Source organism: Coturnix japonica, chromosome 33 (assembly GCF_054131305.1).
Source record: "Coturnix japonica strain WE chromosome 33, WE-NBRP24, whole genome shotgun sequence".
In the NCBI taxonomy this organism is placed as follows: domain Eukaryota; kingdom Metazoa; phylum Chordata; class Aves; order Galliformes; family Phasianidae; genus Coturnix; species Coturnix japonica.
The window spans coordinates 2,538,671-2,609,994 of NC_140695.1; the positions used below are offsets into that span (position 1 = coordinate 2,538,671).

The following is a 71,324-nucleotide window of genomic DNA, read 5'->3' on the forward strand; positions in this document are numbered from 1 at the left end:
AACAGACTTTTCAATGACTGCGTATGCTGGTGTGCTGCTGGACAGTGGGGAAAGGGGTGTTTTTTAATTTTTGAAGATTTTGGAAAATGATACTGGTGGAAATGAAAACAAGGTTAGGGCTATCTAAGCTGTTTTGGTCTGGCAGGGAGGAAGCTCTTCACTGGTAATTGATATAGTTCAGATGTTGGCATTCAGTTCATAGCACTGTCAGGAAATGTGAGTGGGAAAGCTGTCCTCAACGGTACAGTCCAAAGACTAATTTGGGCATTTGGGGAAGGCTGTGTAGAAAAGATTCATGTCTTAAATTTGCCTGTTTGCCTTAAATTCCAGAAGAAGAAAATGCCTTTATCAACAAGCAGAAGGTGCAGAAGGAGGTGAAGGCTGCACCAACAGAAAATGCCACGCTGAGCTGCGAGGTGGCCCAGGAGAAGACGGAGGTGAAGTGGTACAAGGAGGGGAAACTGATCACCTCGAGCAAGAAGTTCAGGGTGGAGTCAGAGGGCAAACAGCGTCGGCTGGTGCTGAGCCAGGTGGAGAAGAAAGATGCAGGGGAGTACAGCTGCGAGGCTGCTGGCCAGAAACTCACCTTCAGGATTGATGTAACAGGTGAGACAGGTGTTGTCTGAAATACAGCAGAGAACAGTAAAGTAAAATCTAGTTTCCATTATACAGTGATCCAGGTGCAGTAGTCTGTGCTGAGGTTTTTTCCCTAGACTTGATTGCCTGGGTTTGTAGCAAGTATGTGGTTTTAGTATGGCACAAAGACCTGTTTCAGTCTGTCTGTAGAATAATAATTACTGATATATGTACAATGGAAGCAATATTCAAGATATTATTCAAATCTCTCCTGTGCCTGAGATCCCAAACTGTAATTCTTGTTCACCAAAACATTTGACTAAGATAAGTATGTGCAGTGAGGCTGGAGTGCATGTTCTACGTGCAGCCTTTCATGGCAGGAGAAGCAGGAACTTCTCCTAGTAGTACACTGCCTTTTTACTATGCCTTTATGTTGGAGGCTGCATCTGGATAGGTGAGTCTGCTACTCACAGTAAGAGACCTGGTAGAGCTGACTATTCCCAGAACTCAAAGTAAAATAGATATCTGCAAATCACACACAAAGAACAAAGGACTGCGTTGGTGAGCATATTTCCTTTGTGCCTTTGACGGTCACAGTTGTGACAGTGGTAGAGGCCATGAGGAGTCTGTTCAGGAAGCCAGGAGTACTGTTCTGGGTCATGAAAAGGCAGCCAGTGGTTTGACTATCACATGTTTATGTGTTTTGATGTTTCACAGTGGGTCTTAAGTAAAAGGAACTCAGGTTTTGGTTGCCTGCAGGACAGATGTTCTTTTGGGTTCAATATGTTTGCATAGTGACTTGCAACCATGGGACTGGTGTTCAAGGACCCTCTTGGTTCCTTCAGTTCCTCGGTTCTTTCTTGCCTAGATTTGACACTTTGTTTCAACAAAAGAGCTGATATTCTCTAGTGAAGGCTATTAGTTTGGGCACAAGTAGTAACCTAAACCTGTTCCAACCTGTACATACAGACCTGCAAGTTGGTCTCATTTCAGTCCCTCAGTCAATACTTTTTCTTTTCTTCCCTCAGAGCCAAAACCTGTGTTTATAAAGCAGGAGAAGGTGCAGAAAGAGGTGAGTGCTGCCCTGGCAGCAAGTGCCTCCCTCAGCTGTGAAGTAGCACAGGATCCAACCGAAGTAAAATGGTGCAAGGATGGAAGACTGCTTGCCTCCTCCAGAAAGTTCCAAATGGAATCTGTGGGCAAAACACGGCGTCTGGTTGTGGAGCAGCTGGAGAAGAAAGATGCTGGAGAATACATCTGCGAGGCTGCTGGCCAGAAGATGACCTTCAAGTTGGAAACAACTGGTGAGCATTCGCTTTGGGAGCACTAAGCAGCTGTTTATGTGGCTTAGAGGAAGACTGGCTGTCTTCTACCCTGTGGGCATGGAACAGCCACAGTTCCCCCTGGAACAATATCAATGACCCACACCACTAATTGGATTCTCCTTTTTAATGTAGTGGTAGCGAGCTGAAAACCTGGCTGTGGAATACTTCTGACTAAGGAACTTCTACTTTAATTTCTAGATGCACTGAATTACCCTCTAGAGTGTCTTTCTGAATATATAAGCAACCACGGGTGACTATGATCCTGATTTATATCTAGGTTCAGGATTACTTTTTCAGTTAGGTTAGATGAATAGCTCCAGAGAAGATAGGGAAATACAGCAGTTCACTGATACCACGTGTCAGAAGAATGCAGCTCAATGCTGGGCAGTTTGCTGCTTCATTCCCTCTTACAAGTTGCACCCAAGTCTGGAAAAGACCACTGAGATAGCTGAGTCCAACCCCTGCCCACCCTCACTGGACTTACTAACCACGTCCCCAGTGCCACATTCCCGTGGCTCTTGAGCACCTCCAGTGACTGCGGTATATCAGCGTGGTTGCTTCAGTTGTGTGAGTTTTCAGCCACTAGCTGTTGTTCTAGCGAGGCAAAAAACCCAAACTGATGGAACAGTGTCTATACAGGAAGCAACTGGCTGTCCTGATGGGTGCCAACAGTTTTGCACAAGGTGTGTCATGCAAGCTTGCATGAGTCTGGTTTAAAAACTTGCTGTTCTGATGGAAGGAGAGGATGTTGGTGCAGGATAACTGCGGGATTTGTGCTCTCCCGACATCCAGTTGCAATCACAGCTTATTGTTGCTATAGAAAACAGCTTCTCTGTAGACAAACTGAGTTAGTTCCAATAAGTGGCTGAAGCCCTAAGTGATCCAAGGTGAAGCATGATCCAAACTGGAATTTATCTAATTGTAGTAGGGAATCCAAGATGAGTTATTTAAAATAAGAGTCCTCCATCTAAAACAGCATTGAACTCTTACCCTGGTTTATGATAGAAGTGAGAGTTTAACAGCAGAAGTCTGAAGTTATGCTCCATATTTCTCATCACTCAAGAGAATATTTGAATATATGAATTCCTTTGGCTATGTTAGAGCTCATAATGAGATCAGCTGTTCTTTAAATGCTCGGAGTCTAGCAATGTGGGGAAGTGGACTGCTATTTGCTGTTGAGCTTTAGGCTAAGAAGCCTGATTTTAGAGGACCGTGGACTTCCCCTTTCCCTTCCCCTCTCCTCCCCTTCTCCCTGGACTGATCCCGCATGGTTTGAGAATGAGTTCAGAGCAAGGTAAATGAGGAATAGCCATGTGAAAACCTGTTGTTTTAGTGCACTATAAAAGACACTTAGTCAAAAGACAAGTGTGTGTTCCAAGCTTAAGACTGCAGGAGATCCTAGAAACAACTCAGCTGCTCAAACCTGTAGTCTGGCTGAATATTTTATTGTCAGTTATGATCAGGAGGAGATGCTTGAGTAAGACAAATAAAGGGTCATGGGTAAGTTGGTCCTTCTTGTGATATACTTCTAGGCTTTCATCAGGGAAAAGCTTAATTAGTCCAAATAATTATAGCAGAAACACCACACCAAGAACATGAGAGTGATATTTCAAATTTCTTGACGTGAAGGTAAATTTTATCTGGTTCTGCCATTCCCCAAATGTTTGTTTCATTATGACAAGAAGAACTTTGCAAAAGTAATTTTTTTTTTTTTCAGTCTTGCGTGCAACACAAAAAGGGGTAAAATCTAGGAGGCCACCTGAAATGTTTTTTCCATCTGGAAAGATTCATTTAAGAGCACCCATGGATCTGGTTATGAACAAGTTTTCTTCTTTGCAAAGGCTGTTGTTTAATTAGCAGATACTGTACCTGGGAGAGGAAGAGGGAAGTAACTTGTTTTGGAAGTCCTGATGCTATTCAAGCATTCAAGGCCAGGCTGGATGGGGCTTTGTGCAATCTGGTCTAGAGGGAAGCATCCCTGCCTACAGCAGAGGGGGGTTGGATCTGGATGATCTCAAAGGTCCCTTCCAACCTAAACCTTTCTCTGATTCCTTTGATGATTCTATTTCTCAGCTGCTGGTGTGAGATCTCCAACCTGTCCCCATTGTCTTTCAGTGTGTCAGATGAAGCTGGTGAAAGGTCTGCAGCCCCTGGAATTCCCTGAGAAGGGAACTGTCACCTTTTCGGTGGAGGTGTCCCATGAGGATGTGGAAGGGACTTGGCAGAAGGACGGCGTGCGGCTGAAGCCTGCACCAAATACCACGATGGGTGTCCAGGGGAAGAAACATTCCTTGACACTTTCTTCTGTGATTCTTGAAGATGCAGGACTCATTTCCTGTAAAGCAGAAGGCATGAATTCATCGGGGAGGCTCACTGTGACAGGTATTGGTTGGTGCAAGGTGTGATTATCTGCTCCTGTCCCAGATTACTTGAACAGCAGAACCAGCTTTCCTTCCAGCTGCAAAGAATGTTCTGCACTGGGCCATTGCCACCAGAGTATCCCTCAGATATCAAGAGGATTGTTGTAACATGATTGTCCCTAGCACAAGTAATGATAATGGGCTCAAAACAGCAGGTTTTATTGTTGTTAATTTCAAGCTCTAGTAAGCATGGAGAGTAGGCACTGCCTTTCATTATTCTTTATGCCAGATGCTCCTAGAGACCTCATTCCCAACTAAATCCACATCCTTCTTTCTACTTCTCAGAATTGCCTTTGTAAATCAGCAAACCATTGGCAGACATTAGCATCACTCAGAAGGACAAGGTCACATTTGAGTGACAGCTGTCTTGCAGCTGTCAAGTGGTTCAAGGTGTGGCATGTAATGGAATTTTCCTTTCTGACTTCTCTGGAAATGAATGAGAGCCTTTAATTTCACATCCAAGGGATGCGAGTCTGAGCTTTTGCCTGATAGCTTTTGCACTGCTCTCTTTTCTCTATGGTCTTTTACTTGCCCAGATCAGCACTCTTTGTTATTATGTCCTGAGTTCATTTATCAAGTTGAAATTGAAGTTTGTTTTTGGTTTCTTCTGAACTCCCGAGGTCTTGCTGTACAAAATATTGTTGGTTGGAGTAGAGTCTTGAGCTTCAACTCTAACACAGAAATTGTCAGCCAGGATTTTGTAGCCTTGTTGTGAACTGGGTTTTAGGGTGAAATCTCAGTTTTCTTTGCACCTGACAGTGTGAGAATTTGCTCTGGCACTTTGTGTACCTCCCTGGTGCTCAGTTGTTCCTTCCCTTACTTGGGGATAACGTCATTTATTCAAGATGATGTCCAAACGAGTTTGTTAACAGTCCTCCGCAGTGCTTTAAGCTGTCATAGGTCAGCCAGAATTTCTGAATTTTCTATAGCCATTCCTACATGTTGAAAACACTGCACTGTGCTTAAGCTTCAGCATATGTTCCAGTAAGCACAGTTCCATTAATTCTAGGGAAGTGGGTGAATTAAGCATAGATCTGAAGGCTCCCTTTGCTCAGTGCAGAGATGGAAGGACTAATGGAGATCTGACTTGATATTTTCCCTTCTAGGATAGGAAAGAGCTCCATCAAAGTAAAAAAGGGGGCATTACTTCCCAGGGAAATAAGAGAAGTCTCATTATTCACAAGTGGTGAACTCTCATTTTCTCTCTCAGTCTGCAACCAGGTTGAGTTGCTGTTTCAGTACTGGCTGTTTTATGCAGGAACTCTGCTCCTGAGGTTAATCCAAGTTGTATCCGAGCCCTTCAGAAGGAAAGGGAAATAGCAGCACAGAAATATGGTCTGATTCTGACATAAAGAAGTGCAGACCTGGACAGTTAAAAGGGATTGTGTGATGTTCAAGGGATTTTGAAGCAAAGACGTCCCCTAGAAGATTTGTGGCTGACATTCCCCATACATTGTGGGCACACAAGCTAAGGAGAGACTAATGATGAGCATGCAGAGAAGCCAATCATTCAGACAGGTTTGTTGTTTGGAAAATAAAGATGAGGTGATTGGTGGTAAGCAATATGGCTTCATCGAGGTCAAGCCATGCCTGACAAACTTGGTGGCCTTTCATGATGGAGTAACAGCATCAGTGGATAATGGGAGAGCAACTGACATCATCTACTTGGACTTGTGCAGAGCATTTGATCCCGTCCTGCATGACATCCTGGTCACCAAAGTGGAGAAAAATGGTTTTGATGGATGGACCAGTTGCAGGATAGGGAACTGTCTGGATGGTCACACTCAGAGAGCTGCAGTCAATAGCTCAGTGTCCAGGTGGAGGGTGGTGTTGGGACCAGTGTTCTTTAACATTTTTGTAGGCAACATGGACAGTGGAATCAAATGCAGCCTCAGCAAGTTTGCAGATGACACCAAGCTGAGCGGTGCTGTTGATGTGCTAGAGGGAAGGGATGCTACCCAGAGGGACCTGGACAGGCTGGAGAGGTGGGCCCTTGGCAGCCTCATGAACTTGAGTGTGGCCAAGTACAAGGCCCTGCACCTGGGTCAGGGCAATCCCAAGCACAGGCACAGGCTTAGAGGAGATTGATTTGAGAGAAGCCTTGACCCTGAGGAGAAGAGTTGGTCTGGAGGGAGGTGTCCCTGCCTATAGCAGGGGGATTGGAACTAAATGACCTTAAAGATTCATTCCATCCTATTGTTTTTCTAACCTTAATTTTGCTTGAAGAGTTTTAGAATAAATGAGATTCTGGTTTCCGTGAAAAGTGTTTGCAGGGAGCTCCATTGTAGCTAGTAAGTTTATCTTTAAGTTCAAAGGCAATAATGCATTTACCGTGTTGAAGAGAGAAATGAATCAGGAATGGATGATGGTTTAGAATAAAACATAATCCTACTTATTTTCCAAGCAAGTATGTGTAAGGAAAAGATGCTGCACTCAGTTCTGGAAATACCCTGACAAATATATCTCTAGTGTTTCACAGCTGGAGATATCAAGATTGTTAAACCACTGGAAGATGTGGAAGTGAATGAATACGGGAGTGCATCTTTTGTCTGTGAGATTTCACACGATGAGGTTCAGACCCAGTGGTACAAAGATGACGACAAGCTGAAGGCTGATGACAACATCAGAATGCAGCAAGATGGTAGGGTGTAAGAGGGAAATCTTTCTCCTGAGTGGGGGGTGGGTTGGAGATCAAGCAGAAAGGACATCTGAAATGAAGTGAAGAAGGTTCAGAAGGGAGTTCCCCTTTTGTTTTGGGACTGAGGTTATGGTGGAACAAGTGACAGGTGGGAAGCTTAGTGTGGGAAGTGTGATGCTATCCCAGCATCCCACACTGCCAGGAGCAGGTAGGAAATGAGTGCAGTTCTTTCCAAAGTGGGGGTGACCAGGGCAGTCAGTTCACCTCTCCAAAGAGGTTTTGTCTGACAATGAGTGTGATCCTTCTGCATCAGGTACTTTGAAGGTGACAGCAGCCGCATTTGGTCAGTCCTTGTAGAAGCCATGTTTAGATTCCACTTTGGTGGGGATGTGGATGTGGGGGAATGGGTGGTTTCATTGACATGAGAGAACAGGCAGTGATGCTGTGAAACCAGATGGATGATGCTCAGCCTGGCCATGTGCCTCAGAGCTCTTTGCTCAAGGAAGCCAAGTATAGTTGTGGGTTTGCTCTCAAGAGCACAGTTTGGTAGGGATGAGTTGGCGGTTGGACTAGATGACCTTAGTGGTCTTTTCCAGCCTTAGTGACTCTGTGGTTCTCTGCTTCAGGAAAGACCTACTCGCTGACTTATACATGTGTCCAAGTCAATGATGCAGCAGAAATCGAATTTGTAGCATAAAGGGCAGAATCTCGTGCCCATCTTACAGTTAAAGGTAATTATGCTTCTGATGATGATTTTGCTTAAATTATGTTATAAACCAGCTAACATCCTTTGCTTTAATGTCAAGGAAGTTAAACACCACCAGGACCTTTGACAGAAATTAAAACTCCTACCTACCTACCTTTGTGCCCACAAAATCTCCAGCTTGTCTTTTGGGATTTACTTTTGCTAAATAAAACAGATTATTTTCTTAGGAGGTTGATTTTCTACCTTTAGTCTTCAGATTTGTGTTTGAACTTTGAGGGATAAAAAACATAGCTTGACTTTTTCTTCATTTTCTCTGTTTGTTTCAGAAGAGCACAGGTTTTGGGTTTTTTTTAATATATACAATGTTAGGGTATATATATGATGTTAAGTGTGATAAAGAAAAGGGAGACATTTGAGTTAGCACACTACTCAAGAGTTCAGTCCCCAGCTTTGCCACTGTTATAATGATATGGGCAAGAACATCCTGGAAAAGGAATTTCTCCTAAGTTGAGTCATTACATTTGAGCTACAGAGACCTTTACTAGGTGAAAACTTGTTGTTCAGAGCTAAGTTGCTGTATTTAACCAAAGTAATTATCAATGTCCATGTTTCAGTGAACCTCTTTTCCATTTCGTAATGCGAGGAGTTTGATATTGGGATGGGAAGGTCATGGTTTGATTTGGATGTTGAACTGGGAATCAGAAGATCTGGGCTCTCTTCAGGTTGTCAGTCTTATTGTCTGACTTCTTAACAACATTCCTTTCTATTATTTTTTAATGATGTTTCAAGGCATTCTGAGCTGATAGGTGTAGTGTTCATGTGCAGTAATGCTGACGTGAGTAAGTAGGGTGATAATGTAAGAGTTTTTTACATTCTTTCTAAATATCTGCTTTCTCTTGTTCCATCCTTCTTAAAGAGCAATCTGTTAATCTAGTAAAGGAGCTGTGTGATGAGGATGTGACTGAGCCTGAAGAAGCCAAATTTGAATGCGAGATATCCATTCCTTCTGTGAAACCTCCCAAGTGGTATCTATGTGGGGAAGTCTAACAGGCTGGCAGAAACTTGATTATGCAGCAAGAAGGACAGCCCTCCCGCCCACGTGACCGCTACCGTCCAATCACCGTCTCCGCCGCCCCCGCCCCTCGTGGTGCCGTGCTGTCCCGTGGTGCATTGCGCGGTGTCGGTAAGATGGCGGCCGTGAGTCTGAGGCTCGGAGACCTGGTGTGGTGAGTTCAGTGCGCTGCGCTGCGGGCGGAGCGCGGTCCGATCCGATCCGATGGAGTAGAAGGACGCTAAAGCCAAACATGGGGCAAAGCAATGGCAATGGCACCCGCAGCATGGACACCCCGCAGCCCTGCCCGGCCCCGCACCTTCATAGATGATCCCGCATCCTCCCCGCTGGGTGGGCGGGGAGGAACGAAAAGGGACGGGATGGGGATGGGATGGGATGGGATGGGATGGGATGGGATGGGATGGGATGGATGGGGTGGGATGGGATGGATGGGGATGGGATGGGATGGGATGGGATGGGATGGGATGGGATGGGATGGGATGGGATGGGATGGAGATGGGATGGGGATGGGATGGGGTGGGATGGGATGGGATGGGGAACGGGAGGGAATGGAAAGGAACGTAAGGGCTGTGCCGGCAATGCCGCCACCAGAGGCCGCCCAGGCCCCGACCACCGGGGTACCACGAAGCCATGGTGGCTGCTGGGGCCGCTCCCTGCACAGCGGCTTTGCCCCCAGCTCCTGAATCCCCCGTCGTTGTGTTCCCCCATGAGCCCCTGCCCTGAGTGCTGTGCTTCAGCCTCAGTTATTGAGCCCACTGTTACTGCCTTCTCAAAGGGTTGCCCAAGGAATCAGAACAGCAGAGCTCCCATTGGGCCCAAGGCAGAGTTTTGCTGAGGGTGAAGGAAGGAGGAAGTTTCAGCCCTGGATGGACGCCGTTCTGTGCCCACAGAGGAGCTTTGTGCCCTCGATGCTGAAGCAGCACCCAGAGCTGGCGGCGGGTGCAGGACCTGAACTCAGAGCCACAAGGAAATCAGAACAGGATGCAGTCAGTGCTGATTGTCACTGCTTTGACTCGGCTTTAAGACTCTGTGCAGAGTCTCAGAAATACCCACAGAAATACCCACAGGCTGGAAAGGAACAGGGTTGGTTTTAATTGTTGTTGTTTTAAACTATCCAATCAGGCGATGCTGTTACGCCGTCATGTCGGACAGGTCCAGAAGGAGCTCATCCACATCCTCATCATCACATCAGTTTCTCCTTCCAGTTCTTCCATGAGCTCCATCATAAGCTCCTCAAGGTTGTTGTCTTCAGTGATGGCTGCTTCCCCCGCCCCTGTGCAGCTCAGCTGCTACTTTTCTGCCGCTTGTGAGGAACATGATGTAGTGTTGGATTCCTCTGGCTGTGCCATGGGGTCTGCGTGGCTTCCTGGGAGCAGCTCCAGACTTGTGGGAAGGAAGAGAACAATCTACGTGACATTTCTGAGATGTGCTTTCAGCTCTGAGGTCTGTAGTTGACCCTCCCACCCCTCACACCCACATAGGGATGGTGATTCAATTAACCTGCGGCTGCCTTTGGAGTTAAGGAAACCAGCAGGTGCCTTTTTCATCTGTTCAAGTAGAGCAGTTTGAGTCTGGCAATCAGGGGCCGAGCTTTGTAGCAGAAACACATTGCCACCCTCACTGCTTTGGCTGTAAACATGTCAAGAAATCATCCTCTGCAAAATCCTGCTTGCTGGCTGAGGTACTTTTCCCCATGAACTCAGCAGAGGTTTTGACAAAGCAGTTTCAATGATCTCAGATGACCTCTTCCTTTGTTGCATTACGCCATGACACATCTCAAACACCCCATTTTCCCCCAGTGTGAAAGAACTTAAGTCTGATGGAAAAAGGGCATTAGGGAAGAACAAGTTGTGGTCATCACCTGCTTGGAAGCTTTATGACTTCGACGCTGAGCACGGGTGGGACTGAAGCAAGAGTCTCCTAGGAAGAAACAAGACAGAGTATGAAGCACAGGTCAGAGTTTCCACAAGTACCTTGTGAGACATCTGCTGCCTTCAAGGGAAACGGAAGAGCTGTAGAACACTTGGAATTTCTGTCTTTTCTTCAAGGTTAATGTAAACCTTCCATATCCACTTCTGCTTTTGCCACTGCTCTTACCATTGGTAGTTTTTTAGCTGGGGGCTCATCTGCGTCCTCAGCAGCAGATGGATGAATTTCTGCTGCTTTCCGTTTCTGTCTCCGCATTGGGGGGAAGGTGGTTTTCCAATCAATGGGCCTCACAGAGACCCTGCGCCCACCTAAAGTAAAAGGAAGAGAGAGCTGGTACTTTCTTGCTGTGCCTCAAGAGAGATCAAGTTCTCTTATCAGTCCCACCACCCTTCCACAAAGTTAAATACATTTGGCCAGTGGAATTACATTGCCCTGTCCGGGATTCTCAGCCATGTTTTGAACACAGTCATCTCTGTGTACCAACAATGCATACAAAGGAACAAAGAAACCCAATAGCTGCACTCAGTAATAATCCAGGGCAAGGAAAAGTCTGACAGAGAGCAATGCAAAATGACAGCACTGCTTTTCTGAGGCACCATAACGAGTTCCTCGTGCTCACCTTTAACTCTTTTCTTGCAGGGCAATTCCCCCGCTTTTCCCTTCTCCTCCTCCAACTGTTTGCGTTTCCGTCCAGCCAGGCCATGGGAGGAAGCTGGGATGTCAACTGCAGAGAAGAGTCCCAGGAAAGAACAGTCAGATCTCTGTAGAAAAACAGTGCATCAAACCCAGGAGCCTGTTGAGTATCTGTACCTCTCTCTGTTGCCTTGTCAACCTCTGTCTGGTTCCCCAGACTTGCTGCAAGGCCGCTCTTTGGAGGAAGGCCACTGGTGTCAACTTCTGGCAGAAAGGAAACAAGGAATGATTGATGAGCGTCTCTTTGGAGGCAGGTTTGAGCACAGTCAACCACAAGCTTCACATTTTCAAGCACTGTTTGTTACATTTGCCTTCCGCTGCCCAAATGCTGTGCAGTCAGCACAGACCTGCAGTGCATCTTCCTCACTCCAGAAAAAGCCCAGCGCTGCTCTGACAGCCAAAGCACAGATGGATATTTCACTATCACGACTCTCCCCTGCCTCCCCAATGAATGGTGACATGCATCCTGCACCCGCTCAGAACTGACATTCAGAATTGAGCCTTTCATGCTTCACGCCATCGGACACTCACTGTGGCTCAGCAGTGCAGTCGGTCTGTTCCCACCACGTTCCTTCAGGTGACGAAAGGCGCAGTGTGGTTTCTGGCAGCCTCCGGGCTGGTTCTCCCAGAAGCAGGGAATCAAACTGCGCTGCTTCTGCAGAGAGAAGGAAAGGAAGGGCCATGGAAACAGGCACATCAGGTCTGCAGGGAGATGCCGTGCTCCAACAGCCATCAGAAACCATTGTGTGGAGCCTTAGCTCTGTACCCTCATTTCCTGCCCCTCCTTTCACTACTCCAAGCAGCCAGAACGAACTGCTCTGGAGAAATCCAGGATGGAGAAGGCCTGATAGGGCACAACCGAGCCCTGCTGGCAGGAGGGGAGTGCCACTCTCTCCTACCACCCAACTCCAGCAGCTTTAGGAGGCTGAGCAATGCGAGCTTTTTGCATCTGGGGAGAAAATGCTTTTGGCTCCTAATGCAAACATCTCCCACTGTGATATACCTAAGGCACTGAATTCTCTGCCTTCTTTACCTCCTCCCAGTCCCCTCTAGAAACAGAAACCAGTAAGATTTTCACAGCAAACATATCCAGCCTGCAGAAGTGCATTCAGCCCAACCACAGCCATGAAAAGTGGTGTTGTAGACTAAGCTGGAGAGCACATCTTTAGGCAAACACTCACATCAATCCTCATGTGACGGAACTTGCAGTTACTTCTCGAGCAGCCGCCCTCCATCCACAGTCTGCAGACTCGTTCACTCCCCAGAGCTGCTTCACAGTGGCGGAAGGGGCAGCTGTCTCCCTGCAAGCACAAGGAAACCACAGGAAAATAAGAGCACAGCCTGAAACGTGTCCATGCCATTAGCCCAGGCTGTTAGCAGCACTATGAGCCTAACATCACCAGCAGGTCTCCCCTGCTCCACCCCTTTCTCTTCAACATGAGGAAATGGAAGAAAACCCAGGCAGAAGAAAGTCAACCGTACCTTAGTGCAGGTGGAGTAGAAGTAGAAGTAGCAGTCGCCTCCTTGCTGAGACATGGTGAAATTCTTAGAGCCCGTCTGGGTTATCTCCAGAGGAATTCCCTGCTCTTGCAAAGAGACGGTTGTGCTCGAACTGCTTGGATCCCCAAAGAGTCCTCTTGGACCGGAACCCTACAGGAAGTGCCTACAAGGGAAGAATCATGAGGAATAAGCATTTTCCCAGCTTTCTTTTGATGCAGTTTGGGCTCTCGAGGAGGGCAGTGCCTTGGAAGCAGCTGGTTGCAAGAACTGTGCCAGCTCTGGAACCAATGTGTGTCTAAGTGCCATGACTTCCCCAGCAAGTGCTGTTCTCCATCCCACCAGCAGTTATATACCTTGCAGCACACATTTTGTGTCCCTGCCATGAGAAGGACTCCATCATCTACCCTTGCTGCAGCTACAGTGGATGCAGTGCTACCACTCACACATTTGAGAAACCTCCAGTTCTGGCTTACCCGGGCACAGCTGCAGTTCTCCTCCCTTCCAGCTAACACACCAGTGCAATGGCTGGGCAACACCGTCAGTGAGAGCAGGTAGCACCAGCAGCCACCACCACCGTCACTGCCAGCCGGGACGAGGGCTGACACAGCGTGTCCACACTCTGCACAGCACTCACGGCTCTGGCACTCACTGGTGGCAGCCGCGGCCCCAGGCAGCGCTTGTGAGCTCACTGTGCTTGTGATGTCACTGCACAGCCCACGGCCCAGCTCAGCACCTGGATCTCACCAGGACTTCAGGGGGTTCTGTTAAAAATGTGCTGGATCCGGGGGTCAATAAAGCACAAGTTGCACTCCATGAAGTCTGTGCTCTCCTTCCCTTCTAATGTCTAAAACAAAGGCTGGGGACCAGCAGCAGTTCTGCAGGGCTGTAGCAGCGATGCTCAGTCATGGCTTGAAGCAGAGATTGAGCACCTGGTGGGATGGCAGGGCCAACCCAGGGCAGCTCAGGCACATGCAAACCCCTCCCAGACATCACTGAAGGGTTGGCAGTGCAGGTGAGGGTGTCTGACTGGAGATCACTGCCTGCCTGAGCCCTTCCAATGGTCAGCAGTTTTTTCCTTCCTTTCTGTGCCCACAGCTGCTGCACTCGGGCTTATCCTCACCTGCTGCAGCCCAGGACTTTGATACCCCGTTATCACTGCTGTGCTTTCCATTGCACTGCAGCATCACACAGGGCAGTAATGGCAGTTCATCATCCTCACCAAAACGTGTGACAGAATCTCACAAGGAATCAATTTCCCCTGGAAACAGCCACTCGGAAGGGCCTCCATTGAGCTGGGAGCTCCTCCCCAGCCCAGCTGTTCTGCTCAGACTCCTTCCAGCAGCCGCCCAGCACCAAACCCAGCTCACCTTATTGGCCTGCTCAGTCCAGGCTGTGCCCAGCTCACACACACGCCGCAGCGGTGCCTGCAATGGGCTCCCAAAGGATGATCTCCAACAGGGAATGCTCACAGCTCAGTGTCTGTGTGCAGCACGCTCACCAGAGCACCAGCTCTGCTTGACAGCTGGGGGCCAAACCCTCCCAACCCAGCAATGACTGTGACCTCACACAGACCCACATCACTGCTGCTCTTTCATCATAAACACAGGCAGCCAGTACCTCCTAGATCCAATTGTAAGAGACCAACACAAGGGTCACCCAGTGGGGTTATCTGAAGTAAAGTAACAGAACTGAGGTGACTCTTGTCACAACACTGGGAATGGGGACCAAACCTTCAGGCCAGGTTTCTTGCAGTTAAGATTCCTCAGAGGGAGGTTTGCAGTCCCAGAGAAGCCCATGAGCTCCTCTGCACGATGCTCGGAGCAGAGCTGCCTCGTGATTCATCAGTGCTCCATTCCATAACTAAGTACATCTCAGATGAAATAATAATATTTCATGGTCACTTCTTCCTTTCTGTGAGACAAGCCTTAAATGTGTCTTTTTAAAGTCGTCGTGCACCGAATCTACAGCATGCTAGCAATATAGCTAGGTATAATGACATCACATAGAATGGAGTGTTTGCAGGGCTTAAGGCCGTGAATCACGGGTGAGATGTGATATTCCCACTGCAATGATGCTTTTAGGGCAGGTTTAAGTGCCTTCCGCTTTGTGTAACGTGGAGTCTGTAGGATGACAATAATGATTGTGGAATCACACTCATCTTTGAGCTCTAACTCACATCCACATCAGGAGCCTTCCCAAAGATCAGGCCCTGGTTTGTCTGCCCTGCTGGGCCCAGCTCAGTGCAGGACAGGAGATGGATTTCTGCTGTCCCTGTGCTCAGACTCCACAGCCCAAGATAAGCTGCAGCTGAGATCTCAGAGAGCACTCTGAGGTTTCTCTGCAGCTGTTTTCTGCTGCTGTTACACAGCACGGAATAGCTGGGACCCCACAGGCACTGCCCTCGCACCAATAACTCCATTGTGCTCAGGATGTGCCAATGTGCTGAAGTCAAACTGTGCCATGTGGGTTTCACACAGATCGAACGCAGGCTGCAGATCTGCTGGCAGCCCTCAGGAGCTCCCCTGCCCTAATCCCACTCTTGCACTCCTTCCCTTCGTGCTCTTGTGGCCTTTAATAACACCGTGACACCTGACAGCCTCCTCCTGTCTGTAAGCTGTCATTTTATGCAGCCGTTTCTCTTCCGTTTACCCCCCAAACTGAAGATGTTTCCCTGCAGTGAATAAGCGATGAGGTTCTTTTCACCTCTCCTTGGACAACTTCCTTTATTGTTTTTTCGGAGCATTAGGGACTCTGAGACCCTGGAGAGTGTCCAGAGAGGAGCAATGGAGCTGAGAAGGGCCTGGAGCTCAGTGGGGTCCTATGGGGGTGACCAAGGGGACGGCAGGCAGCCAGTTTTCCCTGTTTTTCTCTCTGGATCCATCCCCGCCTCAATGGGGCCATCAAACCTTTTTGCTGCAGAACCCGCAGGCACTTCACCTTGAAGGATCATTACCTACATTGAAACTACTGTTACATGCAGGCGCACAGGAGTGCCCTGGTTTTCACAGGCTCTGGGCAGAGACGTTCAGGTCTGACGGCATTTGGGGCATCACTAATTGAGCTGCAAAATGAGCTTATAGCTCCTGACTCCTCCCATCCAGAAATATCGCTCCTATATCGGCCCGCGCTGCCGGAGCTCACGGGACTCGGCTCCCCGCCGCCGGGATCGGGTGGTGCGTGCGGGACCGGGGGTCGGGCTGTGTTGTGTTGTTGTGTTGTGTTGTTGTGTTGTGTTATGTTGTGTGTTCCCGGTGTTCCACTGCCGCTCTCCAGCTCGGCTCGTTCCGGCCCCGGTCGTTCTGTGACTCCCCCCCCCCCGCCCCTTGACGGCTCCATACACGCACACGGCGGCAGCGCGGCCCGCGCGGCGCACACGGGGATGCCGCAGCTCCGCCCCGCCCCGCCCGGCCGCAGCTTTGTCCGCTCAGCGCCGCGTCTCGGTGTCGGGGCGGCGCCGCGCGGCTCATTGGGTCCCGTTGTTGGGCGGAGCGCGGCGGGTCTCGGCAGCAGCAGATTGGAACGGAGCGGATCGGAACGGAATGGAGCGGATCGATGCGGGGCGCAGCGCATCGCTGTGGGGCCGGCACGATGCTGGAGATCCAGCTGGATGATGGCGGCGTGGGGGGGTACCCGGGCGACGACTATTGCTCGGGGTCGGTGATGTCGGAGCGGTTGTAGGGCCTGGCCAACAGCATCTACCGCGAGTTCGAGCGGCTCATCCACTGCTACAACGAGGAGGTGGTGAAGGAGCTGATGCCGCTGGTGGTGACGGTGCTGGAGAACCTGGACTCGGTGCTGACCGATAACCAGGAGCATGAGGTGGAGCTGGAGCTGCTGCAGGAGGACAACGAGCAGCTGCTCACACAGTACGAGTGGGAGAAGGTGCTGCGCAAACAGGCCGAGGAGGTGAGTGAGAGCAGCCCAGCGCCAACGGGGCCCGGCATCCATCTTGTGCGCGGCGCCAAGGGCCGGGGATGCGATGCGATGTGATGCGATGATATGATGCGATGCGATGTGATGATGTGATGATGTGATATGATACCATTTGATACGATGTGATGTGATGTGCTGCGGCGGTACCCGCATCGCAGGCCGCACTCCCGGCCCCGCTCCATCCGCTCCGCGCAGCCCGTGCGGAGGGGAAGGGGAATGGCTGGGAATGGCTGGGAATAGCTGGGAATGGCTGGGAATAGCTGGGAATGGCTCCGCGTTGCTGCGCTGCCCCGAGCTCGAACACCGGCTGCACGGGGATGACTGGAGGATTCCTGCCGGTTTCGGGTTTCAACGCGGCCCTCAGATGGTTGATGTCTTCCCTGTACTTCCCCTGCCCTGGAGATGGTTCCCTGTCTGATCTCAGCGGCCTTTCCCCGGGCGCTGCGGGTCCCGGATCCCCGGGGCTGCGGCAGGTGCTGGGAGCGGGCGGCATCGGGGCACAGCGCCTCAGGCGGGGACAAAGGAGCCGAGCTGAGCGCGCTGCTCCACACTGAGCGCTCGAGTCCGCCGACACCACCGGCATCTTTCTGGCCATAGGCGCAGCCGGGCGGCTCTGGCCTCCAGCAGGGCCGGTCTGCGACGTGCCGGACACATTGGTACCGCTAGAAGTGTAATGCTGCCGTGTCATCAGCGTGTCTTTGCAAAGCTGCTGGGAAAGGAATGTATGCGTCTGTATTGGCTGTGTTTTAACACTGGGAGAGTAGAGGGTTTTTTCCGTCCCAGGAGTCTTGCTCAGAGTCAGGTTTTGATTTGCTTAGATGTGGTAAATGAAATTCCTTCATGACTCCAGAGTAAAGCGCCGTGCAGTATTTCAATGGAGGTGCTCTGGGTGCTGGATGGCGAGGACGTGAGCCCAGGACATTTATCGTCCTGTACTAATGCTGGGCAATTTGGGTTGTAGCCTTAAGTTTTAAGTATGTGTTAATAAAACTTACAGCTGATCTTTTCAAATTCATATGAAGGCAGGGAGGGATTGAAAAGCAATTCCAAGTGTGGGACTTCATTCCACAAGCCGGTATTTTGTAGCTTCTGAGAATTAAATACTTGGAAATGTGCTGCTGCTGGGGAGGAGTGTGGCTCGGGGCGTGGGGTGGAACAGCCCCATGGATGGATCCTGCATCTTTGGACTCGTATCTTTCTGCTCTCAGTTTACCAGGTACAGGGGGTGCTGCTTCCTGCTGTGCCTGCTCCTGGAAGCAGATGTGGTGACAACATTTACGTCCTGCAGGGACGCTCGGACCCACAGCACGGTGCTGTTGGCAGATGTAAAAGCACTCTGTCATCCTCAGGCGCATCTGAGCTGAATGGGCAAAAAAGTATCTGCATAGGGCCTTGTTAGCAGAAAGGAATAGATAATGTGCTTCTATGAGAACAAATGGGTTTTGCCCCCTGTGTAGCCTCTGCTATCAGCTCACGTGTGTGAGATACAGCTGTCATTCCCTTTGTGTGTGACCAAAGCACACCATTATTTGCAGCAGTTTCCTGTGTGCCTCTTCCTGTGCAGTGGATTACGTGTTATGGAAGTGAAAATCTCTTATGCTACAGAGAATTCTGCTGTTCATCAGCTCATTGTAAGCAGAGAAATGCACCCCCCACCAGAGCACGCCTTGCACTTCTGTAGCAGGGGAAGCCCATCTCCGTCCCTGAGCAGCACTCGGCGCTGTGTGCTTTGCCTGTCCTGGGTCTGCAGCTTCCAGCCCCACCTTCAGTGGGGGTTCCACCTCCAGGAGCGATGTTCAGTCCCTTGCTGTTGAGTTCTTTGCGTGTATCAATGATCATTTCAACAGCTGCAGCAATGCTGGGGAGCTGGGAGTCGGTGATCACAAAGTAATTTGTTCCTGTATTGCAATACCATGTCATGGGCGTCTGATTACATCGTTAGTTTATTGATGTTAAGTGAACTGAAACCAGCAGTGGATGTTATTCTCTGGCATAAAAGTTGTGTCGTATCCTCCTGTTTCCGCTACTGCAGAACCACCAGATCTTGTTTTACATAAGCATGCACCCAGCCATGTCCTGCTCCATTGGGGCAGCTTGCACAGCCTTCATTTCCCTTCCTCTGAAGCAGAGGTTTCTGTCTCCATGTTCTGCCACTCATTTCCCCAGGATGGTTGCATTCAGTATCTTTCAAAATACTCTCAGCCAAAAGCGAAGCTTTTCTGGACACTTTGACTGCAGAGTGACTCAATATTTTCCACTTGCTCTAAAATAGGGCAGCAGAAGCACCCGGACAAGAGCACTGAAGTCAGAAGTCCCTTGAAATGAAGCAGTGCAGTCAGTCTGTGATTGCAGGGCTCAGAATGTCACATTTCTTTTCCTTGACCTCCAAACCACTGAAGCTGTGGAACAGCGTCAGCTTTTCAGTATTGCCGTGTTCTTCCACCTGCTTTGCATTGTGTGAGCGCAGGGTAATGGCTGCACCTCTCCTAGAGCCCATTTAAGGGCTGACTGCTGCTGGCAAGGGTCTCTTTCTGGAGATCCCCCCTTGGTGCAGCTTTCCCATGTGAATCCAAGATCTTCTGCTCCAGGTGAGCGATCTTCTTCCCTTCCTTTATAGCACCTCTGTTGTGCCGCTCCTGTCATTGCACAGAGCTGGGGCTGCCCTGTCCCAGTGCAGAGTACAGCACTTCCCTTGTTAATCCTCATGTGGAGCCTAATGCACATCCCACTAACTCGTCAAGCTCTCACTGCAAGGCCTCCCTACACCCCAGGGAGCCAGCAGCTCCCACTATTTAGTGACATCTGCATCTTATGCATAGGACCTTGCATAGGAATTTTCTTCCTGCTCTGTAGCGGGTGTTAGGATGGCACCCACTTGTAGGAGCACAGAACTGGGAGGGACCTGCTGACTCAGCAGCGCATTCCTCAGCACTGCAGGCAGTTGCATTACAGAAGCTGCTTCATAAATGTATCAGGCTTTGTCTTAAAGCCATTACTTAAACCTCTTGCGTCTGCTCTTCTAAAAGTGACCTCCTCCTGAATTCCACTTTCTTTTTTTTTTTAACTTGCAGCCTGTTTTTACTGGTTTGTTCTTGTGCCAGCATTGACTTTTACTCCAAGTAACTTCTGCCTCCATGAGATATCTGTGCCTTTGAAGTATTAATAGAAACCAGTCCTGCCTTTGGTCTGCACTGTGTTGGTGGCACGAGCCGAGCTCTGCTCGCTGCCTGCTGGAGGAGGGTCAGGTTGGAGTGCCCCATGGAGGGATCTGTGTGCAGCTGGTTTGGGTGACACTTGGCTGTGCCTGGTTTGATCCCTGGGCATGTGGGGCTGCAATAGCAGGTGGCTTTCCTGGAAGGCTTTAGCATGAATTGGAGTGTTGCACTGTTCAAAATGACAATGGTAGGATTTATCTGGTGTGATCACCCTGCGTGTTCACCTGTGTGACATCCTGTTGGCTGGAGATGGCAGCACGTCTGTCTGTCTCCTCACACTGTGTTGCAGCTGACCTGGGGCTCATCTTTGCTTTGTGCTCAGCTCCCTTCTCTCAAGTCTTCTCATTGCAGTCACGATGTTTGCATGCCCTTGCCCAGTCCCAGCTCCTCTCTGACCATCAGCATCGCTTCGTTCCTCCTGTGTGATGTTTTGATTCTCTTCATGAGTGGCATCTCCCAGTCCGGTCTCATCTGCTGCACTTGAGTAGCACCTCCTGCCCTGTCAGCCCCACTTACCACAAGGCTGCCTTGAAGAGCTCTGTTAGCTGCCCGTGCTCCCTTTGTGCTCCTCTACAGTGATCCATGGTGTGCGGGGGCAGAGCTGTGTCAGGGCTGGGAAGAGCCCATCTGCCTGCCCTGGCTCTGCCATAGCACCAGGCCTGCTTCATGGAGAGCATTTAAAGGGCAGAGCATCTCATTCTTCTAAAAAAGGCTCAGATCCCTTGGAATAGGGATCCAGGAGATGGTTTTATTGATATATGCCAAAATAACAGCATTTGATTTCACAGAAGCATTTGAAGACCAATCTACAACTATAAAGTAGCTAACACATAAAAGATGTGCTTGTGAATCCTTGAAATTAGCGAGAGAAGCAAAAGCCCTTAAGGGCTGCAGTTGTCAAGGGGATGTTATTTCACTGAGGCTGTGTGCTCCTGTGCAGGTGGAGGTGTTCCTTCAGAGGAGTGTTTCTCTTTGGGGAGGATAGCAAAGATTTGAGCGTGGGGTGTAGCTCAAAGCATCTGCCCACCAGGCAGTACTGCGTCCTGCCACCAGTGGGTTCTGCCCTATTTCTTTGTCTTGGCCTCCTAAGACAGAATACTGTCAACGTAACTTCCCGAATTGCCAGTTAATTACTGCCCCAAATTGTGAGTTGGAGGCTGCACAGCCTGCATTGGCTCCCTGGCTGACAGCCTTCCTGCAGGTGGGGAGTGGAATGCGGTGTGAGTCCTTCCTGCCCTGCAGACAGCCCCCTCCTCACAGTCAGCTGTGCGTCCAGCTGTGCATCCAGCTGTGCATCCAGCTGTGCATCCAGCTGTGTGTCCAGCTGTGTATCCAGCTGTGCATCCAGCTGTGCATCCTCCCTGTTCTCCTGGGCAGTACATCCCAGCGCTGCTCTCTGCCCAGCCGCAAGGTAAGGTGACGGCTGAGCTGCTGCTGTTCCCGTCAGCATGTAATACGTGCTGCCAGCCAGCCCAGATTAAGACCTTATAATAAGATTTCTGCATATATGCACATCTAGCTCACTCTGCCTGATTTATTGTTAATATGATATGATGGTTTCTGACCGCATGCTACTATTTTTAGTCATTTTCTTCCTCTGAAAGCCAGTAATGCAGGAAGCTCAGCCATCTCCAATGTACCGCTGCTTTGCAGAGGAATACTCGTTCTTTCACTTAAGATGATTTTGTGCTCGTTGTTTTCCATTTAACGATGAGCGTGTGAACCATGGTGCTGGTTGTAACCTTATCCTGAGATGTTAGAGACCAGCAATCCTGCTTGAAATCCAGGGAGAGGCTCCAGCAAGACTAATTTGTATGTGTACAGCAGCGTCATGTTCCATCATTACTAACTGTTTAAAATATATCTGGCTCCTATAACTGCTGGAAAATTATCCTTTGAAAGCAAGTATGAAGGGATTGGAAAAAATAGTAATGCTGTGCTCGGCTTTGCTCTCCCAGGACAAGTGGGAGTGGGCTCTTTGTTCTTCCAGTTCACCCATTGATTTCATTGTAGTGGGGTAGAAAAGAAAGGAAGATTTTCCCTTCAACATCATTTGAATTACCCGTTCCTGAGACCTCACTTCTTGAGCCTGTCCAGGCTCCATGGCATCCCTTCCTTCTGTTCTGGTGCAGTTTGTAAACATATGTGTGGAAAATAGATAGCTGTGTGTTACTGTCAGTTAACATCTGCAATGTTGAAGTCACCCATAAGGACCAGGGCAGCTGGATTTCAGGTCTCTCTCAGTTCCTTAGAGAACAGTGCCTCCATGTCCCCATGCTTGCTGGGTGGCCACTCCCACGGCACCCACTTTATTTGCTTGTCTTGACTTTCTGATGCAGGGGGAGACACTGGCTGGGAGATTCTGATGGAGGAACAGCCAAGAAGCGTTTTGGAGCCAGACAGAGTGAGGAGCCGTTGGGTCCCTGTGCCCAGAGCTGGTGTTCGATCTCCGTAGGAGATGGAGCAGGATATTGCTGCAGTGCACTCACCTGAGATGCTCTTCTTCCCTGAGAACACTTAGAGTGGCATTAATTTTTAATGCTGCTGTCTCTGTTTCCTCTCCACGTGGTCGGCTCATTGCTAGTTAGCAGTTTGTTTGAGTACTTTGAGGCTGCAAGACAGACAGGACTAAGAAGAGCCTTAGTGTGGAATGTTTAATCTTCCAATCGGTTTCACTAAACTAAACCAAAGCAACGGTAGCAAATCCAGGAATCCTATTAAAGTTGACCTACATAGTGGGAATAAAATTGGTCTCCTGCTTTCTTTTGCTTCCTGTTTTACTGTTGAGAGTTCTGTGAATGTTTTCCTTAGAGTCAGTTAAAGTTTATTGCTACTCCAAGCACAATTCCTGCCTGGCTGGGTGGCACACGCCTGGGTGGGGAGCTGGGAAGAGATGGGCACCTTGTGCCAGGAGAGCTGCACAAGAGTGAAAGCCAAGCAAGTGAGAAGGGAGAGGGATTTAGCGCTGGGCTGTAATTGGAAGTTTGTCAACAGAGCATTAGCATGGAGTGCTTCCAGCAAACCCTGAGAGGGGGCAGAGGGAAATACTGCTTTTCTTAGCATAGCTCCAACCAGTCCAAACCAAGTGAAATGGCTTCTTTAGGCCTGTTGCTCAGTGTGGCTGTCTTGGTTAGAACTTTTTCTTTTTTACTGATGCCCAGAGAAGACTGGCCGGGATTTTCTTGCTGTGAGGTCTCATCACTCACTGCTTCCATTCTGCACCAATTGAGGCATAACTCAACTTACAGAACTGAAAAAGTAAGACTCAAGTTTTTCTTAGCAGCTCTGGAGCTGAATGTGCCATCCTTATAGAATCACCTGTCAAAGTTCTCTGGTTTTTACCATGTAACTCTCTACCCCTTCTCTGATGTGTGCCTGAAAAAACCTCTGGTCTGAGATGTGGGAAGTGGATTGCAAAGGAGACTGTGAGGTGTGACGGTTGTGGGTTGGTTTTCCACAAGGCTTGTATGTTTCCTGCAAAATTTAGATGCAACATCATTAATAGTGGGAACTTTTTGATGTCTGAAGGAGATTTCTGACGTAGGCACTTCTAAATGCGTGACCGTAGACACAGAATTTGGCTTTTCTGACATAAAACTAACAGGAATCCAAATTCAGCCTAGCATGATAAAGGTGTTGTTGAAGATGATGGAACCGTGTTGGTTTACATAACTTGCATTGGCCAGCAGATTATATCTTAATGATACACAAAGTACATCTTTTACTTTATTTTAGAAGATAAGTATTTCTAGCTTGAGTAAATGCTGTTTTAACTTAAAGCACATAGAAATTCTTATCTCTTGCTTTTTTTGTGTGTGTACATATATATATGTATATATACGCACACATAGTATAGGAGGAGATAAGAGGAAAAGTCAAATACATTTAGGTCTGTTCCTCATCCTTGCTTCCTTCTCTGGTTTTTCCCTGTACAGAAGTTCATAGAGTTTGAAGATGCACTGGAACAGGAGAAGAAAGAGCTACAAATCCAAGTGGAACACCTTGAATTTCAGACTCGACAGTTGGAGCTGAAGACCAAAAACTATGCAGATCAGAGTAAGCAAAGTTGTGCACCAGATACGATTATGTAGTTTGCTTTCCATGAGCATATACTTGCAGATATTCTTCATGTGCTGTTTTTTCTTGTTTGTTTTAATGTAGTTTGTGGAAAGCCTGAAATCTGTGGCTGTCCCTTTCTTTGGTATAAAAATCAGAGCAATCTACAGGGTGCGACATATCCACACTAGTGTAGTGCAGGTTTCATTGCTTCTCTTGCATGGACCATGTCTAGATCTGTATGTTAGCTGATGGGTGGAATCTTTTCTTGGCAGTTTCACGACTGGAGGAGCGTGAATCAGAAATGAGGAAAGAGTATAATGCTTTACATCAGCGTCACACAGAGGTAAGCTGTTGCCTGATTCCTTCCAAATAAACAAACTCTTAGCTTACCCATAAAACCACATCAGAGAATTGGGTTTTTCATCCTGACAGTGACTAGAGCTTCAGAAACTTGAGAGCATCAACATTATCTGAAGGGAGGGTGCAAGGAGGATGAAGCCATGCTCTTTTCAGTGGTGCCCAGTGCCAGAACAAGAATCAGAGGGTGCAAACCGGAACACGGGAGGTTCTGTCTGAACAGCAGATAGCACTTTTTAAAAGAAATTTTAAGTAATTGGAAGTAAATGCTGGAAAACAATATTCAAAAAACAGAAATCACAGAATATCCCAAGTTGGAAGGGACCCATAATGATCATGGAGTCCAATGGAGTCTTTTGTTTTATTCTGTTTGCCTCACGTATTTTTTCCTCTTCTCAGATGATCCAGACCTATGTGGAACACATCGAACGATCCAAGATGCAGCAGGTTGTGGGAAATAATCAAACTGAGGGCAGTGTACCTGGGAGAAGGTAGGGCCATAACCTCTCCATATAATGTTTGCCATCCAGGAACTTATCAATTGAGTGCATATTTGCAAGAGAAAGAAACCAAAGGATCTTTCCCTGTGGGCATGGATTGTACCTGAAGCTTTTTGTAATGGGTTGAGGGTGAGTTGTGGATAAGTTCTCTAAGGTTTGACAGAGAAGATTTTTTGTGTTCTGTTACAAAGCTTAGACTTCATTGTGCTGCTGCAGATGGACGTCTTCTGGAAAGCAACGTTTGTGTTCTCAGGTATCATGTAAAAGACTGATCCATAAAATGGATGGGGATGGAAGAGAGTGTTCATTTGTGTGTGTCTGTGTGCATGTGTGATAGCCAGCGAAACTGGAGTAGTTAAACGCATTAGCCTTTATGTAACTTCTTCCCCAGTTTCTTAAGGGAAGATTTATCTGAGTCAGTCACTCAATAGATCTACTTATGCCCATGAAAGTGCTTTGTTTTTTTCCCCAAAGTGATCAGAGCCAGCCTCTGTTTAAAGGAATGGCAGTAGCAGGAAATGAAGTGCAGTATATAAAACCACTATATTAAAACCACATATAAAAAGATAATTTCAAATGAAGAAAAGAAGAAATATTCTTCCTATTTTCTAAACATAAGGTTATTTTAGTACCTTCTGTTTAGATCCGTAACATTTAAATACTAGTGTGTCCATTAGGTTTGGGATAAAGAAAGTGGAAGGAAGTGTCAGGTCTTGAAATAAACAATATAAGCTCTCTGGAAGCTGTGGCTTCCTTTTGCTGGGTTGGAGTGCCTGGGAAGGAATTCAGATCATCAAGGTTTTGGTTGTGTATTGTAAAACAGCAGAGGAGAGAGCAAGAGAGACACAAACTGCTCCCCGATTCCTTGCAGACGTGATGTTCCTTCCCCAGCCAGTGCTTGGCCTCCTGCCCGAGCATCGTGCTGTGAGGGGAAGGTTTGGGGGTCAGCCTCTGGTTCTGTACTGGTGCCTTACTGGTGTGCACACAGGGCTGCTGGGGGGAACGGGAGTTTTGTTCACAGCTGTTGGTAACATAACATTGTGTTAGAAGGAAGGGAGGATGCTGAAGGAAAATGGGCTCTGTAACTGCAGAACATCCATGTTTGAGACTTCTGCTGGGCTGTGTGCCTCTGCTGTCAGATGTCTCTGTACAAGCTCTTAGGCACACCCATGGTGAAGGAGAAACAGGGTGGATTAGGTCTTTGTTCAGTCCAACTCACCTCTCCCACCTACCTGAAAGGTATGAATGTTTGTAGGAAGAACAGCTGTGCTGATGTGTGCGTTTCTGTCTTGTTGCCATCTCCATGTCTCAGCTGGGAACAGGGGGAGCTGGGAATTGCTGAGCTGGCAGGGTGCAGCATTGCAGGAAGCCAAGCGTCAGTGTGTGGTCCTGTTTCTTTTGTTCTGCAGAGAGCAGCTCAGCTCTCCTGCCATGGAGAATATCCAGCAGTGTTTCAGGGGCAGCAATATAGCAGTTTGAAGCAGTTATACCCTAAACTCCAGAGGCAGAGAGACTTATCTAAGCTTTCTCCTGCACAAACTCTGAAGGACAGCACAAATCTGTAGCGGATCTAAAAGGAACTGGAATAGGAAGATTCTGATCTGGCTGAGTTCTTTCCATATAGTAAGTTCTCAGTGCTGTGTTGTCTGCAGAGCAGTAAATTGGTGTCATGTCAGAGAGTGGCTTAGAAAAATAAAACTGATTACAGAATACAGTGTAACCCTTTCCCATCTGAAGGTAATGCTTTTCTAGCAGACCAGTGGAAAAATATAGAAATCTATACAAGGAAAGAAGAGCAGAAGCTGGATGGTGGCCTCTGTAGGTGAATGGAGGCAGGCATGATGGGTATGGAAAGAGAAGATATGGGGTGAAAAGAACCAGTAGGTTGTTAGGATTGTGAGAGTGTGTGTTCCTGACAGCTCCTTCAATAGGTTGTTTCTGTTTTCCTCTGCCCCAAACCAATCCTGATCACAGCTGTAATGGTTGGAGTGTGTTAGGCTGGTTGCCCCCCCACACCCCGTTCTCTGGTATGAAGGACAAACCTTGCACTGAGGATTGTCTCTATGTTGGAGGGATGCTATTCCATGTAACGTGTTGCTAGTTCCTGGAAGAATGGGAAGAAAGAGCAGCTCTCTGTGTCTGTCACAGCCCTTGCCAGGCCTCCATCTGAATCTGTAGGAACAGCAGCTGGGAAGTGGGTCGTTTTCCTTCATTTCAAACTTTGGGCTGTTCATGTGTGCTGTATTTGTGTATGTTTGTGCCTTTGAGGGTTGTGTGGTCCTGTGTCTGCACAGCTGCGTGTGGGTGAACACCAGCACTTGTGAGTTGGTACACTGATGTGTTTTGGGGGGGATATGGGTGTAATCTCTCAATGTCTTCCTACATGTTTGTGAGTGCATTTGGTTACCTTCACCTGTGGATGTGCTTGGGTGTGTTTTATATGGTAGACTGTGTAAATACATATTTGCATAAGGCTGTAAATGCACCAAGGGTGCTTCCTTGTCACTTGAGAGAAGATGGTGCAAGAACTGCTGGGGGGTGTGTGTGTCTGCTGCCATCTGAGGAGGGGAATGGGTACAGTGCACACCTCCAAGTAGTATGAATAAAAGTGCATGCATTCGCTGTCTCTGATAGGGCTGCATGTTTGCATGGTCTTCATTCTCTAATAGTTGTTGTTGTGTTTTTTTGTTGTTTTTTTTTTTTGTCTTGCTTTTTGTGCAATTGCTGCTCTGTTTTGGCTGTTACGTTTGTCGCTGCAGTCATCGCCAGTCATGGAGGAAAAGGTAAATCCTACTGCTATTTGTTAATCATAGTTCTGGAGGTTGCTGTTGGGTGGTCGTGGTGTGATGCTGAAAGGTTCTGTGCTGGCCTATTTGCCCTCTTTGTGTACTGACATCTGCATTAGATTCACTCACATGGCACACTTCCCTTGGCTGGTGCAGAGGGAGCCAGCAAGCTGCTACATCAGGAAGGAGCTCATGCACCCAAAGCAGAAGGGGCAGAGGCTGGATTCCAAACCGGGATCATCCCTGTGTGATTGGATATTTTAACTTCACCTTCCAGATTACTTTAAAAAGTTGTCTTTTCTCCTTTAAATTAGAATCATCAAATCACCAAGGTTGGAAAAGATCCCCAATGATCCAAGTGTCCACCTACCACCAATATTTCCCTTCTAAACCATGCCCTGCCTACCGCATCTACACGTTTCTTGAGCACTTCCTATATGAGCACTGTCATGGTTTAATAATTTTGTAATTTTGCTATCAGTATTCCACATCATAACATCATATAAAGCATGAATAATTTTACTGAATCTGCAACTTACAGAAGAAGACTACATCTCCCAGAGAACAACACGATGGGTCACGGGACCTGGACTCTATATTAACTCGGTCGCAGAACAGACTGACGTCTTTCGAGTTCTGGCGTTCAGGGGAGTGTGTGGGAGCCTTCAGCCGTTCGCCTAGATTCACAGTAGGCCTCTCGGTTACGGGACTCATTCTCTCTCCTATTTTGCTTGATTTGTTAGCTCAATTTTCAATTTTCAATTATATTGTATTATATTGTGTTATCCGGTATTTCGATATAGCATTTAGTAAATAAGTGCGCCTCCTTAGATCGTTGCCGCTGTTTTCTTTTCCTAATTAACTTTTTCCTTTCGGCCTAGGGCCCCTCCGGGGCCCACGGCCCCCTGTCACGGACGCAGGTGGATTTTTAGATCAAACAGTGACAAGCACAAAATACACCTCTTTTCTAAGCAGGGCAGGAAATGCATGTCACCAGTAACTGTCAGAATGCACATCTGACTTTGGCTGAGGCAGTGAGTTCCGCACCCTCAGCCTACAAAGAGGGCTGTTGCCACCTTGCAATGATGGCAAACCTAGTAGTTCTGTTACATTTTCTAAGCTTTAAGGTCTTACAGGAGGAGCATTCTGATCCAGGTTTTGGCTACTGCAAGCCCTTATAGAGGCTTTTGCTGTTTTCCTCACAACATGAGGTGGAACTAAACAAGTGCTCAGAGTCCCCCTGGACCAGAAGGACGTGGGTGTATGAAAGTCACTCCAAAGGGCTGTAGTCAGCACTGAAAATTTATAGCAACCCTGAGGATATTCTGAACTACTCTGGGGACTGGTAACACCAACATCAGGACTGTTAAACTGAAGTTATCTTTCCTGCAGTTTTTCCTTGATGGGGCACAGAAAGCAGCCATTCCAAGCAGGAGCCATGCTGGCACAGCGGTGCAGTGCGCCGTGTCAGCTGGACAGTACTCAGAATGGAAAGGCTGAGCATTGGTCTCTTCCGTTAGACATTTTGCTTTCACTTTGTAAATGAACTCTTTTCTGCCCCTGCCATGTCAGTGTGTTTGAGTCAGTCCTGGGGCAGCCTCAGATGCAGCTGCAGTTGTTTTTCACCCGTGGTCACAGATCACAGGATCACAGAACAGGTTGGGTTGAAGGGACTGCTGGAGGCTGCCGGTCCCACTGTGTGATGGTGGTAGCTGAGCTGAGTCTTGGTGAAATGATTGCTGTGTCCAGGAGCAGTGCTGTACTGGGCTGGCATGGAGCCTGATGGAGCAGGGAAGCAGATCGGTGTCTTGCAAGGAGGTGTTGACTGCTGCCCTGTTTCTGGAGTGTTCATGCTGACAAGCTACTTTCTTTTTTGAGTTTCCACCTCCACTGCTTGCTCTACATTTTCTCCCACTGGAACTTGGTCCCCAAATCTGTGCCAGCTTCCATATTGAGAATCAAATCCACAGCTTGCTAGTCACCTGCACTTGCCAGAAAGGAGAGTGATAAAGAAAAAGTAATACAGACATCTGGCTTTATGAGTGATGCATTTATTTATAAGTTTGTATAAATTCTGAATTTTGAGAAGACTGTAGTTGGATATGGAGGAGGAATCACAGAATGCAAGTATTACTTCTCTTGCTTAGTATTAGAAGTGATCCAAAACCCACTGATTTCTGCTGTTGGTGCAAACCAGGTTTGGGGTGGAATGTGCAGAAGTGGCGTGTAGGTGACTCACTTCAGCCTCTTTCTTCGTTCAATGATGCCCATTTTGTTGTGGGATTGTCTGCTGTGGCGTTTTCCCACGGTGCACCCATTTCTCAAAGGACACATTGGTTTGAATTTGCTCGGTTTCTTTGCACTTTTGCTTTTCCTTCAAACACTGCATGGGGGTGCTGATGTCAGTTGTGCCTGTCCTGGTCACTTGACCCCCTTTGACTTTCTAGGCAGATGGTTGGCTCTACCTGTAGACACTCTGGGTCTGAACAAACAGCACCATGGAGCTGTGGGTTTGGGAATCCACACAACTGCTAAGCTGGGGCAAGGAGTGCGGTTCAGTTTCTAATGACTAACATTTTGCATGAGCTAGTGTGCTGTTTCTTTTGTGTATGAAGCTCGTAAACAGCTAACAGATTGGCTTTCCCTCTCTCTCTGTTTCTCTGTTTAGCAGGAAGGAGCATCCTAACTCTCTGAATGTCTTCCCCCTCGCGGATGGCATGGTACGTGGGCAGATAGGGGCCAAGATCGTCCCAACACTGGACCACTGGCACCTGAGTGGCCTCGGGCAGCTGCAGTCCAACTCCAGCTACAAGGTTTTACAGACCATCACAGAGCAAGGGTTTCCCACTCTGCCACTGTCAATAGCATCCATGTTTTCATTAAGGTGGAGGTTAACCTGTGTCCATAACCCTTTGCAGCCTCTTCCTGCTGTGAGTTTACTCTTGTGGTGGCTGTGATGAGGTGGGAGGATGTCCCATCGCAGATCTGGTGTACAGTGTGGGATGGATTTATAAGGCTCCTCATGCTTGTTACCCCCTTGTCTCAGTGTTAATCTCTTGGCTGGCCCTAAGTTGAAAAGAGTATATGTGAGGACAGTTAGAAATATAGTGAAGATAAAATCCTTACCTTTTTTAGCTTATTTGTGAGAGGAAATGATGGAACCTGCCTCCTCTCTTTCCCTCTCTAAGAGCAAAGCTTTTGCTCCTCAGATGGGGCTAGAAGTAGAGTTACTCTTGCTCTTCAGCAGTTGTTCTTTTTGTCTTACCACTCTTCTGGCCTTCCTATTTTCAGCTAAAAGGGGTACTAAACATCTGACTGCCCAAGTCCTGCACTGTGCTTTTAAAGCTCTTCACTTCCTCACACATCTGGTCTGCAGCTCTAGTCTTGTGCTGTGTATATCCAGTACGCCTGTCACATTCAGTGCACTGCCTTCTGCACTGGGGCTTGCCAAAAGCCTCACAGCATGGCAGCCACACCAGAGCAGCTGGATCGTTGTGCCTTTTGCTTCAGGTGCTGTGCCATTTGGAGACTGGTCTGAGTTCAAAGACCCAGAGATTGTGCTCTTAGTTGACAGATCTGTGCATTTATTAACAGCTGAGGCCGCTCATGATGAGCCATCTTTCCCACATTCTGTGCCTGCAAACTTCTCAGTCTTTACTCAGAATCCTACCAGATTCTTAAACGATGTTTCCCAGGTGCCTGGTGTCAGCCCTGACAGCCAGTGATGCATCCACCCAGCATGGCTTGCAGTGTGTCCTCCCTGCAGAGCTTCTGGTCTGCTTTAAAGGTGTCTTAAAAGGCACTAATCAGATCCTACACTAATTTCTGGAGAGCTTTACTGCAGTTAGGGAATAGCAAAACCACGGTGCAGTGGGATGTGGATGTGAAGGTGTAGCTTCAGATAGTCTGACGTGTGCCAGCACATTGCTGCACACAATCACACGGCAGCCAAAATGTACAGAGAGCGTATTTGTACTTCTGGAAAAAATTTATTCCTTTGGATCTCTGAACAGCACTGCACACTGTGGTATGGGTGTGCTCTTGAGCTCTCTGTTGGTCAGGCATGTGTGGCAGGTGTAAGCCTTTAGAGGAGCTGGAACAAAGTTGAGGTGAGATCCACCTTCCAGACTACTGAAGGCATCATTCTTTCAGAGATATCATTGCGGGGCTTCTGAGAGGTTTTCAGTGAGAGCTGAGGGGAACTCAGCAGTAATTCAGGATCTGCATTGCAGGAGAATACAGCGGGAATCCACATAGATTGTAAGCTTTGGTTTCCAAGCTCAAGTAATGGAGAGTTACTGACTTGATGACTTTGTCATTTATTATTGGTGATGTCAGGCAAAAAGTCCATTTCTGGTAAAAAGAAAACATGCAGAAATAGTACCGTGCTGCTCTACATGTATTTGATGGGTGGGTCTGGGGCTTGTGTTGATGCTTGCTAGGAAAATTCAGAAGTGGGAAACACAATAAGGAGGTCAGCTGATAGTGTGCAGATAGAGCTCGGGCTATGGAAGACTTGGATAGCTGGGGTGTTAGGGAGGATTTCCTAAGGCTGTTGAAGAAACATATGAATAATTAAAAGGACTGATTATCTGACTCTGGATTTGCAGTTTGGAATGGAAAATTTTCCTCCTGCGAGCTACTTGTGTGCACTCTGACTAAAAATGCTGTTTTTCAGCTCTTCTGCATGGCTGAAATCTCAGCAGTGGTGCTCGTGCACTTCTTGCTTTTTCTTCATCTGCTCTGATATTTCACTGACATCGACTGCAGACACGTAACTGACTTTATTTTCCTAATATGTGTATCTTGGCTTTTCTGGCTAGTTTTCCTTCTTACGGGGTCATACATTAGTTATGTTTTAATTGTACTTGTGTACTTATTATGACTATTTTCTGTTTAAGTTGCTGTCCTTTGTTATTTTCTTTTTATATTCAGTTGCACATTTATTTTACATAATGATTTGGAGATGAAAGTCCTTAACGTTTTTGTTTTTATGTACTATGCTTTCAGTGTTATAACCATACAAGTGTGACTACTCATGGTGACATATGACTGCTATGAATGTTGAGCCTTTGCAATGCATTTTGGAGGTCACTACTGCACATTTGATGTTTAGGAGGTTGACAGGTATGGCTGTAGGTAAGTGGTGGCTGTGGAGTTTTCTTTGGGTGAGCTCTGGGCAATGCAGTGTGCCTCCTGGACTGCAGAGGAGAGCTGTACAGTCGGTAAAATATCTGGAACAGTAATAGTGGAACAATCAGAAGGACAGTAGAAGGAAGATACCAGCAAAGTTTAATAGATGTTCTGGACTGCGAAGAAAAGTGCCTTGGTAGTGTTAACATTTGAGAGGAATTTCTCCAGGGCAGGTTGGTAGTCTTAATAAAGGACACTCTCTAGATGACTACAAACTACAATTGTATAATCATAGAGTGTAATTACATTTGTAATAACTCCCTGATGTGTTCTGGGTGAGAGAAGGATAATGTCAACAAGCAGGAAGCTTGTATTCTCAATACAAGTATCACTCTATAGATGCTGTAGAACTTCTAAATGACATCTAGATCCCAAGTCCAAGAATTGACATCTGCACATCCCTTTTGCAGGGCTGAAATTCTCACAGACTTCAGTTATGCTTAAAGGTTGTGGGTACAAGAAGGAGCTCTGAATCTGTTCATCCAACAGAAGTGGTTTTTTGGGTGGGGGAAGAGGTTTTATGATTGCACTTTATGCTTGGAACTCTTTGTTGTCCCTCTGTATGACAGAAAGCACAGCAGGTAAATTGCAGCTGAAGTGTTAAAAGGTTTATTGGATCACGTTCCCAAAAAATGAACTAAACTATTAGAAAAGTAACTCACAAAACAGGAATCTGGAGTGGAGGTGAGAAGTGTGGTTTCCACATGTAGCCACAGTGAAGTGTTTCCATCTCAGTTTTGCTTGTAAAATCAGCAAATGTGCAGGGAAGCCATTGGAACTTCCATGTGGGAGCGTGGGGGCTGCTTGGACTGAATGTGCAGAAACCAAACAAGACATCAATTTTTCTGAATGGTCAAATATTAAAAATAAACCTTTCTATATAAATGCACAGATGTAATATAGAACCTTTTGACTTGTGCCATGCAATGCACTGCAGGGTGTTTTAAGATAAGCATAGTGGCCGGTCTAATTAAGGGAAGGTGTTAATAAGATTCCAGATTAAAAAAAAAAAAAAAAAAAGGCTGCAAAGGGTTAATATATTTCAGTATTTCTCTCATCCCATTTTGAATTGCTTTGTTATGTTGTGCAGTTAATGTTAGAACAGTAGAGCAAGACTTAGAAATTAGTGAACCAGCATCACAGCTCCGAGGATGGGAGGCCTGAAGCAGCTGCTGAGCAGTCTGAGCCTCTGCAGCAGTTGCACAGGAGGGGAGAGGCAAGCAGTAACAATTATAGCTGAGTCTGGGTGTGCGGCTGCTGAGCGTCACTGCACCCAATTGCAAGTCATCAGCACATAGAACTCTCCAAATTCATTTTGCCATCTCCCTGCTGGCAGCAATTAGAGTGGGCTGCCGTGAAGAAAGGAGAGATCTCATTTGGTACTGGGGATGATTACTGCATCGGTCAAGACATTAATTGGCTGACTTTGAAGCAGCGCTGCTTTAATTGACAAACAAGGGCTGCAGTGTAAAATCCTCACAAAGCCTTACAAGTCTCCCATGTTTTTCAAGAGGTGTTAATACAAGAAATGGGGCTGTAATGTCTGTAAAGCTGAGACTCACTCATGCACATTTCACAATGGAAGTCTGTTGCCTTCGTTAATTTGTCAGCTTCTTATTTTTGAGTTTCTGGGTCTTGCCTTATCAATTTGGGGAGACCACACCTGTTTCTTCTGTGCTGTCGAGCCAGACCCATGCTTGGCAAGCTTCTGTGTAACATCATGCGGGGACATAGGGCTTCCCCCACTAGCAAAATCGGACCATCAGTTTGTTATCTGCTTTGCTTCTGCAGCTTGGTGTAAGAAATACGCTGCTGTTCTCTCAACGCAGGGGATTCTCATTCTTGTTATGTCAGTGGCTTACTGTAATGGCAGCTTCTGGATCCTCTAAGAGCTCACATCTTTCCCAAGCAATGTCCGTGTTACCTTCCAGTCTTGGGAAATGCTGTCCTGGCTTACTGCGAGTGCCAAAGCCCTTCAGCTTCTGCTGTAGTCAGTGGCAATTGGAGGTGCTTTTCACTTATGAAAAGACCTTCTTCCTTGAGGTGCATGATGAAGAGGTCGCATAATGATGTGGCTTGTGAAGATAACTCTTCATAGTAAGAGAAGAAGGATGTCAATCTTTTCACAGGTAGGATTTGCTTTCTGAGTTCAGCATGGGAACTCACTGCTGCATTCTGGTTGCAGTGCCACGTGTCTCCAGTGAACGCTGGGCATTTAGTCAGTGCAGTGAGCAAGGCTCATTTTGCTTAATGCTTTAAGGCAGCCATATACCAACAAACCGGAGATTAACTGAAATATATAGCTCTGCTTTTCCCTTTTTATTCTTTCCCTACCCTGGAATTGCCATAATGTCCCCAGGATGAAATGTCTGAATCTGGGCAGTCCTCAGCAGCTACCACACTGAGCACCACTGGAACCAAGTCCAACACTCCCACATCATCTGTGCCCTCTGCTGCTGTCACACCCCTGAATGAGAGCATCCAACCCATCAGTGAATACAATGGCACAACCAAGAGCAACAAGAGGACACGAGAAAAGCGGAACAGCCGGAACATGGAAGTCCAGGTCACGCAGGAGATGAGGAATGTCAGCATAGGTATGGGAGCTGGAGCATGTTTATGAATACAGGTTTCTGAGGTTAGCATCAGAACCAGAACCTTTTCTGTGTAATACAGAGGAAATTCCTGTGCTAACGTTCACCAGCTGTTTCCTAACAGGTTGAGACTATAAAACAACGTGCAACATCCTCTAGTGTAGCATTTGAATAAAAAGACTCACAGCTGAGTCCAGTTCTGTATTTTATTATTGCTTGCCCACAGTGCCAGCCTCAACCAAGCAATGAACGCTCTTGTTCTCATGGGCTTTGTAGATTTTACTTCTGGGGCAGCTTGGAAAGGACAAAAATGTCACCTCTAACACATTAAAGGGGCTAATGTAGTACACAGGTGACATCCTTAATCCTTCGGGAATTCTCTATGCAAACAGACATTGTGTTTATGTTGCTTGCCTCAGCTTTCAAATGTTTTGGTTTCTAAGCATGTTGGTTTCTATGTAAGTTGGCAAAAGGGGGAGTCCCTTATTTTCTTCCTCAAATATTGGTCTTAGGCTACAGATTATACAGAAACCAGGTTAGATTTCATGCACTGAACTGTGCAGTTTCAAAGTGAAATTTTAACTATATGCAGCACCATGACATTGTCAAGCTGTGCTATTTGCAGCTGCAGAAATGCCTTTAAGGAGCACTGTTGCCATAGATCATGTGTTGTCTTACGTAGGTATGGGAAGCAGTGACGAGTGGTCCAATGTTCAGGACATCATGGACTCTACTCCTAAGCTGGATATGTGTCAGGATCCCCGCCTGGAGCACCCTGGTAACAGGTATTGGTTGTGACTTTCTGCTCTTGGCCCTCTGTCTTGTTTTTGTGAAGGGTGGATATTGTGGTCCAGAGCTCAAGATGCAGCTGTTTCAGAAAATGCATAAATTCTGCCTAATGCAAAAATGAGGTGCTGGCAGCCTTTGAGATCTCCAGGGAAGGCACATATCAGTAATATGGAAGGATCTGTGTGAGTGGCCCAGGCTGCTCTGAGACAGGAAAAAAGAAATCCAGGGCTGTTCACAGCATTTGAGTCCTTATCTGATCTTACTGCTGTGAGGGTTGCTGTTGAAGTTGGTGGGAGTGTAGGCATCACTGCACAGCCTTAGGACTGCCAGTGGAAGGTTTTCTATGAATTTTTGAGTAGTTACCAGCTATTTGAAAAGGCATCAGCGAGGCAAGGCTGAGGTCATGCAAGGTAGGTATTGGTACATGGTATGGGGAATAAAACATTCTTTTTCCTTTACTTACTGAATTCCCTCAGTCAACCCGTGGCAGAATCCACTCTCAGAGTTTTGACTGTACTGGTCTGTGATGCTCAGTATTTCAGAGTTATGTTCTGGCTTAAACATCACCAAGTAAGAAGAATCCTTGCCTTTCTTTCTTCCAACCACAGCCCAACCCAGGGGATTGTGAACAAAGCGTTTGGCATCAACACAGACTCCCTCTATCATGAACTTTCCACAGCAGGATCCGAGGTGATCGGAGATGTTGATGAAGGAGCAGATCTGCTAGGTAAAATTTGTTGGGACTGTTCTGTTTTCTCTGAAGCAAAGACAGCTCCGTTAGGCTTCTAGAAGCGTTTAGATTCACTCTTTTTTCCGAACTTGGATGTTTGACCTTTAGAAAATGGCGTGGAATTTGGGATACACTGTGACTGAAATATGCACCTACAGCAGTAATTCTTACCCAACAGCTTGAGTTAATGGCTGTGTATTTGGGCTGTCTTTGTGTCTGTAAGTTATTTTCCTTTGTTTGAAGATTGCTTCTTCCCCTCCTCCCACAAATCTTCACGCCAGTAATTCTGCATTCTTGCAGCTTCACTTGGAATAGAGCTTTTCTTGGAAGTCTGCAAGAAAAAAAAACCCTTTTGTTAAGATTTCTTTAAGTTTAAGGGGAACAATTGTCGTTCTCGTATGGAAACATAGATTTCACTGCAGTTTTTACCTTCTTAGTCAATCCAAGAGAGTTTTGCATTCTCCTTTTAGGCTGATATTGAAGGAGCTTCTTGTATCTGAAGTCTGATTATGTTCTATGTTCCCAATGAGGACTTTGAAGCAGTCAGAGAAGCAGCTTTGTGTCAGGTAGCAGTCTGATAAAGCTGTGAAAGTGTAGCAGTCCCAGCTGCTTGTGGGTTGTTCCCCCTTTCTCTCATATCTCCTTTCCTGGTCTTCATTATCCCTTTACTCTGGACATAGGGTAGGACTAACAGTTGGGTAATGGGCCCTGCGAAGTCCTTTTTTTCAGTGTTAGGGTGGCCTCCTGTGTTTGCTTTGGAGATTAAAATCTTACTTCATTTAATGGGTGTTTTATGGTGAAAACAGCAGTTGTTACGTTAGTGGTAAGTTCATGTATATAAATGATGTTTTTCTATACAGAAGTTTAAATGAAATTATCAGACTGAGCCCTGGTGCTGCTGTTGGAAAAAAAAAATGTTGTAAAATGCAGCTGTCCTTTGCATGCTGAAATGTGGCTGAAGTGCACGTTTAATTTCAGCAGATCTGTCTGCTAACAGGAGAATGATCACAAAGGGAGGGGAACAAGAAGGCAGTGGAAACTGGCCGTTCTGCGCTTAGTGCTGTGTGACTGAGAAAAGAAAGGTTTATCCAGGCTGAGATGCGACTGTCTGAAACTCGTGTCTGGAAGGCTGGGGGTGGCTGAGGCGTGTGGCTGCAGTTCTAACAGGGGTTCCTTCTCCTTGGTTTTTTTGTCCTGTATGTAGAGTCGTGGCAGTTCCCGTCCTTACTATTTCATGCCTTTTGACACTGAAATGGCTGAATCATTGTTAATTCTTTTTTTTTTGAAACAAAATTTTAGTTTTGTTGGTTTCAGTCACTGATCGATCCTTTTTTTCACTTCCTTTTTTCCCTTGTCTCTCTGTGCTTCGCTGGACATGGCCCATAGGGGAGTTCTCAGGTGTGTATCTCTGCTCTGCTCAGTTTCCTTTCTTGTTTGTTTTTACCTCGTTGAGACTCAATGATATGGTATACACGTGTGATACTCCCCTGCTCTTGTCCAATCACGGTTGGCTTTGCTGACTTTCTCCCACCTTTGCCTTGCTTGGTTCCTTGCACTGGCAGGTTCCTGGGCAGGAGGCTATTCCTGCTTGGTGTTCACGTGTCTGCTGTGTTTTGATCCGCTTTTTGTGTAGCTTTCTGCAGGTTTTGACACTGGCCCGTCTCAAGGTCTTGAGAAAACCACGCTGTGCCTTTCCATTGCTTTGGGGTGCAAAGTGCCTCGTTTTAGGGCAGGCGCTGTGCTCTGCGCTGAGCTCAGCTGAGCACAGGATTTACATAGTTCACTCCTGTTCTTCAAGTAAACAAGACTGTGAGGAGTCCCTCTGCTTGCATGATGCTCACTATGAGTTTCTTAATGCATCCTGACCCACAGCTGCAGTGAAAAGAAAGACTTTTCTGTAGGGAAGAGAGTGGCAGAACCACAGGCCTTTTTTTGTTTGTTTTGTCTTTTCAGTAGGAGTTTGAAGTGCCGCCTCTGTTGCCTTTTGTCCCATACGAAGGTCAGCAGGCCTAAATTGCAGAATTTTCACCTCTCTGTAAAATGCATTTGGGTACTGATAAAAAAAAATAATTAGATGAAATCAAGGAAATCGCTGTTGATTTCAGTGCAAACTGGATGAAGTTTCACCTGTAATAAGGACAGGCGACTTGGGCTGATACGGTACAAAATCTGTGGCATAATTGTGCAGTGCTGAGCTCTGTCACATTCCTCTGCACGGAACCTCCTGATGTTGGGTCTGTAAGGTCACAAAAGGGAGGAAGGAACGGCATCATCATCTCTCTTAGTTCAGATTGTTTGGGCTGTCACTGTAGGCCATTTTTGGGTGGTCTTTTCTCAGAGACTCTCCCTCTGAAGTGGCACTGGAATTTATCTCAGTAGCAAAGTGGATTTGGATCTGTGCAGGAAGGCCAGATAACAGCTCTGATATCCCTCCCGTTTTGTTTCTTCTCCTGCCCTTCCTTCACCCTGTTCATCATGTCTGTTGACTTGCCATTGTGGTGGGGTTGGAATGCACAGAGATATTTAGTCCAGGGTAAGTGACCTAAACATGATAGCACTGAGTGTAGGGTAAGCCAATCTACCCAGCTGCTTGGTATCTGAACCAGATTGCTTCATGCCAGCTGATGAATGTCTGCAGTTCACAGCTCTTGGCCAGTGCATTCAGTCAGCAGGTTTACCACTGCATCACCATAGAGCAGTACTTTCAGCTCCAGGTTCAGATAGCCTTTCTGATTGCACTGGAATAGTTTAGAAGTAGGGGAGCAATCATTCCAATAATATCTTTATTAATCAGCTTTGCATGACAAAATATTAAAAATAAACATTCATTATGGGAGGACTTGTTTGTCATTGGGTGGAAACCTCTGCAGAAGCATGTTTAGAGCATTATTAATCAGTAGAAGGAGATGTTTGGTTGATTTTTACTTAGTAAATCTGGCAAGAAGAACAAATTAAATATCTTGAATTGCTCAGCACTGACACAATGATGAGTGCAGGAACAGAAGGTGATACTTTTTCAGAGATCTTGCAGCAAACATTGACCACCTTACCCTGATATCAATTGAAATAACGAGGCCTTTGCTCCTGACAGGTGCTGCAGTGAGATTTACCAATAAGAGCAAAGATGTAGAAAAGATCTCCGCTCGGCTGCGTGAGGAAGCCAAACTGCAGGCTGAGCTTTCAGACACAGGTGCTACTGTGGAGTGGATGAAGGATGGGAAGGAGCTCAAGGCCAGTGAAAAATATGAACTGCAAATTGTGGGGAAGAAACACACCCTGAAAATTCACAGCGTCTCAATGGATGATGCTGGAAGTTGTCAGTGCATCTGTGAGGGGGATAAAATGCTCTATCAGCTTTCACTGAAAGGTATGTGACAGTCTGGGCTGTGCTCTTCCAGCCCAGGGCCAGCAGACTGCATTCACCTAACTCCCCGACAGTCCAGCTGTTGTCAGACAGCATCTGGGGTGTTTTCAGTGGCTGTTTTGACTTGAACTGGCCAATCTGCTTTGTAGAGCCATTTGATTTCTGTGTTCTGTCCTGTGATTCGTCCCTAAGATATAGAGGAAGTCAAGGGAAAGATAGGAAAAAGAGCATCCCAGCCTTCCTGCTCTTCTCTCAGGGTGGCCACGAGAGATGATGTAAACAGCTCTTTTTGTAGCAGTGATCCCAAATGTAGAAGAGACCTGTGAAGAGTCACAGGGATGTTTACTTAGCTGTCATTCCATGGTGGGCTTTTTCTGACACAGATGGAGAGAGAAACTGAACTTTCCCACGCAGGTCTCTGTTTTGCTGCAGGGTTTAGGTCTGATCTCTGAGATCCACACGCTGGGCCTTGATTGCAATAAATGAGAGCCCTTTGTTTGCTCCAGTGGAAGACTTTCCATTTCTGCAGTACCCTCTGCAGATGACACAAATGCAAATGCACCTTCTTCCCAGCAACAATTGCCTTTTTTTTTTTTACACTGAGTTTGCATGAGGCTCTTCATCATCTTCTGCTGGCTTGTCACCCTTGTTGGTCCGTGGAGAAACAACAAAGCCCTAGAGTAGTGTATGCACATGAATCTTTTAAATCAATTATTCCACTGTGTGTTAATAGGGGCCAGTTTTATCATCTACCTTTTGCGCTCCAATTAATTTCCATAAAGGAATTCTGTTTATCTTTTCAGTCCTAAGTGATATCTCCATCTTTTAGGCTCGATTTGTTTGCCAGGGGGTTACAGTGCAGTAATAGATACTCCCTCCATTGATTTCCTTCTAGTTTGCTTGTTCCAATTCTTTCCTCAGTTTTCCTATTTTAGACATTTTCTTGAAGCCTTGGGCTTCTTCCTTTGGCTCTGTCCCCTGTCCAGTGTATGTCCTTCAACTTGTGGAGATAAGGTAATCTGGTACGTGGTTTATAAAAGCTGCCAATTTGCCAGCATCTGAATTAGAATCCAGCAATTAGAACTAGGACTAAACGTGCACGTTTGATCTTATGATAAATGAATGCCTCATGGTCACCAATGTCCCTGCAGTTCTTTACCATCATACATATTTTATGTGTCCATATTTTGTTTCAGCACTGGCAAACTTTGTAATCAAAGAGACAACTGGAGGAGTAATCAGGGCCGTTGCTGGAAAGCAAGCTGAATTTGTTTCTGAGACCTCTGAAGCCAATGTCATGGTGAAGTGGTACAAAAATGGCAAAGAAATCACGACCAGTAAGAAATTCACAATGGAAGATAAAGGGAAACTGCATAAGCTTGTGGCTTCAGTTGTAACGAAAGTAGACGAGGGAACATACATCTACACAATTGGAGATGACACTCTGATTTTTGATTGGAAAGTCTCAGGTAAGTTTGTGAGGCAAATTAAACTCCACATTTGGAGAGTTGAGTGTCTCCTGCTGTACCCGAAGGACACTGTGATCTCTGAGGTGTCTCCCTGAGGTGCTGTAAGCACACCCATTAGCTCATAGTGCAAGTAAAACACTGTCAGGTCAAGCCTGGAGGAGTAATGCTTGTCACTGACATGTTCCTGTTCAGGGTGGAGCTGGAGGGTAAAATACCACAAGAAATTGTCATTGAAATTCAATATCTGTGAAATTCAGCTGGCTGCATTCACAGAACCTGGCGTTAAGGTCTGTTTTTTGGTGTATATCTTGAGCCTATTTTCCATAACCCAGTTTTCATTTATGAACTGAAGCTCTACTGAAAGCCTTTCGCTGTAATCTATCTATGTGATATTGATTGATGCTATTAGTTCTTAACAGCTTGACTCTAGAGGGACTGTTCTTCTTTGGTCACCTAGTTTTAAAAGAATACATGGCTCCTGTCTATTACAATTTTTAACGCATTATTTGTTCACTGATGCCATAAATGTGCCTGGCATAGCAAGTGGCCTTGGTATATTCAGTGACTGAAAGCAACAGTTGTTGCTGTAAGAAATGCAGTACTAAGCTAGGTCTGCCTGTAGCTGACAGCCATCAGCTTGCTCCTCAGGCAGGTTCTGTCTGGATGGAATGAAGGGCTTGAAATACTGATGTGCTCATCAAACGCTGCTTGTTAGCTTAGAGACAAGGTGTTGGATAGGTTTGTTCATGTATTGAAAACACGTTACTTAGCTGCCTTCATTTTAGCTTCAGAAGAACGTGTGCAGAATACAGAATTGATTAAAAGAAATAAGAACTGTCTGCATAGAACTTACTCTTTCCTTACACAGGAGAATCAAGCACACGTTTGTATGTGAGTACCTCCAGAGGTGAAACTCCATCACCCAAATGTAATGAGCAGAGACATTACAATCAGTTCTAACTGTATCTTCATGCTGAATAAGCCTGAGTCAGGATGTAAACCACTTTCTCTTTTTTTCTTCAGATGAAGCCATTAATGTTGTCAACAAGCCCAAAACGACTCCAGAAATATCAGTCAGTCCTTCTGAAGACCTGGAGCTGGTGTGTGAGGTGTCAGCTGCAAGCGGAGCTGTCGTATGGAAGAAAGATCAAACAGAGGTGAAGCAGGACCAGAGGACAACCATCATCTGCCAGGGGACGCACCTCAAGCTCATGGTCAAAAATGTGACCCTGAAAGACCAAGGGAGCTACAGCTGTGAAACAAAAGATGACAAAGCAACATTCCAAGTGAAAGTCAGAGGTGAGAAAATGCTTGGAATCCCAGAGATAAAGTGTGATAAAATGTTTGCTCATTAAGACCGGGATGTGGTAGCATTGTGGTGGAGTGCTTGTTCATTAGGACCGGGATGTGATGGTGGAATATGGAGGCCACAAGGGTTGCAGAACACTCTAATTTTATGGGTAGATTGTGTACTCTGCATAGTTACAGGCAAAGCGCGCCCCGATGGATACAAAGTTTCACGGAAGGACCAACCAAGGAACGACACACCAAGTGGCACGATCACGACCGACCAATTAAAGGACAATACACTCGGGATGGACCTTACAAAAGAAGTTGCAAGGGACGGGAAGGTGCGGCAGTTGGAGGAACGAGGATTCCCCTGTCGCCCAGCGCTGTGGGTACGAGCCTGAGGGGGCGCCCCGCCTAAATAGGCGGCCTCGGCTCCTATCCTCCCACCCTACTCCTGCCGACGATCCGAAATTTAAAACACAAAGGCAAGGAAAAACCGGTTAACCCTTTAAATTTCGTGCACGAAAGTCCGGACGAAGACGCAGGACAGGTGAGTATAGTCCGGTCTGGGTTGGGAATCCGGCGTGTGGCGAGTGTTGTGTGCTTGTGAAGGGGGGCCGGCAGCCGGCACTAACCCGAGCGAGTGTGGACCCCACAGTAGTGCGGTTCCCATTGCCCGCGAGGGCGTGGGCCACGACCTGGGGGAAGCGAGTGAATGCAACACTGAGTGAGGGCACGCCGAAGGGTGGGTACAGGGTATAAGCGGGACCCTTTCACCACCACAACCCCTAGGGCTACGGGCTCTATGGAGGGTTATTCTTTGGTATTCCCCTAGAGCTACGGGCTCTATGGAGGGTTATTCTTTGGTATTCCCCTAGAGCTACGGGCTCTATGGAGGGTTATTCTTTGGTATTCCCCTAGAGCTACGGGCTCTATGGAGGGTTATTCTTTGGTGTTCCCCTAGAGCTACGGGCACTAGGGATGATTACTATTAGGTGTTCCCCTAGAGCTACGGGCTCTAGGGAGGATTATTATTTAGGTGTTCCCCTAGAGCTACGGGCACTAGGGAGGAGGATTACTATTAGGTGTACCCCTAGAGCTACGGGCTCTAGGGAAGGATATTATAAGATCGCATCCTAGAGCTACGGGCACTAGGGGGAGCTACAGACGTTGAATAAAACAAGAGAGCAAGAAGTAAAGAACGAGATGGGGCAGTGTAAAACTAAACCATCCGCCCCTTCTAAACGACCATCCATTCCTAAGGACTCACCTCTAGGGTTCATGCTAAGTGTCTGGACGCACTATCCAGGAACAAGAAATAAAGATAAGGCAAAGATGATTTATTATTGTATAGAAATTTGAAGCGGACAACAAATTGGCCCGGCAGTATGGTGGCCTAAGTATGGTTCTAATGAAGATTGGGTACAACAGCAATTAAATTTTTGGGTAAACTCCAAAACCCCTTTCAATCAAGAAGAAAGTGACTATGCAGCAGTATGGGTCACTCGCCCAGAGGGTTTAGGAGTCCCCATTTTTAATTTGACACGAAAAGAAAAAGATGTCGAAAAACGTAAACCTCGAAGGGAAGAGGAGGCCTTAGTGGGACCCCCACCATATGCTTTACCACCAGCAATTCCCCTACCTTCTCCTCCTCAGTTGGATCATGGGCAGATGGATTCGAGAGAGGCGGAAGTACAAAAGATAGAAGGGGGAGGGCCTGTGACACGGGCAAAGGCACGACAAAATAACCTCTACCCTTTAAGAGAAATGCCCATGGGAGGTCCACAACCTCAGATGGGGTTTATATCAGTGCCCTTAAATTCAGGGGATGTTAGAGATTTTAAGAAGGAAATGGGAAATGGGTAATACTAGAAGATCCCCTGGGGGTGGCAGACAGAGTAGATCAGTTCTTAGGGCCAAATGTTTATACCTGGGAGGAACTACAATCTATTCTAAGTATACTGTTCACAGCAGAAGAGAGAGGTATGATTAGGCGTGCAGGGATGCGCATTTGGGATGCTCAACATGCCCACGGGCCCGCTGCGGATATTAAATGGCCCTTACAGAATCCGCAATGGGACCATCAAAATCAACATCATAGGACTCACATGCAGGACCTGCGAACTATCATTATCCAGGGCATTAGGGAGGCAGTCCCAAGAGGTCAGAATATAAATAAAGCTTTTAATGAAAGACAAAAGAAGGAGGAAACACCCACTGAATGGCTAGAAAGGTTACGCAAGAATTTACAACTATATTCAGGATTGGATCCCGATACACCGATAGGCCAGGCTCTGCTCAAAACACAGTTCGTAGCTAAGGCTTGGGAAGATATCCGCAAGAAACTAGAAAAGATAGAAAATTGGCAGGATCGGGGGCTTGATGAACTTTTGAGGGAAGCTCAGAAGGTATATGTAAGAAGGGAGGAAGAAAGACATAATAGGCAGGTTAGGATGATGGTAACAGCGGTCAGAGAAAGTAGGGAATTGGAAAGGAAAATGGGGGGATGGACGCAAAATCGAATTCCAGGACAGCAAAAATTTAGGAAGCCTGAAAACAGGGAGGAGGAGAGAATATGCTATTATTGCAGGAAAAAAGGACACCTGAAGAGGGACTGCAGGGTTAGAATGAGAGACGAAAAGTCCTTCCAAGAAGACTAGGGGTGTCAGGGGCTCTATATATTGGGGACCCAGAAACAACAGGAGCCCTTGATAAAATTGAAAATTGGTCCCCAGGCTGAGGAGGTAGAGTTTCTAGTAGATTCAGGAGCAGAAAGGTCTACTATACAACAGATCCCCCTCGGATGCAAACCTTCCCGGGAAACTACCAAAGTAATAGGAGCAAAGGGAGAACCCTTTACAGTAGGAATAGTTAAAAATGTAATGATAGAAGCAGAGTCCAAAGTGGGGTTGGGTGATTTCTTGATACTGCCTGAAGCGGAGTTCAATTTGTTAGGACGGGATCTGATTATTGCATTAGGCATAGGACTAGAAGTAGAGAATAAAGAATTGAGAAATCATCCCTAGGTATGGGGTAACAGAAGTAATAGATTCAGATCAAGGACCACACTTTACATCAAGAATCACTAGAAATATAGCTGAAGCCTTGGGAATAAAATGGGAAGAACATACTCCCTGGCACCCACAGAGTTCAGGGCGAGTAGAGAGAATGAATGGGGAACTAAAAAAGCAATTGGCCAAATTAACACTAGAAACTAAGCTCTCATGGATAAAATGCATTCCCCTTGCCCTCTTAAACCTTAGGGCCCAGCCCCGGGCTGACATAGGAATATGCCATATGATGCGGGAACCCCTAAAGATCACCCGGGGGTGTTAGATAAGAACATTCAAGCTTATATCACGGAATTAATGAAGTATAAACAGGAATTGTGGAAAAAGGGACAATTGACTCAAAGACCCCCTCTTGACATTACCCTCCATCAGATAAAGCCTGGAGATTGGGTTCTGATAAAGACCTGGAGAGAAACCACACTGCAGCCTCGCTGGGAAGGTCCCTATCTGGTATTATTGACTACCAATACTGCCATCAGAACTGCTGAAAAAGGATGGACACATGCTAGTCGTGTTAAGGGTCCAGTACAAAATCACGAATGGAGAGTCACTAGTCCAGCGGGTGATTTGAAAGTAAAACTGTCACGAAACCCTCCGTCAAGGAAAATGAGAACATGAATTAACAATGATTGTATAAACGTATCAGTATAGAATTTAATGTAGAAGGGAATATTTTGACTATTGTGAATGCAACTGTCGGGATATGTTTTAGAAAGGTAGTGGACCCACTGCGAAAATAGGAATACACAAATTGGTTATTAGCCTTCAGAGTGGCCGTGGAAATTTTAATAGAAGGGGGTAAACCTGGGGGTGAATTTGGATCCTTACCAGCATCACTTAAGTGTATAACCAGTGGGAAAAAGAATAGGGTGCAGTACCCCAAAGACCCACTTAAAAGGGAAGCAAAACCAGCCCCTCCTGAAGAATACTCTTGCTGCCGAGAAGATTATACACCCCATGGCTCGAGGCAACCGAGTCGATGGGCGAGGCAGAGGAGATAAAACATGTGGAGGGGTCTGCTCCATTATGAATGAATCCAAAGATTTAGGATCCAGAAGATACCCCAAGACTGGAAATAACTCCCCCGAGCAATTAAAGACTCACTACTGCAGTGGGAAAACTGCCTATCTAAAACTAGCTCAATTGATAATAATATTAAGTCTCATTAATGAGGGTTGGGGTACAGAGGTACAGACACATGAGCCATTTAAGTGGTCCCTAATCAGATGGGAAGATCAGAAGGTGATAAGCACAGACGTGACCCCAGGCGCTCCCATCCTTAAAAGTCAAGTATGTGACTTAGTACCAACACAACCATGCCTGAATCGCAAGGCAATCTATGCTTGCCCAGCATCAAATCCAGGGAAAAGTTATTGTAATTACCCAGGGGAATATTATTGTGCATACTGGGGTTGTGAAACGGTTTCACTGGGATTTCTGCCAGGGGGGGGACAAGATGAATATATAACAATTAGTTGGGGTCCCTCAGGTTGTACACCTCCGACTTATGGGACTCACTCTGGTGAAGGAACATGCCAACATTTAGAGATAAAAATCCTTAAAACAGAAAACACAGTGTGGTGGATAGGAAAGACTTGGGGGGTACGAATGTGGGAGCCTGGAAGAGACCGAGGGGGCCATTTCCTTATTAAAAAAGAAAGAGTTCCGCCAGACCCCCCAATAGGTATAGGACCTAACGTAGTAATAAATAACAATCAGAATAAGACAGAAGCTGTTACTGTAGGCCCGACCGAAGCAAGCCCTTATATTACCGAATATGGCACCCTTTGGAAAATAATTCAGTCTAGTTTCAAGGTGTTAAACAACACCCACCCAGAATTAACTAAGGAGTGTTGGCTATGCTATAATATAAGACCCCCTTTTTATGAAGCAATAGGGTCCGTAGCGAAGATTAGGAGAAGAAATGGGACTAACCCAGCAGAGTGCCTATGGAAAAAGGGAAGGCCTAATGTTCCAGGGATAACTCTAGCACATGTTACTGGAAATGGTGTGTGTGTGGGAACTATACCTCTAGAAAAACGACATCTATGTAATAAAACTATAGAAGTACAAAGTCAGGAGAAACCCTCAGACTGGCTCCTACCCGCAGACAATGCTAAATGGATATGTGCCAAATTAGGGGTCACTACATGCTTATCGACTAAGATATTTAATCAAACCACCAATTACTGTGTACAAGTAATTATAGTTCCACGAATCATATATCACCCTAAAGATTATGTGATCAGTCAACAAGAAACCTCTGAACATCACCTGATTAAAAGGGAGCCATTCACAGCCCTAACCGTTGCAATGCTATTAACTATAGGAGGGGCCGGGCTGGGGACTGGAGTAGCATCTTTAATAAACCAGCCACAGGGACTGAAAACCCTTAGACAATCTGTGGATGAAGATCTACAGAAAATAGATGAAGCCATCAATGTGCTTACAAAATCGGTACGGTCTTTATCAGAAGTAGTGTTACAAAATAGAAGGGGGTTGGATCTTCTCCTATTGCAGCAAGGGGGACTATGTGTGGCTCTTAAAGAACAATGTTGCACCTATGTTGATCAAACGGGGGTAGCAATAGATACAATGGCTGAACTAAGAAAACAGTTAGAACAAAGAAAAAGAGCCCAGGAGTCTCAAAGAAGTTGGTATGAAAGTTGGTTTAATGGTTCCTCCTGGTTCACTACATTATTATCCACAATAATGGGACCAGTTATTATGATAATATTAGGTTTGACCTTTGGACCCTGTATTTTAAATAGACTAATCGTTATCGTTAAGAACAGGCTAGAGGCAGCCCACCTAATGGTAATTAGAGAAAGATATGAACCCCTTGATGGGAAACCAGAAGAGGATGCTCTAGAATGGAGTCGACAAGAACTAAAACGGTTTAATGAGCAAAACAAAATAGTACAGTAAAAGAAAAGGGGGGACTGTGATAAAATGTTTGCTCATTAAGACCGGGATGTGGTAGCATTGTGGTGGAGTGCTTGTTCATTAGGACCGGGATGTGATGGTGGAATATGGAGGCCACAAGGGTTGCAGAACACTCTAATTTTATGGGTAGATTGTGTACTCTGCATAGTTACAGGCAAAGCGCGCCCCGATGGATACAAAGTTTCACGGAAGGACCAACCAAGGAACGACACACCAAGTGGCACGATCACGACCGACCAATTAAAGGACAATACACTCGGGATGGACCTTACAAAAGAAGTTGCAAGGGACGGGAAGGTGCGGCAGTTGGAGGAACGAGGATTCCCCTGTCGCCCAGCGCTGAATTGCCTTTTTGTTTTACCCGCTACAATTAATAAAAGTTTCTAATTGGAACATTATCGGCTCATTGCTTATAAATTGATGACATAAAGGAACGCTTCATTTTGTGTGTCTTACATTTGGAGGATCAACTGACAGCCTCTCTGGTGCGAAACACTTTGGCTATAGGACTTTCTTTGTCATCTAGTGTCATAGCTACACTTTTCTACATGTGCTTTTCCATCCAGGAATGAATCACTGCAACAAACCATAGGCAAGGAGGGTAACTTGTGCAGCTCTTATAGTCAGCTGGTGTCTGCAGGGTTACAGTGCAAGAGCACACGAGGCATGCAAGGAGTGAGAAAAGGGGAGGTGTTTGAAGAGATCTGGTTACAAAATTTGAATGACACAATTAGGTGGAAAATGCAAATAATCAGACTCATAAATGGCCTGGGTTGCAAAGGCCCACAGTGCTCATCCAGTTCCAGCCCCCTTCTTCCTATGTGCAGGGTTGCCAAGCAGCAGCCCAGGCTGCCCAGAACCACATCCAGCCTGGCCTTGAATGCCTGCAGGGATGGAGCATCCACAGTCTCCTTGGGCAACCTGTTCTAGAGGGCTGTTCCCTTCTGATTTACTGGAAATGTAGAGAGACATCAGAAGAAAAAAAGAGAAGGGAGGAGGTTCAGCAGTGCATGCAGGTGATCTAAATCTCATGTCCAAATCTGCTATCAGACTTCGAAATGTTTAGATTTATGATATGATATGAACTGATATGCCTATCATTTCCCAAGGCAAAATAGAGGGGAAAGTATTTTCCTGTCTTAATGAGGCATCATGATGGTCCCTGTGAAGGGCAAGTATAGTGAAAATGGGGAACTGGAGTAAGGTCTGCAGCAGACTACAGCAAAATGGTGTGACTGTTGTGATGTCCCTGCAGAGAAAGAAGACGTGTTTACAAACAAGGACAAGGTACAAAAGGAGGTGAAGGCTGTACTGACTCAAAATGCCACGCTGAGCTGTGAGGTGGCCCAGGAGAAGACGGAGGTGAAGTGGTACAAGGAGGGGAAACTGATCACCTCGAGCAAGAATTTCAAGGTGGAGTCAGAGGGCAAACAGCGTCGGTTGGTGGTGAGCCAGGTGGAGAAGAAAGATGCAGGGGAGTACAGCTGCGAGGCTGCTGGCCAGAAACTCACCTTCAAGATTCATGTCACAGGTGAGAGAAATTGTTTTGACTGTATTGAACCCCCCAACAAAGAAGGAGGGGAAATTTAAGTGGTTTGACACATTCAACCCCAGCATTCAGTGATGTAGACGGTGCTTAAATTCTGTTTAATTCGTGTGCTTTTCTGTTTGCCTTCTGAAGCTATGAACACTTAGGACTTGGATAGCCTCAGCTTAAGACAGGCTGGAAATAATTTGGGAATTTCCCTGGGGATCTCAAGTAGATGCAATGATAGCAAAATGAGAAGTCAATAATTACAGGGGAAATTAAAGGTTATTAAAGATATCTTCAGGGCACAAGCACACCCCTGCAAATGCTTCTTCCTAAATAGTCTCAGAGACAGCATTTGGTCACAATGCTAGATGGCAGCATTGGTGGTTTCTATTAAATTAAAGAAACCTGCACTTTAAAAGGTTTTCCCGTATTTTCTTTTGTTTTCTTCTCTATAGCAGGTGCAAAAGAAATGCTTAAAAATAGAAAGCCTTCAAGCTGGTGCTTTTCATTCCAGAAATGGAGGAAGACAGGCATTCTATTTATTAGGAGAGTCTGATAAGAAAGTGGAAAAAAGCTTTTTACCAGGGTCTATAGCTACATAACAAGGGGCAATGGTTTCAAAAGTGAAGAGGGTAGACTCAGTTTGGACATGAGAAAAGTTCTTCATGATGAGGGTGGTGATACACTGGAACAGAAGGCTGTACTGACTCAAAATGCCACGCTGAGCTGCGAGGTGGCCCAGGAGAAGACAGAGGTGAAGTGATAAAAGGAGGGGAAACTGATCATCTTGAGCAAGAAGTTCAAGGTGGAGTCAGAGGGCAAACAGCGTCGGCTGGTGGTGAGCCAGGTGGAGAAGAAAGATGCAGGGGAGTACAGCTGCGAGGCTGCTGGCCAGAAACTCACCTTCAAGATTCATGTCACAGGTAAGACAGGTGTTGTCTGAAATTCAGCAGAGAACAGTAAAGTAAAATCTAGTTTCTATTATACAGTGATCCAGGTGCAGTAGTCTGTGCTGAGGTTTTTTCCCTATACTTGATTGCCTGGGTTTGTAGCAAGTATGTGGTTTTAGTATGGCACAAAGACCTGTTTCAGTCTGTCTGTAGAATAATAATTACTGATATATGTACAATGGAAGCAATATTCAAGATATTATTCAAATCTCTCCTGTGCCTGAGATCCCAAACTGTAAGTCTTGTTCACCAAAACATTTGACTAAGATAAGTATGTGCAGTGAGGCTGGAGTGCATGTTCTACGTGCAGCCTTTCATGGCAGGAGAAGCAGGAACTTCTCCTAGTAGTACACTGCCTTTTTACTATGCCTTTATGTTGGAGGCTGCATCTGGATAGGTGAGTCTGCTACTCACAGTAAGAGACCTGGTAGAGCTGACTATTCCCAGAGCTCAAAGTAAGATAGATATCTGCAAATCACACACAAAGAACAAAGGACTGCGTTGGTGAGCATATTTCCTTTGTGCCTTTGACAGTCACAGTTGTGGCAATGGTAGAGGCCATGAGGAGTCTGTTCAGGAAGCCAGGAGTACTGTTCTGGGTCATGAAAAGGCAGCCAGTGGTTTGACTATCACATGTTTATGTGTTTTGATGTTTCACAGTGGGTCTTAAGTAAAAGGAACTCAGGTTTTGGTTGCCTGCAGGACAGATGTTCTTTTGGGTTCAATATGTTTGCATAGTGACTTGCAACCATGGGACTGGTGTTCAAGGACCCTCTTGGTTGCTTCAGTTCCTAGGTTCTTTCTTGCCTAGATTTGACACTTTGTTTCAACAGAAGAGCTGATATTCTCTAGTGAAGGCTATTAGTTTGGGCACAAGTGGTAACCTAAACCTGTTCCAACCTGTACATACAAACCTGCAAGATGGTCTCATTTCAGTCCCTCAGTCAATACTTTTTCTTTTCTTCCCTCAGAGCCAAAACCTGTGTTTATAAACCAGGAGCAGGTGCAGAAAGAGGTGCGTGCTGCCCTGGCAGCAAGTGCCTCCCTCAGCTGTGAAGTAGCACAGGATCCAAGCGAAGTAAAATGGTACAAGGATGGAAGACTGCTTGCCACCTCCAGAAAGTTCAGACTGGAATCTGTGGGCAAAACACGGCGTCTGGTTGTGGAGCAGCTGGAGAGGAAAGATGCTGGAGAATACATCTGCGAGGCTGCTGGCCAGAAGATGACCTTCAAGTTGGAAACAACTGGTGAGCATTCGCTTTGGGAGCACTAAGCAGCTGTTTATGTGGCTGAGAGGAGGACTGGCTGTCTTCTACCCTGTGGGCATGGAACAGCCACAATTCCCCCTGAGGGAATATTTGAATATATTAATTCCTTTGGCTATGTTAGAGCTCATCATGAGGTCAGCTGATGTTCTTTAAATGCTCGGAGTCTAGCAATGTGGGGAAGTGGACTGCTATTTGCTGTTGAGCTTTAGGCTAAGAAGCCTGATTTTAGAGGACCTGACTTCCCCTTTCCCTTCCCCTCTCCTCCCCTTCTCCCTGGACTGAGCCTGCATGGTTTGAGAATGATTTCAGATCAAGGTAAATGAGGAATAGCCATGTGAAAACCTGTTGTTTTACTGCACTATAAGAGACACTTAGTCAAAAGACAAGTGTGTGTTCCAAGCTTGAGATTGCAGGAGATCCTAGAAACAACTCAGCTGCTCAAACCTGTAGTCTGGCTGAATATTTTATTGTCAGTTATGGTCATAAAAGGGTCATGGGTAAGTTGGTCCTTCTTGTGATATACTTCTAGGCTTTCATCAGGGAAAAGCTTAATTAGTCCAAATAATCATAGCAGAAAGCACACCAAGAGCATGAGAGTGAAATTTATACTTTCTTGACGTGAAGGAAAATTTTACCTGGTTCTGCCATTCCCAAAATGTTTGTTTCCTTATGACAAGAAGAACTTTGCAAAAGTAATTTTTTTTTTTCAGTCTTGTGTGCAACACAAAAAGGGGTAGAATCTAGGAGGCCACCTGAAATGTTTTTTCCATCTGGAAGGATCCATTTAAGAGCACCCATGGACCTGGTTATGAACAAGTTTTCTTCTTTGCAAAGGCTGTTGCTTAATTAGCAGATACTGTACCTGGGAGAGTGTGAAAGACAGAACTGTTTTTCTTTTATTGTCTCAAAGTTTGCTTTCTTGAGGCCTTTCTGATGATAAGACTCTGACAGGCAACTGCTAACTATCCAGGAGGGTGAATGGTGGGTGTTATCATGCCATCCCTGCTTAGGACTGCAAAGATAAGCAGGAACAAGACAAGCAGTCTTTTCCAGGGGTGCTGCTGGGAGGAGCAGACCCCTGCAGAAGGTGGTAAATCTTGTGTGTGGCAACAGAGACCTCCAACCCTTGCTGGCTTATCTGTGGGACAGGAATGTCAGAAAAGTTAGTTTTAAATCATTTTACAAAGAAGTGTTTGTTAAGAAGAAGAAAAACCCCCACCGAAATGGGGGATAAAAGGCCCTCGCTAAACTGGGGACTTTGGAGACAAACTCCCAAAGACACCTTTGACGGAGAATTCCCTGAGGGGAAAACTTTGTCGGAAGAACCCCGGGACCGGCTTGCTGCGGAACTCCCTGGCTGTCTCCCATCCCCTGCGGCGATCAGACGAGTTCCTGAGATCAATGGACCTACTGTGTACCTCACTGGACCCACGGTGGTGACTATCTCTTTCGCTCTCTGCAAAGACTCCTTGCTTACATTTCCTACTTTTTCTATCGCCTACCTTCCCTTCCCCATCTCCCTAAAAATAGCTAGGACAATAATAAACTGGTTGGACCAACATTTGAACCGTTGCTTCTTAATCTCACGCCGGGCATACACATATCAAAGAACCTTGCCTCCCTCCTACAAATTGGAGCGAGACAGAGAGGAAGAGGGAAGTAACTTGTTTTGGAAGTCCTGATGCTATTCAAGCATTCAAGGCCAGGCTGGATGGGGCTTTGTGCAATCTGGTGTAGAGGGAAGCATCCCTGCCTACAGCAGGGGGTTTGGAACTGGATGATCTCAAAGGTCCCTTCCAACCTAAACCTTTCTCTGATTCCTTTGATGATTCTGTTTCTCAGCTGCTGGTGTGAGATCTCCAACCTCTCCCCGTTGTCTTTCAGTGCAGCAGATGAAGCTGGTGAAAGGTCTGCAGCCCCTGGAATTCCCTGAGAAGGGAACTGTCACCTTTTCGGTGGAGGTGTCCCATGAGGATGTGGAAGGGACTTGGCAGAAGGACGGCGTGCGGCTGAAGCCTGCACCAAATATCACGATGGGTGTCCAGGGGAAGAAAGAAGATGACCTTGAAGATGCAGGACTCATTTCCTTTAAAGCAGAAGGCATTAATTCATCGGGGAGGCTCACTGTGACAGGTATTGGTTGGTGCAAAGTGTCATTATCTGCTCTTGTCCCAGATTACTTGAACAGCAGAACCAGCTTTCCTTCCAGCTGCAAAGAATGTTATGCACTGGGCTATTGCCACCAGAGTATCCGTGAAATATCAAGAGGATTGTTGTAACATGATTGTATCTAGCACAAGTAATGATAATGTGCTCAAATTCCAACTAAATCCACATCCTTCTTTCTCCTTCTCAGAATTGCCTGTGAAAATCAGCAGACCATTTGCAGACATTAGCGTCATTCAGAAGGACAAGGTCACGTTTGAGTGTGAGCTGTGCAGGCCCAAGGTGGACATCAAGTGGTTCAAGGTATGGCATGTAATGGTTTTTTCATTTCTGACTTCTCTGGAAATGAATGAGAGCCTTTAATTTCACTTCCAAGGGATGCGAGTCTGAGCTTTTGCTTGATAGCTTTTGCACTGCTCTCTTTTCTTTATGCTCTTTTATTTGCCCAGATCAGCACTCTTTGTTATTATGTCCTGAGTTCATTTATCAAGTTGAAATTGAAGTTTGTTTTGGTTTTATTGTGAACTTTTTAGGTCATGCTGCACAAAATATTGTTGGTTGAACTACAGTACAGTCTTGAGCTTCAAGTCTAACACAGAAATTCTCAGCCGGGATTTTGTAGCCTTGTTGTGAACTGGGTTTTTGGGGTGAAATCTGAGTTTTCTTTGCACCTGACAGTGTGAGAATTTGCTCTGGCACTTTGTGTACCTCCGCGGTGCTCAGCTGTTCCTTCCCTTACTTGGGGATAACGTCATTTATTCAAGGTGATGTCCAAACAGGCTTGTTAACAGTCCTCTGCAGTGCTTTAAGCTGTCATAGGTCAGCCAGAATTTCTGCATGTTCTATAGCCATTCCTACATGTTGAAAACACTGCACTGTGCTTAAGCTTCAGCATATGTTCCAGTAAGCACAGTTCCATTAATTCTAGGGGAGTGGGTGAATTAAGCATAGATCTGAAGGCTCCCTTTGCTCAGTGCAGAGATGGAAGGACTCATGGAGATCTGACTTGATATTTTCCCTTCTAGGATGGGAAGGAGCTCTGTCAAAGTAAAAAAGTGGGCATTACTTCCCAGGGAAATAAGAGAAGTCTCATTATTCACAAGTGTGAATATGAAGATCAGAAAACATCCACATGCTGAGCAGCCTAAGACAAGTTTAGGTAGTTGGCAACAGGAGTAAGGGGGCTCAGGAGGACACTGTAGAGTAGTGTGAAAAATGAGCAAAGAGAGTTACTAATTGATGCCTCTTGGAAAGTAGTCCAAGAGTGGTCCTCTTCATAAACTCTCCTCTTGTGTGTGGTTTTATCTTTCCGTGCAAGTGGCTTTTGGTTTGATTCAATTGCAGTGTAGATCTCTGCATTCCTGTCCAGTTTTTTGTTTGTTGTTTTGGAGGAGAATTAGCACAAAGGGAAGCTGTTGTGTTAGAGTGGACCAGGGTGCTGTATGGCTTGTCTCTAGGAAAACTGCACAGAGAGTTGTGTGCCATGAAATATTTGTCTTCTGTGGTCCGTGTCAGCAGTGTCAGAGTTAACACCTGTCTGTGGCTTTGTGCCATTTAGTACATAAACCCACACTTGGCAAGTCAGAGAACACTACCCTGTGTACTGAGCTATCAGCCAGCATCTGGTAGAGGCTGGGTAGAGCAGGCAGGCCTCCTCTAAGTGACAGCCAAAGGGCCTGTGAATGCCTCACCATGTCCGTGCTTCCCTCTGTAACAGGGAAGGTGATTCTCACAATTGGGGTAATAAACTGTTCCTGATGCAATGAGGTGTTCATAACAAGTGATGTGTAGATCTCCCTTATCTCATAATGTCTTTGCCTGCCTGCAGTGAATATGCAGGATACAGGATCATATACCAGCTTCTTTGAATTACTGCTCATGTCAGGAGATAAAATCTGCCTATTCTTTGAACTAACACTGGCGAGGGTTAGTTATTCTGGCTACCGAGAGAATGGCACAGCAGACTAAACTCTTTCTTTTCCTTCTTTGTCAAATGCCTTTTCATCCAACTGCGTGTCCCATAGATATTCAGAGCAGTGTTGGCTGAGGGAAGTGGAAATATTTATCTCCTGTGTGTATCTGCCACCCTATTTAGGCATGTCCCTCCTAGCAGAGTGCAGAGATTGAAGGAGTTGGATTAGGCAGTGGTTTCCCTTTTGCTCACAGAACCACTTGTTCTGTGGTCTCCCAGCTACCCTGTGCTCAGTGGCCTATGCAAGATGGAGCGGAAAAGGCACATTTTATGAACAAACAGGAACCTTTCTGGTCAGATTAATACCTGTGCTCTTTTAGAGAGATTTAGGTACTAGAGGTTTTATGTACTGGAATAGGCTCCTCAGAGAGGTGGTTGAATCGCCATCCTTGGTTGTGTTTAAGAGCCATTTGGATGTGGTACTCAGGGATATGATTTAGTGTAGGGTTTCTAGAGTTAGGGTACTGGTTAGGCTGTGGTTGGACTTGATGATCTTCAATGTCTTTTCCAACCTGGGTAAATCTATGATTCTATGCAGGAACTCTTCTCCTGATGTTAATCCAAGTTGTATCCAGGCCCTTCAGAAGGAAAAGGATATAGCAGCACAGAAATATGGTCTGATTCTGACATAAATAAGTGCAGACCTGGAGAGTTAAAAGGGATTGTGTGATGTTCAAGGGATTTTGAAGCAAAGATGTCCCCTAGGTAAGATTTGTGGCTGACATTCCCCATACATTGTTTGTGGGCACACAAGCTAAGGAGAGACTAGTGATGAGCATGCAGAGAAGCCAATGGTTCAGACAGGTTTGTAGTGACACGACATTGTAGAGTTCTGTCTCGTTCTCCTTGGCATAGTTTGGAAAATAAAGATGAGGTGATTGGTGGTAACAATATCGCTTCATCAAGGTCAAGCCATGCCTGACAAACTTGGTGGCCTTTCATGATGGAGTAACAGCATCAGTGGATAATGGGAGAGCAACTGACATCATCTACCTGGACTTGTGCAGAGCATTTGATCCCGTCCTGCATGACATCCTGGTCACCAAAGTGGAGAAAAATGGTTTTGATGGATGGACCAGTTGCAGGATAGGGAACTGTCTGGATGGTCACACTCAGAGAGCTGCAGTCAATAGGTCAGTCTCCAGGTGGAGGGTGGTGTTGGGACCAGTGTTCTTTAACATTTCTGTAGGCAACATGGACAATGGAATCAAATGCAGCCTCAGCAAGTTTGCAGATGACGCCATCTGCAAGTATTTGGAGGTAACCAGCTGCAGTGAAGTGAGCGATTTCAGTGCCTATTTCTGATGGTGGCAGTGAGTTCAGAAGTCACACTGAATTGATGGTACCTGTTTCCATTCTGACAAAGGCTGTAGTTGCAGCTGACTTCCCGAGGCTGCCATACGTGGTGGTGACGCAGCCTTGGGCTTGTGCGTTTGCATGACTCCCACCTTTCCTTTCTGTGTCTTGCAGGTCAGCTGGTGCTGGAAGCGGCCGGTATCTGAGTAGGAATGAAGGTGAGTGCAGGAGCAGCTGCTGAGGGGAGGAAGGAAGTCCATGCTAATGAGCTCTGAAGCATCTGCAGGTCCGGTACCAGAATAGGCAGCAGTGATGCAGGGGGCTCCCCAGCAGGAAGCTGTCTGATCCAAATGCTTGCTGAGAGTTTGGAAGCCCAAACCCTTATGGTCTCTGTAAGGGTGGCTAATAAAAAGATGTTAACAAAGATGGTGGTAAATAGTCAAAGGTTATTAGCAAAGGGAAACTCACCAATATCGATACCTTGACCAGAAAGCTGAGGCAGTCTCAACTGGGGAGCAATCTCCAAGAGATGCTGCCTCAGTGGTGGTCAGCCTTTAAATGAGGTCTCAGAGGAGGTGGAGTCAAGGTCCACCCCTTCTGGGAGCACAGCTAGATTACTCTCACCTGTGCTCCCGCAGCTGGCCCAACACTTGCCTCAGCTGATTAATCAAAGGTTCAAGCTGTGATTTCCCATACAGTCTCAAAGCTGAAGGCAGCATCTCCTTGATCTGATGGTGGTGTGCCTGAGTGAGGGAGTGATCCAAGCTGGATGCAGAAGAGTCATCTTAATTTCTCTGCTATTTTACTTCAGATGACACCTATTGGGTGTTGGTTTCTTAAAATTTGGATCTAGGAGGTGGCCTCTCCCTTTGCTTCTGGTGAAAGCACAGAAGTGCAGCAGGAGTAGAAGACAAAGAGGTTTTCTTCGTGACAGGAACACCAATTATTTGATTCAAATGTGTAACTGTGATGAAGATGGTGAAGAACAGATCCGCCTCAAAGACATGCTTGATCACATAAGGAATGAGCATGTGATCCAAGACAGCCAGCGCGGCATTAGCAGGGGAAGGCCATGCCTAACCAATCTGGTGGCCTTCTATGATGGAGTGATGGCATTTGTGGACAAAAGGAAGGTAACAGATGTCATTGACCTGGACTTGAGCAAGATCTTTGACATGGCCCTCCACCACATCCTTATCTCTAAACTGGAGGGATGTGGATTTGACAGGTGGACCACCTGGTGGATAAGGGATTGGTTGAAAGGCCACAGACAGAGGGTGGTGATTCATGGTTCGATGTCCAGGTGGAGGCCGATAACAAGTGGTGTCATCCAGGAGTCTGTCTTGGGACCAGTGCTTTTTAACATGGTTATCAGTGATACCAATGATGCAATCGCGTGCACCCTCTGCTGTTTGCTGTTTGCACACAGGTGCACACAAAGGGGTGTTTGTGGAAGGTGTAGGCACGTAGGTGTTCCCAGGGGTGGTTGGCACACGTCTGTGAATGCAAAGGAGGGCACACGATGCAGTGCGTGCATGGGGGTGTGCAAAGCAGGCAGGGTGGCACACGGGTGTGCGTTTGCACATGGATAGGGGAAGGCTGGGGTTACAGGTTGACCTGTGCTGAGGTGAGTGGGAGCTCACGGTGTTGCTCAGTGGTAGATTTGTTCACACTGAGTGCTAACAGGAAACTCGCACACCCTTTTTGTTTCAGCTGTGCCAGTGCTGTGATCCCTTGCTGCTGGGGTCGGGTGTTGGAATGATGGTGTGCGTGCCAAGCTCCCATCTCTTGCAGGAATCAAGTGTAGAGCAAAAGGGATGTTTGGGCCAGGTGACTGTAAGAAGGCTGGCTGCTTTGGATGATGACAGCTGATGGAAACAGGTGCTCTGGGGACCGTTCAGCTTTTAACAGAAGACAGGGGTCCTGCAGCAAGAACGACTAGGTTCTCAAATGGCTTCAGAAGTGCACACCGAGTACATCCCCGCAGACATTTACCGGTAGGCGGCTCTTGCAGAAGAAGATTCAAGCAGCAGAACCTTTTGCTCAGCTACAGCACACAAATGCTACAAAAGCAGGAACAACCCGCAAGCTCTGGGTCTGTTTGTCTTGCAAAGGCATGCACTAACTGCGTTTGATAGTACCCCCCATCCTTGATTTCCTTCCCTGCTTCTTGTCTGATGGCACTGCTGAGCCAGGAACAAGCTGCCCAGTGTGGCAGAGCATGGTGCAGAGCTGTGCTGGGACCTCCTCCCCTTCCTCTGCTACAGATCAGTGCCCCACACGTGCCATCGGGATGCTCTGGCACAGGATGTGCCTCCAACCCTGTCACGGGTTACTTAGATTTACCTATGCCCGTGACAGGGGAAACCACCCCACGCCCCCCCCCGGGGCCCGGAAAGGAGGGGGAAAAGGGGAGTGGGATAAAACAGCAACAATCTAAGGAGGAAAAACTTATTTTACTAAATATGATATTGAAATACAAGATAACACAATATAATATAATTAAGGCTAACAAATCGAACGAAACAGAGAGAGAGAGAGTCTCCGAAAACCGAGAGGCCTACTGTGAACTCTAGGCGACACGGCTGGAATGCTTCCCACTCTCCGAGAAGTTCGAGAGAAGAAGGAGGGCACTCCAGCCTGGGAACGAGATTATATAGAGTCCTGGTCCCGTGACTTATTGTTACTCCTGTTGTTCTCTGGGATATGTAGTCTTCTTCTGTGGACTGCACATTCAACAGAAGTATCCATACTTGACATGATGTTATGATGTGGAATACTGATAGCAAAATTACAAAATTACAAAACCATGACATTCCACCCCTTATTCTACATTATTACATCATGGTTAATATATACATATATATACATATATATACACGTATGTAAAATTGTGATAGCTAAATAGTAGAATTGCATGTAACATAACTAAATGTACAACTATAATAACTAAAATACACTACACATGCAAACATATATATATATATATATAGATACATAAAATTATTGACTGCACTCCCCCAGCATCAAATTCCCTTGTGGCACACATTGAACATCCCCATCCTTCTGCATTACCCACCAAGTGCACCCAGGTCCCTGGGCAAAGACAGTTCCACGGATAGGTTTGCCCTTTCCAGAAGCTGGAAGGACCCAAACAGCTTTTCCCAACATGTTCTTTACATGTATAACAGGGACCTTATCTCCTTCTACAGTGTGTAGGGGGCTAGATTGACTAGGACCATCACGATTGACAGATCCTCTAGTATTGACCAACCAAGTGGCTTCTGCCAGATTCTTCTCCCAGTGCTTAAATGTTCCACCACCCATTGCTTTCAACATAGTTTTCAACAACCCATTATATCGTTCAATTTTACCAGAAGCTGGTGCATGGTAGGGAATATGATAAATCCACTCAATGCCATGATCTTTGGCCCAAGTATTTATAAGAGAATTTTTGAAATGTGTCCCATTATCAGATTCAATTCTTTCTGGGGTGCCATGTCGCCACAGGACTTGTTTCTCAAGACCTAATATGGTGTTTCGAGCAGTTGCATGGGGTACTGCGTATGTTTCAAGCCACCCAGTGGTTGCCTCTACCATGGTGAGTACATAACACTTACCACTGCGAGATCGTGGCAAGGTGATATAATCAACCTGCCACGCCTCCCCATATTTATACTTTTGCCATCGCCCTTCCTCCCAGAGAGGTTTCATCCTTCTGGCTTGTTTAATTATGGCACATGTTTCACAATCATGAATAATCTGCGCAATAGCGTCCATGGTTAAGTCCACCCCTCGGTCTCTGGCCCACTTATATGTTGCGTCTCTTCCTTGATGGCCTGAGGTCTCATGAGCCCATCGAGCTAGAAATAATTCGCCCTTATTCTGCCAATCCAAGTCGATTTGAGCCACCTCAATTCTAGCAGCTTTATCTACCTGATGGTTGTTTTGTTGTTCTTCAGTAGCCCGAATTTTGGGCACATGTGCATCCACATGACGCACCTTTACAACCATATTCTTTGTTCGGGAAGCAATGTCCTTCCATAGTTCAGCGGCCCAAACAGATTTTCCCCTCCGTTGCCAGTTATTTTGTTCCCACCGCTGTAACCACCCCCATAAGGCATTTGCCACCATCCATGAGTCAGTATAAAGATACAGCATTGGCCACCTCTCCCGTTCAGCAACATCTAAGGCCAGCTGGACAGCTTTTACCTCTGCAAACTGACTTGATTCTCCCTTACCTTCAGTGGCCTCTGCAACCTGTCGTGTGGGGCTCCACACAGCAGCTTTCCATTTGCGATGCTTCCCTACAATGCGACATGATCCATCAGTGAATAGGGCATATTCCTTTTCATTTTCTGGTAATTCGTTGTATGGTGGGGCCTCTTTAGCACGTGATACCTCTTCTGCTGGTGATGTTCCAAACTTTTTATCTTCAGGCCAGTCCATGATTACCTCTAGGATTCCTGGACGATTGAGGTTTCCCATTCGCGCTCGCTGTGTAATCAGCGTAATCCACTTGCTCCAGGTGACATCGGTAGCATGATGGGTGGAGGGAACCTGTCCTTTGAACATCCAGTTCAGCACTGGCAGTCGAGGTGCCAAAAGGAGCTGTGTTTCAGTCCCGACTACTTCGGAAGCAGCCCGAACCCCCTCGTACGCGGCTAAGATCTCCTTCTCAGTTGGAGTGTAGCACTCTTCAGACCCCTTATATGATCGACTCCAGAATCCCAGGGGTCGGCCTCGGGTCTCTCCTGAGGCTCTTTGCCACAAACTCCAAGTGGGGCCTTTCTCTCCAGCAGCAGTATAGAGGATGTTCTTTACATCCTGTCCAGTCCGTACTGGCCCCAGGGCTACAGCACGGGCTATCTCTTGTTTAATCTGTTCAAAAGCCTGCTGCTGCTCTGGGCCCCATGCAAAATCATTCTTCTTCCGCGTTACCTGATAAAGGGGGCTTACAATGAGGCTGTAGTTTGGAATGTGCATCCTCCAAAAGCCCACTGCACCCAGGAAAGATTGTGTCTCTTTCTTGCTAGTTGGTGGAGACATGGCAGTGATTTTGTCGATCACATCTGCTGGGATGTGACGACGTCCATCCTGCCACTTTATACCTAAGAACTGAATTTCCTGGGCAGGTCCTTTTACTTTGCTTCGCTTAATAGCAAAGCCGGCTTGTAGAAGAATTTGGATGATCTGCTCTCCTTTTGTGAAAACTTCTTCTGCTGTATCGCCCCACACAACAATGTCATCAATGTACTGCAGGTGTTCAGGAGCACTACCCTGTTCCAGTACAGTTTGGACCAACCCGTGGCAAATGGTTGGGCTGTGTTTCCACCCCTGGGGCAAACGGTTCCAAGTATACTGAATGCCCCTCCAGGTGAAGGCAAACTGTGGCTTGCATTCTGCAGCCAAAGGAATAGAAAAGAAGGCATTGGCAATGTCAATGGTGGCATACCATTTGGCTGCTTTTGACTCCAGCTCGTACTGGAGTTCCAACATGTCCGGCACAGCAGCACTCAATGGGGGTGTGACCTCATTCAGGCCACGGTAGTCTACTGTCAGCCTCCATTCTCCACTGGCTTTACGCACTGGCCATATGGGACTGTTAAAAGGTGAGTGAGTTTTACTGATCACTCCCTGATTCTCCAACTGGCGAATCAAATCATGAATGGGGAGCAAGGAATCCCTGTTGGTGCGATACTGCCGTCTGTGCACTGTCTTTGTAGCAATCGGTACCTGCTGCTCTTTTACTCGTAGCAGCCCCACAACAGACGGGTCCTCTGACAGGCCAGGCAAAACAGACAGCTGCTTAATGTTGTCCATGTCTACAGCAGCTATCCCAAAGGCCCATCGATACCCCTTAGGATCCTTGAAATGCCCCCTTCTGAGGTAATCAATACCCAGTATACATGGAGCCCCTGGGCCAGTCACAATAGGATGTTTTTGCCAGTCTTTGCCAGTGAGGCTTATTTCAGCCTCCAGCACAGTCAATTCTTGAGAGCCCCCAGTCACTCCAGAAATATGGATTGATTCTGTCCCTTCATGACTGGAGGGCATTAGGGTGCACTGTGCACCGGTATCCACCAGCGCCTTATATTCCTGTGGTTCTGATGTGCCAGGCCATCGAATCCACACAGTCCAATAAACTCTATTATCCCTTTCCCTCCCCTGACTGAGGGCAGGGCCCCTCTATTGGTTACCTGTGATGACTGGAGCAACTCCACTGGTGGTTGGTATGTCTAGTAGTTCTTTCACCCGTGCTCGTAGTGCAGAAGTAGGCTGATCATGCCACTTCCTCATGTCTTCTCCACGGTCACGTAGGTAGCGCCACATGGAAACACGCGGTGCAATCGTACTGTTGTTCTTTGCTCGAGCTGGGAAGCGTGTGCGTTTAACAGCTGAGACTTTTGATGATGCAGGTGGGGAGTAGGACTGGACTAGTTTGATCAGATCCTTCATTAGACCTGGTGGCCTGTACGAGGATTGACCTTCATCAGTTGTTTCTGATACTATTACGGGATCATTACAATTAGTTGATGGAAACAATTTCTTGCACATTTCATCTACTCGGTTTTCTAGCCGTGAGATGGCAGAAACTGCGGCATGCAGTTGGGGGAGCTGCTGATCGGTGGTTTGAAGCATTATAATCAGCTCAACAACTCGGGGCCATCTGTCCACGAATCCTTTAGATCCTGATACCAATGACTGTGCAATTCTCTCTGGTGCTGTACTTGTGATTTTCTGCCACATGTCAGGATCGGCCCTCACTCTCTCAGGGTCAAGTTCGCTTGGATCAGGGCTGTACAACATTTTCGCCATGGCCAATTCCCTCAGGCGCTGAATACCTTTTTGGACGGTATTCCAACTATCAAATTTAGGCTTCAAAGCATCCTTATAGGGGTATCTTTCTCTCACGGCTTCTAACAGCCGCAACCAGAGAGTGGCAGCTCCATCCGAACATCTGCTAATCCCTCTGTCGATACCTGCATCTTGGGCAATGCTTCCTAGTTGGCGAGCTTCATTACCATCTAGAGACAAGCTGTTGGCCCCGTTGTCCCAGCAGCGAAGCAACCAAGCAAGGATACCTTCATCTTGACGCCGTGTGAACTCCTTTCTTGAGCCTTGGATTTCAGTCAGCTTCAGAGGTCGACAATAGGTGATTTCCTCCTCATCATCAGTCTCTTCATCATGCCTCTTGGTTTTTGCCTTTGCTTTTTTCGGTACTGCTCCATGCCCGGCACCTGGGTCTTCTGCTGCCCCCCCCTGTGCTTCTCCTTCTTTTCGTTCTAGACGCATGGACACCCGTTTCCATTTCTTGCCTTCCACAGGGGCAACTGATATTGCTACTGATGCCTCCTGTGACTGATCAGAATTAACTTGGGCTTGAATCTCAGATCGGAAACTCTCTCTCTCCAGAATAGTATGATACAAAGCACGGTATGCATAAGCCAAACCCCACATAAGGTTTACCTCCTTAGATCTCTGACCCAAATGCTCACTTAATTTCTTAGGGTCCCTTAGGTGTTCAAGAGTGAAATCCCATGACACTGCGGGTCCCCATGCTTCTAAGACTTTTCCTAAACCTTTCCATATTCCCTGCCAGTCATCATTCTCTGGTTCTGGAGGAGACTTCCGCATAGAACGAATGCATAGGAACATATATGCATGCATTGATAGTGATAACATGAATGCAAATATGAACCCTATCTCAGTTATTGAAAAGCGTGTGGAAATCTGAGAGTACAACCTGAATAAAAAGGGTTTTTTTAGCCTGTACAATGAATTAAACATGGTGGTGTTTGTAAAATTGCCTGTTCCATCTGGGATGCAAGTATCTGTAAAATTGCCTGTTCCATCTGGGATGCAAGTGTTTGTAAGATTCACAATTCCATCTGGGGTGTAGATGCCAAAATTCTGACCATACCACATCTCGTAAAAGTACCAGGCAGGTGTCTCCATCAGTATCCACCTTATTAGGCTATATATCTGCACAATTCCACAACACCAAATTATGGTGTTAATAGTTGACCAATACTTTAAGAAGATCATAATTGCTTTCAATCCCTTAAACAGAGCAACTGGGATGAAGAGTGGATTCATAGCTGGCAGGCTCTGTAAAAGTCAGAGCTAGCTAGCTTTGCTCTAAGGGAGAAAGAAATCCCTTTGTTTTCTACACAAAAGTTAGATAGCAATGCTGAGAATGTGCAGCAGCCCTTAATGTTGACAATTTGTCTGGTATTTCAAGGTCACGTTCTCCGTGAGCAGCTACGGAAAGATAACACTCCCAACACTCCCGTAACAAAGCTCTTTAAGAGCAAAGAGAGAGTTGTTCTAAAAGCTAAAAAGCTCTATGCCCGCATTCTCCACCAAAAAATCTGTCACGGGTTACTTAGATTTACCTATGCCCGTGACAGGGGAAACCACCCCACGCCCCCCCCCGGGGCCCGGAAAGGAGGGGGAAAAGGGGAGTGGGATAAAACAGCAACAATCTAAGGAGGAAAAACTTATTTTACTAAATATGATATTGAAATACAAGATAACACAATATAATATAATTAAGGCTAACAAATCGAACGAAACAGAGAGAGAGAGAGTCTCCGAAAACCGAGAGGCCTACTGTGAACTCTAGGCGACACGGCTGGAATGCTTCCCACTCTCCGAGAAGTTCGAGAGAAGAAGGAGGGCACTCCAGCCTGGGAACGAGATTATATAGAGTCCTGGTCCCGTGACTTATTGTTACTCCTGTTGTTCTCTGGGATATGTAGTCTTCTTCTGTGGACTGCACATTCAACAGAAGTATCCATACTTGACATGATGTTATGATGTGGAATACTGATAGCAAAATTACAAAATTACAAAACCATGACAAACCCAAAGCTCCTTCCCACCTCCCAAGGAAAAACAAAGCAACCCAAGCATCTCCAGCAAAGCTGCCCAGCAGACAGCAGGGAATGCAAACAGCTTCTGACTGCTCCCCTGCACTCCTGTCCTAAGTAAGAGACCCTACGAGGACTGGCTGGGAAATCAGTGCATGACACATGTGAGTGTGCACAGGATTGTGCAAAGCAGTGGGGTTCCACGAGTTTGTGTGTGTGTGTATCTCTGCTGTTATGAAAGCATGGGAAGACTTACTGAGTCCCAGATAATTACTTATCCTCAAATGATTTTTCCTGGCCGAATTTAGAGCCACTCACAGGTAATCGAGACCAACAGGCTGTTGTTGCACAATCAACAGACACAATCTAGATGATCAGCTGAGGAAAATAAAGCATCATGCCAAGGGTACTAGATAAGGGAGCAGCTTGAGATCTGCACATTTATGTGATACTCATGGTGTTAGACAATATTTGCCTAGAGAGGTCACATTGAATGAAAGCAAAATATAAGATGAATGAAAATATACACAGGAGAAGAAACCTCTGAGGCTTCTGAAGTGTTATGACCAGAAGACATAAACTCTGTTAAAGCAAATGTTTCTCTCTCTTTTTTGTGTTCTTCCAGGCAGGCCTTGATTACCGCCTGAACACATGCTGTGGAAGCCCAGCTTATGCAGCACCAGAGCTAATCCAGGGCAAAGCGTCTATTGGCTCAGAGGGATGTAGAGCGGTGTTTGTTTTCCCCTCTTTCCCTTCCCTCTCCACAGAGCATTTAAAGGCAGTGGAGCTCAGGTAGGCTCTCTTGGTTTCCCTTCTGAATTCTGCTAGGTTGCATTGCTTGGTAGCTCTCAGAAGCTGTCAGTGGCCACAGACTAGAAAAGTGCAATTGGTCTCAGTTCACACAGCTGGCTGGTTTGTCTCTGGCTAATCCTGAACTGCCTCAAGCGACTGCTTTGGGGCTCTACAGAACAGCAACTTCAGAGATCTCTTTCTATTACTAAGTGTTTGAAAGAGCAATTTGCTCTGTTAATTATCCATCATTTCTGTGCAGTCTGTTTTGTCAGACTTGTCTTTAGCTTCCAAGTTGTATGTGAAGAATTGTTTCCGTTGTAATGCACAATGTACTAAAAATTGAGAGATGTTAATGCAAAGAGTTTTTCCAGCTTTGATTTCATGTCTGGAATTTTGGAACCCACTACTTGCAGTTGTTAATCTGTCCAAACTGGTCTGGTTTGGAATGCCCTCATCCTTCTTGAATCGCTGTTAAAGGCGGAGCAATTCCTACAAGTGCCATGGCCCCACTGTTGTTCTAATTCTTGTTTCTTTGTTTTCCACACGCTGCTTTTCAAGCCTCCTTTTTCTTTACAGTCAAAGTGAGAATTACACCGTGAGGTGTCTGAACCTTGTTGTGCCTCTACATAAATAGAACAGCAGCAAAGCCTGACAGGTGACTGTGCTGACAGCTCTCGTAGCCAGTAACACGTAACTGTGCTAAATCCCTTGTGATGGCTTTGATTTCATTTTTGCCAGTGAAATCCTTGTAAAAGGAACTGCAGCAGTGTGATGAGCTAAGGTGAAGATGCTGGTTTTAGTAGTGCTCTAAGCTGAGTGGAAGGGCAATTGAATTAGGGTTATATGCTTTCTCTGGGACGATAAGGCTTTTTTTCCTGAGGGAAAGAGCCAGCTTTTCATGGGCTATATGTGGGCTTTGGCAAGGGCAGACAATCCAGTCTGTCAGTAAGCCATTTGTGGTGCTTCAGGTTTGTAAGCTTGTCTTTTTGTTTTTCAGGCGGATATTTGGTGCATGGGTGTACTGCTGTATGCTCTGCTGTGTGGGTTTTCCCTTTGGATGATGACAATATGATGGCACTCTACAGGAGGATACCAGTGGGTATCAGTGGTGCTAGAATACACTGAGAAGGGAAATAGCTGAGCTTGACAAGAGGCCTTGCTTTTCGGATGGCAGAACATGCTGAGCTGTGGGTAGAAAGGCCTGTCTGCTGAATATTGTCCCTGTTTTTGCTGCTTTGTCTACCAGTATTTTGTGGATTTGGTTCTACGCTTGGTTGGCCTATGTGGCACTGTAGCCTAATTCTGTACCATGATAGCATACAGAATTTAAGGAGAAGTATTTTCTTGCCAATGGGCTGGATTTTTTGTATCTGGTTCTTCAACTGGCTGCTCCCTATACTATCTGTAGTAAAAATACAGACACATCATTTGATTTCCCTGAAATGAATGTTCCTAAATGCCAGCCCTTCTCATGTCTACGAAGAGCAAAGTTCTGCATTTGCTATTAGAATTTCCTCTTCCAGAATCAGGAGGTAATGTAGGACCCCACAGATTGCCTTCAGAATCCAACAGTTAGTTTTGTTTCCTTTCGGAGAACTTAATCAGAATGCAGTATAAAAATTGATAATCTCATGGGTATTAAGTTACAGGCTTGCTATTTCTGCACTGAATTTGTTTTTATTTTACATGGTTGTGATCTGAAAGTTGCTTGATACGCAGGCACCTCGGCACTGTTGTGTAACTGAATTTCACACATTATAGATCTTGAAATATAAAACTCTGACTTGTTTTCAGTCTGCTGCTTGAGTCTAATCAGGGTCATAGTGTCTGTGTGAAGTGGAGTATGTGGGGAGATTGTTGCTGCAGATCCTGGGAAGTTGCTGTGTATTTGCAGACAATGGCTGCTGTTGGTCACTGGGTGCCACTGTTGCTCTGAAGAACAGCTGTGCTGTGCATGCAGCACAGCATGCTGTGCACGCCATGGAACTAGGAATCAAGAAGAGATAGAAGCGTCACTTCTGCTCTAGTAAAAGGTCTCATCTGCTGACAGGCTTTTGTACTTGAATTCAGAACTCAGGACCTGTTGCCACAGAGGGACTAGTTGCTGAAGTTGGATGACTCTTCCTGTTTACTCCTTGTAATATGTAGCCATAACACTAACTATTTAAAAAACATCTGAAATCATGGCTAATTATTGACTGCTGCACAGCAGAACACTACCACGGTGAGATTGGGTTGTGAGATGACTTGAAAGCTGTTTCCTCAGTATAGGTCTTATTCATGCAGCTGGGACACCTTGATGAAGACTGTGTAACAGCTTTCTGTGTTTCACAACAAGAGAAGAGAGAGTAGATCAGCATTAACGTCAGACGTAATAAACGTATGTCAGTAATTCTCTGTATTTAAGCCCGCTACTACAGTAAATAACCTTACTGTATTAACAGACTCTAACACTCACTTATTCTCAAACATGAAATATTTCACACCTTTCAGAGGTAAGGTACCACTGCAGAACTTCATAGTCTACCTAATAACTACATTTCTGAAGTTCACATTTATTCCTTTTTTCTCCTTTAATTGTGTTTTCTCAGCCTTTCTGTTATATTCTACCATGCTGAAATCCTTATGAATCTCTGAAAGTCCAGGCAGACTCAAAACAGAAACTGATGGATGAACAGCAGATGTCACATGCTGGCTTAACTCCCTGCTTTGAAATATTTCACTAATAGGTGGAAAATATCAACACGTCAGGTAGGACAACCAAGCAAATTTGGGGAATTACAGTTCACAAATACTTCAGAAAATGAATTAATTCCAGTAACTTTAGAAAATAAATGGGAAAAGCTGAACTGAGTGCTGCTAGAGATGCTGTATAAATGTCAATAATGACATTCCAAGGTGTAGAAGAGATTTAAAACATGATGGGTACTCTGGCATTAAACTGAATCTGAAAGTTGTCTCTTGCAATTGAGTTGTCTTTCTATTAAATAGAAAGTGGTAGAATTTGAAGGATTGTTAAGATTTCCATATAACCTTAGTAAGACTAGATATAAAATATAAGTTTTATCTAGGCGAGATCGTTTGTGGAGTCACTGTTACTTGTTTTTTAGGTACAGGGAATAAAGAGAACAATCGACCTACAAGGGAAAAACGTTCTTCCGTTCACGTCTGTGATATTTTCACAGTCTTAACTCAAAGGACTTCTAATGCCTGATAAGTAATTCAAGCTTATTATACTACACTGAGTCTGTCAAGCATTGTACCCACGGTTCTCATAGAAGTCAAAAAGCTGCTGAAAATCCAGCTGAATGTCGA

General features: G+C 46.2%; 1 protein-coding gene, 1 long non-coding RNA gene and 1 pseudogene across 2 annotated transcripts; all 3 read left to right on the forward strand.

Annotated features, from left to right (window-relative positions):
- Window positions 1-16,447: 16,447 nt before the first annotated feature.
- On the forward strand, window positions 16,448-24,179 carry LOC146755361 (C-Jun-amino-terminal kinase-interacting protein 3-like; annotated as a pseudogene).
- A 175-nt stretch (window positions 24,180-24,354) lies between these two features.
- Window positions 24,355-27,933, forward strand: LOC146755362 (uncharacterized). The gene is made up of 3 exons (XR_014938122.1): window positions 24,355-24,409; window positions 24,823-24,914; window positions 27,683-27,933. It is a non-coding gene; the product is annotated as an uncharacterized LOC146755362 (long non-coding RNA).
- Window positions 27,934-52,613: 24,680 nt separating this feature from the next.
- On the forward strand, window positions 52,614-58,685 carry LOC146755363 (obscurin-like protein 1). The gene is made up of 4 exons (XM_085525653.1): window positions 52,614-52,886; window positions 54,792-55,040; window positions 55,264-55,376; window positions 58,516-58,685. The coding sequence occupies exons 1-4, from the start codon at window positions 52,862-52,864 to the stop codon at window positions 58,549-58,551; spliced, it is 423 nt and encodes a 140-aa protein (XP_085381779.1). The 5' UTR covers window positions 52,614-52,861; the 3' UTR covers window positions 58,552-58,685.
- The last annotated feature ends 12,639 nt before the right edge of the window (window positions 58,686-71,324 follow it).

Coding starts and splice junctions, on each gene's coding strand:
- LOC146755363 (XM_085525653.1), top strand. CDS start 52,862: ATGACCTTCAAGTTGGAAACAACTG. Junction 52,887..54,791: donor CTTCAAGTTGGAAACAACTG/GTGAGCATTCGC, acceptor GTTGTCTTTCAG/TGCAGCAGATGAAGCTGGTG. Junction 55,041..55,263: donor GGGGAGGCTCACTGTGACAG/GTATTGGTTGGT, acceptor TCTCCTTCTCAG/AATTGCCTGTGAAAATCAGC.